We start from the raw sequence: 60948 nt of genomic DNA, 5'->3' as shown, positions 1-60948 counted from the left end.
TATGACCACTGAATAGTGCAGCTTCAGACACTTCACCTTATTCTTGTATACCACATACGACTGAAGCTCACAGTAATGTCAGCCCATAACACTGGCATATGTGGATATGGGATAGCGACCTGCACTTGTGGTTTAAACTGAGTGTCATGGTTTAGGTGAATCTTCCCCTGTGTGTAAGAGGCAGGAATGTGAGGAAGTGAAGGCCATCTTGCTCAGCCAGTTTGGCAGTGTCTTTGATGTGACTGCTGTCTGCAGCCTGCTGTGTTAGCCAGCTTCGGATCCTGAAAATGAGCCCCTCCGCAGCTCAGGACAACACCTGGAACACTCTTAACAGCCATGAGAAAAGAGACGGCATTTTTCCCTGCAATTACAAAGAACGTCTGGAACTGTGGGGAACAAGACAGGTGACTGGCTACAAAACAAACATTACACATATAGCACTTAACCCATCTAAAGTCAGAATGGTAGCAGAATGGTACATATACATATCTATCTGTACGCCCGTGTGTGTATGTATAGGAACCATTCCGCTGTGATACCACGGTTGTGGTTGGATTATGGCACCACCACATGGACTCAAACTTATAACTACCTTACAGGCTGATGGCAAAACAGGCATCTAAGGGCAATCATTCAAATATGACAACTTCACTTAAACTTCTCTACAGTGAATGAACATTTTCTCCAAATCACCAAAGAGAGGATTCAGAATGGAAACCACAGGACAGATCCACGAAGGATGCAAATTAAAAAGCACATTTATTCAGTCACACTGGCTTCACTGAAAAGGCTAACTGAAAAGGCTAACATCACACAGGTGTACATTTCCCTCGTCAAAGACAACAGAAAGCATGGCCAATCCACCCAGGCGTTTTAGCACACAGTTCCACTAATCACCGTCCTGACTGAACCATTTTAGCTGCCCTCTCCAGTTCAGACAGCGTTAGTGGTTTTAAAGACAGCTGGGAAACCTGCCGGACCGCAGCCCTCCAAGACTGAACTTGAGTAGCCGTGACGTAGGACTAAGTGAGAATGTTCGTTGCGCTAAGAAATGTGGGTTGCCCTCTTTTGTGGATACAGTCTGCATCTGGCCGTACAACTATTCATCTGTTCACACCGGATGGCAGCCTAATAACTGCAGTCCGCATTCTGTGTGAACAACTGATTTCTACTGGGCCAGTATAACTAAAAAATATCAACATGGCTTTTAAAAGTTATTAAAGAATTACTAGTGATTGGAACTGTACACCCCTTTCAGACTAGAACAGAACAGCTTGCACTAGCTGTATTTCTAGATGACCTGTCATAAAAATCTAAGCTTCCAAACCATTAAGCCATTATAAAGTCAGACAAGACTATGCACTTATTATTCACTCATTTGATTAGTTATATTATGGGATTATGAGAAGTGTGAGAATACAGTAACACTGCTGTTGGTGGTGGCAGTCTCCAGCACTGGTAAAGGTGTCCTGTAGAGGGCGCTGCAGCAGTCTCTGCTCTGGGAGAGCCATTAGAAAACAAGGAGAGGCTTCAAGTTACAGAGCACTGGGGTCACACTGATGATGATGGTATAGGGTAAGCATAGCAGCTTTAAATGCATTTTACAGAACTGTATGAAACTTCATTCAAGACCTCTGCACATTCACTCTGTGGCCCCTAACACTGAGATACAGGCATACACCCATACTCCCTCACACATACACACTCATACCCATATACACTCTCTCTCTCTCTCTCTCTCTCTCTCACTCTCTCACACACACACACACACACACACACACACACTCACACTCATTCTCTCTCTGTCACACACGCACACACACACTTTCATACCAATATTCTCTCTCACACACACACCCCTATACTTTTTCTCACACACTCTCACACTCATGCTCTCTAACACACACACACCTACACTCTCTCTCACACATACACACTCTCACACCCACACTCTCTCACAAACAGTGCTAGGGCTTGCGCCTTTGCTTGATAATGAAGAGGTTCTCGTCAGAGGGGTACATGGCCTCCAGTTTGCGGTTGCCTGGTTTCCTGTCCCTGCCCCTGGCCCGGCGTTTCCTGCTGCGTTTCCCTGAGCTGAAGAGGCCCGGATTAGGCTTCCCCTTCTGAGGGGGTGTGGGGGCCCCAGGAGTTCTTATTTTGGGGCCCCTGGGAAAGTCCTCTTCCTCCGCCCCCCAGGACGTCTGCTGTCTCCCTGGTCTCTGCTGGGCCTTGGCCTCCCTCTGCTGCTTCTTCTGCTGTCCCCGCTCCTTGCCGCTCTGGCGATCTTTGCGTTTCTCTTTTAAAGTCCTCGTCTTCTGCTGTGGCTGCTTCTGTGCTTTATTGGCTTTGCCTGGTGTCGTTTCGTCTTTTCTCTTTTTCTTGTCCCATCCTTTATTGTGTTTTAGCTTCTTCCTAGGGGGCTCTGCTTCTCTGTCTCCACCTTGTGGACAAACGGTTGTCTCTAGTTCAGTCGGTTGCAGCAGACCAGCTTCCCGCAGCTCTGAAAAACAAACGAAAAAAAAAAAGACATAGTAGAGCAACAAAACCATCATGCACTTCAAATACCATCAGACTTGAAGGAAATCGATGGATATTTCTGTCAGGCTCTCTAATTAACACAGGTGATTGTTTATGCTCCCTTAACTAGACTGCAAAGATTATGAACTCTGCAACCTTTTTTCATAAATGGAAAGAAACTGCATAGTTACGCCTTCAAAAGGACATGCTAAATAATCATTAAATTAGGTGTTAATTATATATGTATTCATTTTAACTTGAGTGAAGTCCATCACAGAAGACAGCGATGCACTCCTGTATCCTGTGAGCTACATTCTTTGTTAGTCAGTTTTCCTTTACTTCTTAGCTTCTGTTTACTGGAGTTAACATTTTCAAATTCATGTGGCAGCTTTACTTTGAAGTATCGCACTCTCCAGCATACGTAGTCATGCATATATAGGGCGTAGACAGAATAAAGAAAACGGCAAATGAAAGTAGTAACTGAAGTAACTAGTAACTATGAAGTAACTAAACAATAATTAAAAAGGAATCTGCACAATTCACACATGTCAATACTAATTACCAACACGTTTCTGCCATAAAATCAACACTTAATATGTGAGTTATAAAGCGATATTAGAGATCTGACAGATTGTGAAAGAGTGATGAAAGATTTGCTTGGGTCCCATGTGTTCTGGTACAGTGTGTGACAGCTGGACTGATGTGCGTTCATCTGGAGGTGGGAGACAGTGTGAGACAGCGTCAGTTGTCAGACAGCGGTTAAAGAGCAGCCTACTCTGGGCCTTCTTGCGTGCCCGGTGATCCCTGCGCCGGATCTCCTGGGGAGTGTCGTAGTGAGAGATGTAGGGGGTGGTGGGATACGTCCCGTTGAACATCCGCCTCTGGTTGCACTCCTGGAATTCGGATGCACACGAAGCCCAGTTCAGCTGAGGGGTTAAATCTTATGTTCGCATGTATTGAAAGCATATCTCCTATTGACTGGTTTTCTTTGGACTTCCGTGTTTGCTTTTGTGCAATTTAAATTGAAGAGGACTATTTTTCGCTTAGGAATGCCCACTGCACTGACATACCCTGTCTAAAAGGACACTGACACATGATTTAGTCTTAGATCTAGTTTGAAAGGTTCGCTGGATTGGCCACCCAATGCAAATTCAAAGGTAGCTTTAAAATGCCTATCACCTGTACCACTGCTGTTCAAAGACTACAACTTCAGCATATATCAAAGACTGCCAGTATTAACCAATGTCTCAACACTGAAAGAGCGCCTCCCATTGGTGGCAGAGCCCAGTTTAACACTCACAAATCCAAAGTGTCCTTGTCGGGAGCAGTTGTAGCAGTACGCAGGGTTCCTGTGAGCGACCTCTCCGTCTGGCTTCAAGACGGGGCCCTTCTTTGTCTGAAAGACACATAAAGCACAGATAGACTGATGAAACGGATGTGACATATGACCTGTGTTGGCTGTACCTGGATGTACACAAGAGGCACATATCAAAGCAGTGGACATACAGGAAGTCACTTATCTGAAGAGAGAATTGGGAGCAACCTCCTACAGCCACTAAGCTCATTAGTCAGTTAGTGGTATCAGACAAATTACACAGGGTTATACAGACTGTTATACCGTATCACACAGACTGTCACAGTGTCTTACAGTGTCTTGCAGACAACATGGATATACATATACAATATATGAACACACATATAAAAAAATGAAATAAAATAGTTCCTTGCTCAGGGGTCACATTTCTGTGCCGGTCGCTGATCGGTCACACACAGTTCTCACTGTGAGGGAGACAGACCGCCACATGCAGCCACATGAATGCTTTTTTATGCTATGAACTCTCCCTTTCTCCCAGTCCTCCCCTCCCCAGAAACGCCAGATGTAAGAATGTCATCTCATTAGATCTAAAAAGCTCTGCTATCAAGCCACTCAAGGCTTTCAATGCAGCCCTCTTTCTCCGCCACTTCGGAGGATGACTCTGAATGGGGAAGCCCATAAAAGAACAGCCCCCCCCCCCCCCCCCCCCCCCCCCCCCCCCCTCCAACTCCTCCCTCCCAAACACTCAAATCATTTACTCCAAGGGCTGATATCTGCCAGTGATTACTCAGGCTGTCCTGTGTGTGAGCGCAATAAATAACCTCGGAGATATCATTACCTAAGAGAGGGAGCCGCTCCCATCTGCACAGAGTGCTGGGAGATTTTCATACTCCAGTGACTTCGGTAAATATCTGCTGATAAGAGGAGGCCGCCCACCCCAGCACCCGTCCCCCTCTGTCTCCTCGGCCGCCCGGGCCCACCCCCCCACCGCTCCCGGACCCCCAAATGATTTCCTCCTAACGTCATTCTAACACGGCTCCTTTTTTTCCGCATGAGTAGAGCGAGCGGGCCCCGAATGAATGAAATCCATTAAAAGCGCTCATCATTGTGGGAGCAGGTCGGGCCGGCGGGGGCCGCGGGACGGAATCTCCATCACAAAGGGCAGGAGATCAGCATCCGGTCCACTCCCCCCCTCTGTCCCCCCTCCACCCTCTCCTCCCGGCCCCCCGCTCATCGCTCATGCAAATTAGCCGTTTGGGCAGGGCTCCTCTGTGACCTTGAGCTGCTGTTATCACACCGCACTCAGATCCGGCAAGACCCCACCCCATTCTCTCCCTCTCACTGAGCGTGTGTGTGTGTGTGTGTGTGCACGCATGCACGCTCTTGTGAGATGCACACTAGTAATTAACACCAACGCTGCCCCCACCTCGCTTTTTAAAGGTACACATCAGGTGATCTACAATTAACAAACTGTTGTGCAGTTGTATCCTTTCTCTTACACACACACACACACACACACACACACACACACACACACACACACATAGTGAGCTATGAGATATGAGTGCAATATCGGCTTCTGTCACTGACTGAGTAAATGACAGGCTGACAACATAAGAGACCTTTTTAAAAATAAGTGGATACAATGGGTCTGACGGAGCTGCCCAGGGCCCATACAGTATCAGCATCCTGCTGTGGTCACTAACAGTTCATCTGAACGTGCATTTCTGCACTCACATCCAGCAGGGTGCTCATACACATTAAGCATATGGAAGACTCATGTGCAAGGCTTGCTGGGGGAAGGCGTGGCGTAAGAGGACAGGGAGGAGGGGCCCGAGGGTTGCTGGGACATGCCCACGGCCCCGCCCCTACCGCACTGTGGTCCCTGACCTTAGCCGGCGGTGAGGCCCTAATCCCCACACCCAGACGGGCTGACGCTGTTAGGAGCCGTAATCAGCGTGTGCACACAGCCTTTGTGCGGGCGAGGGATTTGGGGAAGGGGGCGGGCGCTTTGCACAGGGGGGTTTGCATATGTTACCGGGTGCTCAGGGGAGTCCGTCCAGACACCCTGTAACAAACAACCTACCCCTCTTTTGTTGAACAAGAAAAACATGAAGATTGATCTTCAGAGTGAGAGAATGAGAGAGGAGTCTGTGTGAGGTATGACATTGATTTTTGCACACGGTGTGTGTTTGCAAGGATTATTGGAGACGACATTTTATTCTGAGATACAGGGACACTACACCACTCTGCAAAATGTGACATTATGATAGAAAGACTTACCACTGACTAGAACACCCCCATATTTTATAATATTTTATTAATGCGCCCCAATAAAGCACAGCTGCTCGGTGTCACCCAAGCGTTTGGCTATGTGAATATAAACTCGGAGCACTGTGCACTCGTGGGCAGATTTGAATGTATTAGCAGGGCTTGGGGGGGGATCTATCATACTGGAGTGATTTGGGGCAGAGGAAGCGCATACAGTGGGGGGGGGGGGGGTATCAGCAGCGATAGAGCAATTTGCAGCTTTCCTGCAGAAAAACGCGGGGTGAGGGAGCTGGCCCGTTGTGGCATCCCGTTAACAAAGCCCCCCTGCCCATAATAAATCCATGTAATTCCCCCCCGGCTGCAGCTCTCTCCCCCCCGAGTAAGTGGGGAAAAGCAGCTTTAAACAACCGCTCAACCCGCTGGACGATTCTCCCGGTCCCCCAGAAATGAGGTTATCAGCATACAGAAGCACAGTGTGCCCTGTGCTGCCTCCTGCCTGCATACTAGTTATGACTCCTGTTTTACACATACGTTTTTAGAGGAACTGCCTTAATTTGGTCTCAGCACGTGGAGAAAGCACAGCAAGTGGAGAAAATGGGATCTTATGTTGGGTTTTCACCAGATAATATAATCTCTTCCAATTTCAATCATTTTAAATTATATGGGATACTTATATGGGATATATAAAAGGGCACTAAACCCCAAAACTACTATTTCCACGTTGTGTGGTACAAATTTGGTGCGTTAAATCATTTTAGGAGTCATATTTCAGCTGAAAAGGACAGTGGTCTGTCTCCAGCTCCCAGCAAGCGTAGCGAGACAATTTTAGCCTCTTTTCTTCATTCAATTAAAAAACAGCTTCAAAATATTCTATTAACAAATCCAAAACGCATTAATTTCGGGTTTTCTTGAGGGTTCAATACCTGTAAATTTGGTCACAAAATCTACATATATATAGGGCGTTTTTGTATTGCTTAATTAGTTGTATTGAAAACTGGTGAAAGATGAGCATGTAAACATGTATCCAAAGCGATGATGTCCGTATTGCTTTGGCTACTCCTTTCCCTCTGTGTTACCCTCTCTTTTCCTCGCCGTGTTTGCACAGGGGCAGATGGGCTGTGTGAATAGTCGCAGTGCTCGGAGGGCCTCCGCCGGGCCGATAAAGCCTTCCCATTTCCTCAGACACTTCCTTTTCTTTTGTGATTCAGATGCGGACGGAGGGAGCGGCAGATCGCAGAGCCTGAAAGACGCCGGGCGACAAACGCCGTGTAATGGTATCGCCCCCCCGTCTGGGCCGCGCAGGGGGTGGGGGGGTAGCCCCGCGCCTCACACGCCTGCTCTCGCCCTGATAACGCCCTGCACTGCCTGCTTCTCAAAGCGGGACGGCGGGCATATCTCACACGCGTGTGTGTGCATGCTGCCTTTCTGTGCATCTATGCAGGGGTATGTGAATCAAGCACAATAACATGACACCCTCCACAGTCTGAATTCACGCTCATACATGCAAAAATGAACAAAATGCTGTGCCTTATACTTACACTTAGACTTACGATACCTTACCCTGACCCTGCTGCAAATTTTGCTGTGAAACAATCAAGGCTCTGCATTAGTCATTTTAATTGCTCAATATGTCCATGGACTAGCTGTCAATCATGGCTGGCACGGCCACTGTCGAACAGGCAAAAAAGATCAGGATACTGATCCCCCTTTCCATCACAGAACTGCCCCACAGATGGTCAGCAACTGGCTGTCCTCAGCTACTTTCAATTTATTAACAAGTCCTTGACCAACTACTAATCCTATCCCTAACTGTTCCAGAATGACCGCTTGGGGGCTGAATCTATCAGCAGTACAGTACAACGTACTGGATACACTGATGATGATTGACTGATGACCCATAATCTAGGTTTAAAATTGAAACAGCCCACTTCAAAGGTACTTTACAAAGGAGAGCCAGGGTAGAAATGAATTATTTCCTCTTATTTAGGATACGTTGTATAGAGGAAGGTCACTACAGTGACCCTTCATCTCATGAAGATTCAGAGAAACTAGAGAGACACTATTTCTGTGTCCGGTGGAGGATATAAATCCATGAGAACACATTACGCCAGTCCAAAGCACTACGTTGCATTAACTGTGTTAACCCGACAAAGAACTCTCTCACATAAAATGAAATGAGTCAGTTTCAACAGAGAACTGCCTCAAACAAAACATGTGCATGTATGCATATGCATACACACTTCTTCACACGAACATACATGAATGAGGCTGACTTAAACGACATGAAGAAATTCCCTCCAATCTCAGCAGCTGGCATCTCCAGTAACCAGCCTCTATCATCACAAGAGGGCGCTCCAACCCAACCCTGCAATGGCCAGTGTGACCCATTCACGCCGTAGAGAAGAACACCCCTCACTGCTGATCCTATCATGCGCTGAGAAAGGCTGTGTACATCCTGTCTTTCCCCTAAATTCACATGTTAAATGTGGTCAAAACAACTGAGTTTCACACAATTTGTCTACAAGCACAATACATGCTAGTAAAAAGGAAACCTTACTGAACCTTACTGAAAATCCTTTCATGGTTTGAACTTCATGTTTTCAGATCCCCATTGGGAAGCTGTTGTTCCGCCTTGTTCTCTTGGTGCAAATTATCTATGCTTGGGAATCTTACTATTGTTTCTCATTTTACAAACAATGGGTTTGATCACTTAAGCATACTAAGATTCCAAACATTCAAATGAAGACTGAACATTCTCTACTTTTTGTACGCCAAGCTGATTTCTGTTTACTATGTGGCATTTGAATTTCTCTCTCTTTCAGCAGATAACTAGGCTCATTCTAACAAAGAGAGGGACGCTGCCACCTTTATGGGGACTGGAGGCAGACACAAAGAATCAATCAAACAACTTGGAATCAATTTCAGCTGAATTTGGAGCCACATTAACGTTCTGACTGAATTGCAGGATTGGCTTAGGTCAGCTTCATTACGTGCCTTGAAGGATCTCACGGAGACAGTAAAATGTCTGACGAGCTGCAGAGGATGAGAAATAAAGAGTCCCACTGATCCCTCATGCACCAAGGTTTGCTCAAACATCGTGGTTTTAGGAAAAATCGCAAGTGAGGACACTGAGCGAACCTGTCAAATATCGCAAATGTGACTGCAGGCTTTGGGGGAAGGTAAGGCGGACAACATGCAGGAACCAGGCAATCATCACCGCCCGAGGACTGGGCTCCCATTCCCAAACCACATTATGCTGTACACTGGTCAGAAATGATTCCCTATGAGAACATGAAGCGCTCCAGGCCACACACAGTCAGCAGATGCTCATACCAAAGCTATTGCTTAACACTTATCATGCTTTCTGTGTTTATCATGGCAGGTATCACTAGATGGGTCAAATAAACCCCTCTGCCTGTGTGAAGCATGTTTTTTTTCTTTGGCCATTTTATCTTTATTCTTCCACATTCTTCCGCTAGAAAAATCTAATGCTTCTCTTTGGCACATTAGGTTATAGAATGGTCATTTTTTGTTTGCTGTGGCAGTTCCTTGTGGCTTTTGAATATCAATACTGGACATGATTTGGCAAAAATTTTCAGAATGCTAGAATTTCACTTTTTCACTGTTATAGCTCATGCTCATAATTTAGGGTCACCGTAACCTTCAAATTGCTTGACCTGGCAAATTTAGAACTGGTAAGACCTTAATAAATGAATAAACAATGTTATAAAAAAATCACATCCACAACGAATCAGGAAACCAATACAACGGCAACAGCGACATTCACTCAGGACACCAGTCTGCGGGAATTGTAGAACATTATGCTGCATTTTCGAGCGGTCGCAATTTTTCATGCATACAAGTTTTTTGTTTGTCTGCTCCTCAGTGATCAAAGGGCCAACAGTAAGTACATGGAGGCCCGCATTCTGCCAGAGACGCTGGCTGAATGCCCCTGCACCGCATGCTGAAGGGTGCTGAGCCCATTCTGTCTGCATCTCATTTCAGCAGGACTGAAAGCTAATCTGCAGCAAACTCTGAACGGCTACTAAAAAACCAAATCCTCACTGAAATCACAGTGTGTGTACACGCATCAGAGAAAAGGAACACAGAAGGAAATGGAGTTTTCTTTGCTGCGAAACCAGTCCACTGCTCTAATATACAGTATATACCTCATACATTGTACACGAAGGAACAAAAAATGGTGGAACATTTGAGAATTCTGGTGAAGTTAATCTAATCATATATTTATGCTTCAATTAGACTTGCTACAAGGATCTTAACCATTTACTTAATAATATCAGTAATATATATTATTAGTCAAAATCATTCCTGAAAACTGAGTATGTACTTATAAAAGTCCAGGTCCAGTGCTATCATCAGAGAAATGAAACATTTAATCTACAGAACCATCATAATAAACATAACATCATTTTAATACCTTAAAAAATTACATTAAACAGGTTAACTGAATATGTTTAACATTTCTAAATAATATAAATGTTCCACAGAAAATGTCCCCCCCCCACTGCTTACTTAGATGTGAATAAAAAACATTTGTATTCTGTTCATCTAATTCAGAGTTACTTAAGGATTACTTTGGCTCAACCGCAATTTAAATGTTATGATGAATCACTGTTATGTGTTAATTAAAAAAATACCAAATTGATAACAATGAGATGTACTGTATTTCATTTAAATGCATTAACTTAGGAAATGCAAATGCACAGATATAGCAATGATCTGATGTAATTATAATTAAGATTTTAATTGTTCAATGAAAAGCTATTTTTTCTCTGAAATAATTTTGTCTTTCCAAGAAATCCATGTCCACTAAAAATTAACTACAGCTGAAATATTTGTGTGTTTGAGTAAGTGCCTATTTTTAGCAATCATTTTATAATATATATATATATTTTTTTTATCAAAAGTTTTTGAACAGAAATACACTAAAAATTAAAGTGTAAAACAGGGATTCTGAGAGGAGACTGCAGGGATCGAGGGGTGCTTTTTTCAGGTGGTTGAAAACGATCAAATAACATCATCTGTGAATTAGAATTAGATTATATACAGTACAGCAAACAGAGACACAGGTAATATTTATAGTTTATGGTATATTCGGCAAAGACGGAAGAGTGCATCATTTGTGTGCATTTTACACACACTGAATTAAGTGCATTGCCTTGTCAGTATATGGGATGGGAAGTACTCCAGGAATATCACCTAATATCACCACAGACAGGGGTGATTAGTAGACACTAATATTGACGCAAGAGGTTCAGTCAACACACACTCCGATATACCCACCAAGGGATCAATCAGGAGATACTGATATCACCATGCAGGGCCTGATCAATAGATAGTCTGATATCCCTGCAAGCTGGTTGATCGATAGACTCTCCGATACCAATCTGTAGATAACACTGCGACAGTCTACCCCTCATCCTACATTTCACTACTGAACTGAGGAGACCGACAGAGTCAAACCTGCATTTGTACTGTTAATGCACACATACAGGCAGCATATACACTGAGAAAAGCATTACACACATGGTAAGGACAGGGAGATATTTCCAACCAACATTTTACACACTGGCAACTGCACCACAAGTCTGGGACTCTTCAGCAGGCGGTGGATAACAGAATTACTTCCATCTCATAGACTGACAGCGTCTCAAACACATTATGAATTAAAATGAGGTCACTTTGTCAGCCTCTAAATACATTCAGATTTCAGGCGGTAAAAGGACCACTTAATGTATGAATATTACAGGCCATTCCTGTGGCGACAGGCCCACTGCGTGGATTACTGGGGTCACCGCTGCTGTTGCTGAAAGAGAATGTACCACAGCAACTCAGTCAACACCAAACACATACTCCCTTGTACCTTCTATATACCACACACTTTGAATCAAAGGAAACTGCCAATCCACACGTGTATGTGTAGGCTCTCCTACGCGCCAAACAAAAAACTCAGCGCTCCCAAAGCAATACCCCGATATCAATGTGCTGCAAGGCCTACAGCACACCAGTAGATGGCGCTGTGGTCCTTAACCTACAGGCTGGTGCAGGGAAATCCTCTGCATACCGTAGAGGCACATGCAAACATGATCTTTAAACAAATTAATTTTTCCTGTGTGCAGCGGAGGTCATTAAACTCCCTCTGCCTCTCTGCAGCTCATGCAAAATCTCTGGCAGGCCGTTATGGCGCCCATCCTGTTCCCCTTTTTCCACATTCTCACAGAAAACGGGTAAAATGCAGTGCAAACGCACACAAACACCCCCACGGGACTCTAAGAACACACACTGGCCCTCTCCGCACAAACTCGGCCGAAGCAGCGTGCCAGTCTTTACTGAATGAGGGATGTGTGGGGAGACTACTCATAACTACAACGAGGAGCACGACCCTCTACAGGGCCTTCAGTGTTCGGTTTCTTAAAAGGAGATTCCATGGCACCCTTATTGAAGTTAGTTAGCTGGGAGAGGGAGGTAATCGCTTCATTGTGAATAATCTGCAATAGTGACATGTGAAAATCTTTCCTGTGGTTTATCACAGTTTCATTTGATTTGCCACATTTGGTAATACTGCATTGATGTGCCATTATTTGCTCAAATGGACAAAATGTACAGAAAATCAATTATAAAACAGAACCAATCCTGACTAGATGCAATTAAAAAGAATTAATGAAATGTCTACACTGACACCTCAAACTAAAATACAGTACAATAACAGCAGAAAGACATTAGTTCCTATTCAGTGTAAGACAATGGTTTGTGTTGCCATTGGTATGTAAATGCTAATCTTCTTATGCCAATGTCTGTTAAAGCACTACACTCCTGTGAAACAAATCGCCACGTAATTACAAAATTATTATTAAATACGTAATGATATTCAATACAGAGGCTTTTGATTCAATATTCAAAAGAAGCCTGAAATAGTTTAAGTTCACCCTTTAAAGAATATTAAAGAATTGAACACAGGGAGTGGTTGGTTGTCCATACTGAGCATGTACCAAGTTGATAACCCCCACAAGGCCGATTCACCAGCCTGGCAGAGGTACAGTTCCACAACTTACACAGCTGGTATGTGCAATACTATGCGATTACACAGCTGGATTTCATATATGCTCAAGACTCCAATGGTACTGTCACAACACAGTACACACACTCTCTCTCTCACACACACACACACACACACACACACACACACACACACACACACACACACACACAGCACACACTTCCCGAGCCCACACAGTAGGGTGCAGGAACGTCGTGCAGCAGTGAGCAGGTACAGAGGCCTCCAGTATCCGGGATTAGGGCGAAACAAAGAGCGGATTACGGATCACACAGGTGTCACCGGAGCGGCCCGAGACCGCCCGCTGGGGTCACATGGCTGAACTGCTGAGGCCCGAATGCCGTGGTGACAGAATGAGCCGGTCATGGACTGACTGGGCATGAGTGAGTCCAACCCCCTTTTCGTCAGTCAAGAGACATGGACACCTTCCGAAATGGCAGGTCGTGCAGTTAGAAACATCCCACATCCTACCCCAACCACAGCACTGCCTACCACTGCAGGTGCCTACTGTCAAGGAATCCATAGCCATATACTGTACGGTGACGAATGACGCAGAATTACACTGTGTGATCGTGGAACAACGCTTCAAGGAAACTCTTTACACTTGGACCATGAAATCAATACGACGATGGAGACGGTTCTAGTGAATGGCTACTGTCAGAGCAGAGGTTCTGCATGATATACTGACCCCTGGAAATGCAGAGGAAGGACGCAGGAGCACTAAGGAGAAAAACAGTCCCTATCAAGGCCAAACACAGCCTTACAATACAGGCAGCGCTTGTGGTGAAGTGACTCCTTGTGTGTAACTACACCACTGACCCTACAGTGTACCAGAGTGCAGGCCACAGCTCCTCTTCCTCCGCACCCCTGCTCTAAGAACCGAGTGAAGGAGAGCGCCCGCTGGCTAGCAGAGGCACGGCAGGGGGGAGGAGAGGAAAGGAAGACATGTTGGACGGTCTCCCTCCACGCTCCGCTCCCAGCACCCGCGTTAACGATCTCGCCTTTTCATTAGACAGCTCCGCTAATTAATCTCAAAAGAGCCCGAGTGGCGGCGCGCGCCCGGCTGGCAGGCCGTTTCATGCTTTATCACGTCTTTTAATTGACAAACACACCGCTCTTTTTCTCCTAGGCTGAGGTCTATATTCTGATGGAGAGAACAGAGAAGACTGTGTTAAGCTATCGCCGCAGATGCCGTGAGTCGCCCCCCCTACACCCCACCCCCCCCAATTCCTCCACCCTACCCCTCTCTGTCACACACCTCTATGCCTTGGTGAGCTGCCGGCACCTCGGGGGGGACAAACTGTTCACTGATTTCACCAATTAGCCACTCCTGCCTTGCAGTCTTCTCACAGGCCTGTGATTTCCTGACGCACCAGCACAGTGACACTCCCGCGGACGCGCGTGCGCGCCGCTTATCTGTGAGCACGCAGCCAGCCTGAGTGGCACCTCCGATGCAAGCGCTGAAAAAAGGCAGCAGCGATCTGCAGAGAATGGTATGGAACGACATGTGCATGTATGCGCACAATATCACACACGCGTGCGGTATAATACAGGCATGTACAGTTCTGCGCTACAACTACAGTACACACCGATTTGCACAGGCGCGCACACACACACACACACACACACACACACACACACACACACAGTGTAACATAGGCATGTATATCACAAGCACAATATCACAGCTACACACACACACACACACACACACACACACACACACACACACACACACATAATGAATGCTATAGAGAGAAAAACGCCCTCACAAAGCCACCAGTGGACACACTCAAGGTCAGTTAGGAGTACCCTTTTAAAAAAAAAAAAAAAAAGGCGCTGGTCCATGTGTTCATCAAGGGTCTGTGTCCATCTTTTTCTGCTTGGCTGGTCAGTTTTAACACTGGTGCTGCGGAGCTGGCGGCCGACGCCGCTGAGAGCCTGCCGCTGAAAGGGGAGACAGCCTGTTCATTACAGCCGGCTTCCAGGGAGCAGGGGGCTGGATCCTCTCTCACCAAATCCACAGAGCAGAAAGTTCCCAGATTGCCTTCCAAAAGTCACTTTTTTTTGTAGACAGCGTTCTGTAGGGATTGGGGTGGGTCTTTTTCCAAAGGGAAATTTAGCTGGATCCTCTACGGGTTTCCTGTTTTTGTGTAGATACTCTGCTATTCTATACACATGAACTGTATGTTAGTTTTTGGATCCACAAAAAACCATCGGATTAATGCTATTTGGCTGCTCTCGGTATCTCCAGATCTGGTGACAAAATTGCGAAGTTGGAAACACGGGCAGGGTTTGGGGGAACTAATCTCCCTGGCAGACAGTCAGAAATAATCTGCTGCTGGAAGTGCGGCTCGCTGTCGGAGGCCAGTTTATTGGCACAGAGACAAAGGAGCCGCTGGGAGGTAGGTAGGACTTCTCCCTGGCAAAGAAAGTCCCAATTAATAAAGCTAATAATGCTAATGATCCTGTATGCAAGCTGTTACACCAACCAACCCAACCGGCATCTTTTAATTTGCCACTCTCCCGCCCAGCCGCCCCCTGCCCCACACACAGAGACACACACACAGACACACACACATACACGGCCTCTGCTCCTAACACCACCGGCTTTCCTTACTGACTGAGTCCATGAATTTTCCTCATTAAATTAATCTGTTAGCAAACTGCTAATGCCCCGCGGCTGAAGAGCAGAGCATTTCAGCACAGGCTAAAGAGAGACCGATGTAACGCACTGACTGACTGACTGACTGACACACACACACACACACACACACACACACACACACACACACACACATACACACACACACACATACACACACACACACACACACACACACAGAGGGTTACTCTGAGAGGGGCGCTCTGCACCAGCGTGAGGAGTGAGAGAGAGTGAAAGAGGGAGGAGAGAGCTTGAGTACAGAGAGAGACAAAGAGGCACTACGGTCAGGGGAAAGAGGGGACCCTGCTAACCGATAAAGACAATTCCATGTTTAACACGTTTTTAAAACCAGATATCTGCAACCACCACAAGCAGGCCACAATTCTGCCACCCATTCAGGGCAGCTCATCGCTGTGTGGCTGCATTCTTCCTGCACGCACGAGACACTGTGACCCTCTCCGAGGATTCCCGCTCTGCCTCCGACATCTTTAACCCCATGAAGATTCATACGTTCAGAACGGACGGAGCAAGCTCCCACTGGTCCAGTGCGCCGGGCCATTTTTCCCCCAGGAGGAGGCCCGCAGGCGTCAGCTTCAGACAAGCAAACGAGCCTCTGTGATGGAGGCCAAGTCTGAAATGACTTTGGCTGTTCTGCTTGGACTCCGTCCATGAGATTACGACGCTGCACTTACTGTGAGGTGGTACTGTCTCCAGATCTCTGGGCAGGCCTGCAGAGAGAGAGACACAGACAAGGGACATAAGTAAAAACATGGGACAGGTACAAGGATGAAATGTGAAGTGTTTAAGCAAGAGGCGTTCATGTTCAGCAAACACCTAACGGCTCTCTTGTGCAGCTGGAACCCGTAAAGGTACACACACTGGCATTAAAAAACACATTGAGAGAAAGCCTAAATCAGAATACACATACACACGCGCGCACACACACGCACACACACGCACACACACACGCGCACACAAGCACACACAAGCACACACAAGCACACACACACACATAATCAGCACTTGCTATGTCGTTTTTATTATCTGTTTTTACTTAAAAATTGAAAGAACAGAGCGCAGTGCAGCCCAGAATCATGGTGAGGGAGAAATGGAGGTGTGGAGGGAGAAGAGGGAAACAGTGAATTAGGAGACATTTTCACACGGACAAATACATGCGTGCACACACGCACGCACGCGCACACACGCACACACACACACAATCTGCATTTGCTATATCGCCTGTTTTTATCCAAAAATTGATTGAACAGATTGCAGTGCAGGCCTGCGTCATGGTGAGGGAGAGACGGAGGTGTGGAGGGGGAGCAGTGAAAGACTACATTAGGAGAGATTTCCACACACACACACACACACACACACACACACACACACACACAGGACAAACGGAGCGAGCGGCCCCATGAAAAGCCCTCCGGCAGTACAATAAGGAGGAAGCCATTAGTTAACGCTCAGCAGAGCCCCTCCCTTTCTTTTCCTGGCCACAAAGAGTGAGGAGAGAACGGGGAGGGAAAGAGGAGAGGGCGCAATTCAAGCGGAGCGTCAATGAGGCACAAGGAGCAGGATGGCGGGGACAGAACGTCCCCATTCAGGACACTGAACACTGCAGTGCTTCCTCAACCCCAGTGCTTCTCCATGAGGATAATATCTGTACCTACGCGCTGTGATTTCTGCTTCACCTGAGAAGTTCAGGTGTGAGCATAGATAAACCAAGAGTAAGAAGAAAAAGAAACACCCAATAAATGAGCAAGTGTAATACGCTATGAACCAAAGATTTCTCAAAAGAGCGGCTTTGAGTTTCCTCTATTAACAAATTTCGGTAATATGTATGATAATACATCCCCTTCAGAAAAAAACCTTTGTAACGTTCCTGGGGTGCTAGCACTCAGCGTGATATGATGTGAAGCTCAGCCATGTCCGAAACGCACGAATCATGTTGGCAAAGCTCACACTTGACCTTCAGGACAAAGCACAGGGCAGTAGGATTGAGCAGGCTGACACACCGTACACAGGAGAAGAACACAAGGTTCTAACAGGTGTGGAGCCCCTCAGTCTCCCTGTGACTAAGAGACTCTGGGCCCTATTCAGACAGCTAGTATAAAAGGAGCCCACTCCAGCAGGCCCACTTTAGACACAATCTTGTACCTTTCCTGTGTCATTAGGCCATTTTTAACCTCCTACTAAGAGAAAGCTGATGATCTAAAGCATTATCAGTGCAAAACTGTCCTAATTTTTGTTTCTTTTTTTTTATCTGCAGGTTAATAGCTACAATTTTTGCACCCAGTTATAATCATGTGAACTACTGGGCTGAATACTTCACAGTCAGTCTACTGCTATGCTGTTACTGCCATTACTAATTCATAAATAAATGAATCTTCATATGAAATAACACTGTAGGAGATCTAGACTCCTCCACCCCATGTTTTAAAATGTTCTCAGTATAGTCAAAGTGAGCATGATGCAGGTCAAGACATTTATCACCCAAAAATGCTGAAGTATATTTATTTTGAATCATACAAAATAAAGTGTTTTTAATCCAAACAATGAATCAATTTTAAAACCACAAAAATCAATTACGTCTTATATATGTATTTCTACTATGTAATCGTAATTGTTACAGTAAATGAACTGAGTCTCTGGTCTCTTACCTCTTCACCAAAGAAAAATAAAAAAACACTGCTAATTTTCTAGATAAACATGGTATTGTCAGAGTTAAATGTTAATTTCAATGTTAATTTCACTGTATAGTGCATTTTCCTAAAGTAAACTAGCAAAACCGCATCTCAGAGTAAAAACTAAAAAATACTACTAATTTCTAAATATTACTATGTTTTTGAATGTGTCCAATGCATCCTTTAAATCTGTGCTGTATATTCAACTGGCAAAATTTCAAACTGTTTGAAATGCTACATGTTTTCAGCACCACAGAAATAACCAGTTGTGCTTTGCAAACCAGTTGTGTTTCTTATTGTTTAGGTCTAAGCAGTAGAACGACTGAGACTGCAATCTTCCAAATCAGCCAGCTGAGCTTGCGGTACAAAATAAAGCCAGAAGAGAGAGGACATTTTCTGGAAAGCCTGTACGCTTGGAGAATCTTCCCGGAAATACTCTTCGGGTCAGACGAAGGGCGTCCACCTTCGTTCCAAAGAGGCCCTTTATGAGCAGATGGAGACAATGAAGGGAAGACCCTCCATCTACTACTCTACCTTTCGCTGAATAATAAGCCTACACTTACCAATTTCAGGTACACTTGGAACAAAATAGTCAAAAATTAATAGTCTTTAAAATTTTTACTTTATTTTTCATTTAAATAATATAGCATGAGCTCCAGTTTGCTTAAGTGTTCAAGTAAATAAATTAGTAAATAAATTACTACAGAACCTCTACTAATGAGAAAATAATTTAATTTTAATCCAACAGCAATTAATTTGAATTAACTACAAAAGATGTTTCAAACATGTCCTGAGGACATGCAGGAAACAGAATTAATAGTTGAGCATTAAAGTTTTCAAATTATTTTAACTACACAACGCTAATAGATTTTGGATGAAACTGTGTTCCTCTTACACTAGAACCCAAAATCTTATATTCAAAATACAATGCATGACTTACTGATGTCACAAAAACTCAACTATCGACGCCACATTACTACATTTCAAATTCTGAAATGACCGACCGATCATCCCAGCCTGAGAGAATCATGAAATAGTAAATGCATGATGCAATAGTAAATGGGCACTTGTATCCCAAAATCTCACAGTTTTAGAGGAGACATTGCGGGTTAACATGTATAAAATGGCTAAGAGAAACTAATGCATGTCCAGCCAATTCCAATGCAGTGCTTTTGGATTGACTTACAGCAGACAACGTCAAAGCAAGATTATTAATCACTATAGAGCAATGCTTGTGTAGAAAGCTCTGTCTCATTTAATTGTTGCTGAACTCTGAAGACCTATTACGTTTTTTGCACTGGTTTACCCAATGAATGTTTTTTTTATATTAGTGGGGGATAACATGTTGAATCTTTTGGGTTCAGCTGAGCTGCCTTTCTCTGAAATAGCGTCAGCAAGTTACTTATGATTTTCACGTGTATAGGCTATACAATTGTAGCTTTAAATGAATGAAGACTTGCATTTCAAAAAACCTCTAAATGTCCATATAGATTTGAGCTGGATATACCAAGTATACAAGATGCCAAGTCAACGGCCCCTACCGGGCTGTAACATGAAAGCTCGGTACATCCAACCAAATCACCACCCAGAGTTTTCTTCTCTCATCTGGGAGAGCTAAGCGGCCTTTTAAGGCGATGTGGGGGGGAGCTCGCAGCTCTGCGGGCGCTGGAAGGACACCGCGGGGCCTGCGGGTCTTCGAGGGGGTAATAAACCGACGCCCCCGTCGCCCTCTCCGAAACCTCCCTGTCAGCCGGCTCCGTCAGAACCCGGGGAGCCTTTGTCCCGGGGCCGCCGGGAACACAATGTAGCCACGGGATTAGGCAGACTAATACGCCGGCGGGGGCACACAGAGAGAGAGAGAGAGAGTGGGAGGAGGGAGAGAGGGAGAGAGGGAGAGAGGGACCGGCACAAAGTTCCATTCCACAAGATGAGAATTTGCCACAAAAAAAGAGAGCAGAGGTGGAGGTAAACCAATAAGGCGAGGAAGAGACCGGGAACTAGGAAGGGGAGAGAGAGAGAGAGAGGGAGAAGGGAGGGAGGGAGGTGAGGGCCAGGGAGAGACAGAGAGGGGGGGGGGGATGTAGGATGCTGATAGGAGAGCGGCAGATAAAGAGAGAGTGGGGAGAGAGGGAAAGTTGACATGGCTGGCGGAGTGAGATGGGTGACGGAGCTCTACGGAGAGGCGCCCACAACAGCGGGGAGGCCGTGCAGCGTTTCTAAGCTCGTCTTGTCAGATAGCGAGACAGACCTCCCTCCATACATGCAGATAGTATGGAAGAGCAGGTGAGACCAGGCCTTGTTCACACATGCACATAGAGCAGTTTGGAGTCCACCGCTTAGTTCCGAATACCACTCTGTTTCCTCATTAAAAAAATGTTACGTGCAGGAGCACGCAACAGGAGCAACAGTGTGTCCGCGCGGCGGTCGCGCCCAGCAGAAGTGTGTGTGAAGGCGTCCTCATTATCTTTCTCACAGGCCGCTACCCTTGTCTCTGGCACGGGCGTCCCTGACACAGGCCCCGTGCAATCACAATGAGGAGCTAGATCGCGGCAGCGATTCTCAGCCCGCGCTGTAATTACGCGCGATCGCACCTCCATTAAAACGTGATAAACGCCGAGGCTTGCGTGTGTGTGGGGGGCGCGGCTTCCGCGGCTGTCATTAGAGACACCCTTCAGCGGATCACACGCTCATTTAACCGGCGGGCGCTGCAGAGACGCGGCTGAACGCCGCCGGCTGTAATTTGCCCCGCTACGTCAATTACGCTCGACACCGTTACAAACTGACCTGGGGTCAGCCATTACGGCTATTTAGCCCTGGGGCTGTGGGCTGTGGGCATGCTGTGGGCAGGAGGCTGGCGTTCTGGGGGCTGGCAGTGTGTGAGGTGTGGGCACTCACGTCGTAGAAGTGTCCCGTCATGCCGCAGCGGTGGCACTGCTTGTGCCAGTAGGCGCGCTCCAGGCAGTCGTCGTAGCCGTGGCCCGGCAGGCTGCAGTTGGGGCAGTGCCTGTTGGGGCAGGTCCTCTGGAGGTGATTCTGGCTGCCACACAGAGAGCAGGAGGGCAGCTTCTGCAGGGCGGAGCAGAGCGGGGCTTTGGTGTGATATTCCGTTTCAGCATGTCAACGTCTGTGTGTGCGTTTCTGTATGCATTATGCGTGTGCCATTCCTTTTATACAGAGATTATGTAGTGTGCATGTGTGTGTGTATATGTGTGTGTGTGTGCGTGTGTGCGTGTGTGACATTCGCTCTGATACAGATTGTGTAGAGTGTGTGTGTATATGTCTGTGTGTGTGTGCATGTGTATTCCCCCTGATATGGACTGTGTAGTGTACGTGTGCGCATGTGTGTGTGTGTGTGTATGTGTGTGTTCCCTCTGATACGAATCATGTAGTCGGTGTGTGCACCCTGTAAATGATCATAGGCTGAGTATTGTGAAAGGTAGTGCTGTTTGAGTGATGCACTTTATGTTCTCTTAATCTGGCCATGAGAGAGCTTTTAGGCAGACCTACCCTGGGTGTGGGACAGTTCTTGGACAGGTGTCCGGTCTTGTTACAGCTGCGGCAGGTGACGGTCTTGTTGGTGTAGTAGCGGTTGGATGCGCGGCGTGAGCCTGGGCTTTTATTGCTGATCTGAGACTGGAATTCAGAGACAGAGCGAAAGCTCCATTAGTACACTACAGCACCAGCATCATCATACTTGTACTGCCAGACAGGGTAGCTAAAACCTACCCTGTAGGCTCAGTCCAGACACTCTGCCATTAATATTAATATAATCACACTGGGGGGGGGGTCAAATACCTCCATATCTTTCTGGGATATCCTCCAGTTCTGCTCGTCAACTTCATCTTCATCTGAAAAAAAAGGAATTATTAAACTATGAAAAGGCAAAAGCATTGTGCCGTGTGTTTCTATGACAAAAAACTGTTATTCAGTGTTAACTATTGAGTCCAAGTGTAAGAGTCCACTATAGCTGTTTGCTACCAGTGAGGAATTCAGTGTGTTGGTCACACAAGGGCCACTCCCTGTGACAGCACAGTGTCCCAAAGGGACGGTGGAGTTATTTATACTGATGTACAGTATACAGCTCTTTTCTCCAGAGACAACAGACAGTTAGTGAGGACAGCACAGCTGCATTCCACAGAAACACAGACTCACTGATACAGTGAACATAACCTCAACTGCCGTAACACAACAAACTGAACTACACTCATACTGATGCCGTTCAACACACTAAGCCAGACTTTCACATAGCTGCATTTCAACAAACCAAACTAGATCTAAGGATGTAAGGATATGTTACCTAAATTGAAACTCAGTCATGAATCTAAAGACACTAAACTACACTCTCACACAGGCAGAGTAACACACACAAATTAGGGAAATTTAACAGTACACTGACATACACAAACACACACACACACACACACACCCTCATAACAAACCCCCCCAAAAACTACCAGACACACTCTCACACACCACCACAATATAAAATACTCACTGTACACTCACACACTATAACAATGTAACCCACTAATACACACAATACAACTTGCTTATCGCGCGTTTCTCAAACCTGTCAAACGCCACGTTTCAGCGGTATGTGTGTGTGTGTGTGTTTGAGAAGACTGCGTGTTTCAGATACGGGTGTACAGTGTGCCTCAGCTGGGCTTGCGCAAGGCGGCCTTCCCGCAAACAAAGCAGACCTTCTGCAATCCCCCGCGGAGCGGCATCCGCTGACTGACAGGGAGCTCCTAAGGTTAACACCTTAATTCACTGTCAAACAGATTAATACAGCTCCTTGTTTGACTGGCTCTGTAAATCGCTTTCCAGCTTAAACCCTGATTGAGAACACACCGCACTGAATCGATACCCGCAGGCAGGCGTATTGGCAGTCTCCCACGCCAGCGCATACACGGTGTACAGAGGACCTGCAAGCTGGCCGGGCGTCACAGAGGAGAACTGGTGTTTTAAGTATGAATATGTCACATAAACTGTAACACTGTCATGTATCGCACGCTAGCGTATCGATTATCAATTAGTGCTTCTAATATTGTTTACTCCTTATATGGCTTTTTGCTTGTGTTGTACTCTGCCTCACTTGTAAGTGGTGGATAATAGTGTCTGCCAAATAAATGCATGTAAATGTAAATGTATCACATTTAGAATGATGCACAGAATATCAAATACATGAAGTGTTGCACTTGTCAAACAGTCACATAACTGTCATTTAATTATGCACCATCCTTTTTGTCAGCACAAGGTCAGCAGTTTGCCTGAAATTACCTATTTCTGTACTACTTCTGTATTGCAGTGTGGGAAGAGCCCCGCTATTTGATCCTGTGGATGTGTGTTTCTGTTGCAAGCACAGGGAGCCCCGTCTTTCTGGGCTTGGTGAAGATGAGCGGCGGGAGGCAAAAACGCTCCTGCCAATCACAGCCCGTCTAGCCAATGGGCTGTTTGGAAGCACGGCACAGTGGCTCACGCCCCCTCCCATTCCACAGAGGTTCATTAGCCTCTGAGTGGATCCCCTTCACCAAAGGAGATGGACCTCCTTTTTCCCTGCCAGGTAGGAGAGATGAGGAAAGGAGGAAATGGAGAATGAGAACAGAGAAAAATATTCTGTTGAGCAGCATGTTTGGGTTGTGTACTCAGGCCATTCCACTCTAGGTTACGTTACAAAGCCATCTGCATGTGGCTCCCACTGCTGCAGACAGGGGGTGCTGTTGCCCCCATCTCCTTTCCTTTCTATGACAGCTGCTGCTTGAGCCAGGAGTCCATGGACACAGGCATGTGATACTGAGGCCACCGAGGTAGCAAAAATCCTCTCATAAACAAGTACTAATAACACTATAATGGCCTAATTAAACAGCAGAAAGGCCCAAAAATGAAAACAGTGCTTATAACAGCCTGGAAGGCAGAGGTGTCATTTCTCTCACAGAGTCCCTGAATCCAGGAATAAACGAACACAGTGTCGGAGCGAAATAAACACGGAGGGAAAGAGAAAGAGGGAGAGAGAAGGAGGGAGGGAGGAGACGGTGACAGATGCTACCTGTCTGTCTCGTAGGTACGCTAATTAATAGAACGTGAAAAAAATAATAGGGAGAAAAGCGCGGGGATGCCAGTCCGCCGGCGGCGGAGCGGGGAGCAGCTAATGAATTCCAGCTGACTAATCGCCTGAGCGGGTCGAGAGCTGGTTTCCGGGAGGCTGCTGTCCCCGGCCCCGGTGACAGCGGGACGGGTAATTAAGCAGCGCTCCCAGTCTCCAGGGGGAGCACAGAGGAGGAGGAAGAGGGGAGACAGGAGGAAGAGGCCTCATAACTCACACACACCTGAGAGTGAGCCCAGTCTCCATTTTTGACCACCTCTCTCCTCAGGAAACCTTACCCACCAGCTGTGAGAATAGCGCAGAGATGGACAACAGAGAGAGAAAGAGAGAGAGAGAGAGAGAGGGAGGGAAGACGAGAAATGTGAGGCTGAGGAGGAATGTTTGTATGTAGTTTCAGGAATGTCTTTTTCATAGACTGCTACAGTCTCTGGAGCTAAGGCAGTGAATGAACACACACACACATATATGCATAGGCACACACACACACACGCATACACACACACCTCCCTGTCAGTCTCCCCTAACAACCCCCATCAAGTGTAACCATGCGGCCCCCACAACGTCCCGGAAAGACGACCTCACCGTGCCTGGCTGGGCTGGGTTGGGCCAGCGAAGGGGGGGGGGGGTGGGGGGGGGGGGGGGGGGGTATCTCTGCCCCAAATCACATCAAAGCCCCGGCCGCGGCCGGCCCCCTCACCCCGGCCACGCCCCCTCCCCGCTGACCCCGATTAAACAGCTGTCCCGGCTGCCTCTTTGTGCGGCCCTGTTGACTTCTCCCATTAAGGCGTCGGGCCCGACAAAGAAAGCGGAAGACGGGACTGGCCGCCCCCGAGAAGAGGTGATGTTTGATACAACCGCGACACAGCGGGATTAGCAAGCCCATACATAACAATGGAGGCCGGGGGGCTAGCGCCGGGGGGCGGGGGGTGGGGGTTGGGGCTGGGCGTGGACCATCGTGTGAGCGTGAGGAAAAAGATCGTGTGGCGATAACACAGCTCTGTGACATAAGCCCTGCACCCCACCTAGGTGTCCTTCCTGGTTAAAGCCCAGGGGAACGAGCTCCGAGAACATGGGCTACAAGGAGAAATAAACAAGCCTAACCACAGAACAGATGTGTCTCCTATTAGTATCAGCGGTGGCAAATAACACAGAAAAACAACAGTCTGTGCAGCTCATTTCACTGAAGGGGAAGTTGTCGTTGGTTGCATTTACCAGTACGGAAAGCTGAATTTTGGCATTCACATATTGTTACTGCACTGCCTCTTAAGTGCCCTAACCCCACCGCACCCCAACCCCCACAGTACAGCCCTCACTCACACACACACACACACACTCACACACACACACGCGCACACGCGCACACGCACACACGCACACACTCGCACACTCGCACACTCGCACACTCGCACACTCGCACCACACAATCTGTATCAGAGAGAACGCACACACACACACACTTAAGCATAAACACACAAAAACACGCATGCACACACACACACACACACACATATGCATAAACACGCAAAAACACACATGCCCACACACACACCCCTTACATTCAGTTTTAGCATGTCAAAGTCTGTGTGTGTGTTTCTGTATGTAAACTTTGACATGCTAAAACTGAATCACACCAAAGCCCTGCTCTTCGTCCTAACACACACACACACACACACACACACATACAGAAAATGAGACCAAAAGGAAGGTGCAGCCAGTGCCGTGCCCTGAAGAAAAGGGTGAGCGGAGGAGAAAAGCCGTGAGCAGAGGGGGCCCGAGAGGGTGACGCACAGCCCCACAAAGCACAGGACACGGGCCAGGGAGCAGACGAGCTACAGCGGGGCTTGCAGGGGCTGGAAAAGGGAGAGCGAAGAGGCTTTAATTTGATTAGGCTGCTAAAACGCACAGCCCCTCGCCGCCCTGCTGGCCTGTCGAGGGATGACAGGGCCGTGGGCTCCCTAACACAGCCACACTGCGGGGGAAAAGCTTCGGCCAGCGTTTTCAAGCTTATATAAATAAGCCTCATTACACTGCCCCCGTATCAAAGTCTGCCAGCGACTATTCGTTTATGAGGGCTGAAACTCCAAGTTGTGTGTCCACTCTAACCCTGCCTTTCACAAGGGACTCTGCAGCAGCTCACGGGGAGATCCATGACTACACAATGCACTAACCAACCAAACCACAGAATCAGAATCAGACTTTATTGGCCAAGCATGCTTCTGCACAAACAAGGTATTTGACACCGGCTCCAGTGTCTCTCATAGTGCTTGCACACAATGCTAAAGGGACAAACCCAAATACCAAACAGCAGTAGTGTAACAACAAATAACAACGGTTATTTGCACAGCAGAGGACACACACGTGGAATAAGGGTGGAATGAGTGACGGACGTATGAACAGCTACTGCACAACTGCACAATGAACATGAACATGATTTAAAGTAAACATAAGTGCAGGCTGTAGATCTGTACACCTATTAGTTATATACAAATATACAACGGGCAATCAAATGAATCTGGAGGATAATATGGCAGGGAGAAGGATGTGTGGGGACAGTTTGGAAGACTCCACTGACTGTAATGGAGAGCAGCTTAATTTTTTTTAAATCCAGCATAAATTGCCCCTTGGCGGGGAAGGTATGCTCGGGATGTGCTGTTGTTTGGCTGAGCTAAACGCCTTCCCTGGGGTAAATTTCCAAACACACTGTGACTTTTTCCAAAAAATTCAAACTGCGTATCGTCTCCAGTTATACCCACATTAAATGATAACCGTCAAATACCAAATTGATTTTCAGACAAATGCCCTTCCCGCCCTTTAAGTATTCATAGAAATGTAGTAAACATTCATTCCATTCAGAGCTGGTCTGATCTTAAACGCAGAGTAACCGCAGTTTCACCGCACAGATTTCAGGCAGGTTCTGTTCTGACGCTCGGATCGTCCCCAGGCAAGAGGCGATGCCAAGCTCAGACATTAAGTGTGGAAGCGTGGGTGTGGGGGGGGGGGCAGTGACAGTCACAGCAAAGAGGTAGATTACTTCACAGCATTCTTTTCTCTATCGCGGGAGAGGTGACACCCTGGCAGAACAGCGGTGCCATTCTGGGGGGGGGGGGGGGGGGGGGGGGGGTCTGGGGGACTGCACCTGTCTGCTACAGTACAGCTCCATATGGGCTGATCGCTGTCACTCATACCAGCAGCCCATGCGGCGCTAGGCTTGCCTCAATATAAGCACAGTACGTACACCAAGGGAGTGAGAACAACTCCGCACAGGCAAAGCAGGGTGTGGAACTGGGAGGACCTCTGGAAGAAACACATGCAAACAAACAGCACATTTTCCTTCCCAGGAGCCTTTTCAGCACCGTGTTTGAGTAGCATCTTAGGCCTCAGTAATGTTCCGTCTCACTCAGAAACAGCCAAATTAATGTCCCTCGTTGAGAAGTGTTGTTTGTGACGCTGAGAGATGTGGAGCTTTCCTCTCACGCACACAGTGAACAGGCTACTTTACTAAAGCACTGTATCAGCAGAATGACAGTGGCCTGAACGGGAAAGGGCACCTGATTCCCAGCATCGAGACAGCTTCATATCACACATGTTGTTCGGGGACACAGATCAAATGAACTGAGTACTGACTTATCCTTTTTATTCTCCCCTAAAGCAGAGTTGTGTCTACAAGCAGTGCCTGCTAATATTAGGAAGAGCCATGGTCTCTTCAGGTGCCACATGTCCTGAGTCCTGCTGAGTAACAGACTCAAGGGAAACCAATACTTAGTCATTTAAGGTGTTGAATTTTCTATTTGGTTACACTACATTACAATGTCATTTAGCAGATGCTCTTCTCCAGAGTGACTTACATAGATTGCAGTTTTTTTACAATGTTATTCATTTATACAGCTGGATATTTACTGAGGCAATTGTGGGTTAAGTACCTTGCCCAAGGGTACAGCAGCAGTGCCCCTGCAGGGAATCAAACCAGCAACCTTTCTTTTACAGGCCCTGCGCCCTACCACTATGCTACACTGGCAACCTTGAAAAGCTGTGACACTGACCAGCCTGCCGGTCAGTATGTGAGTACAGACTGTGAGTAACGGAAGGGGCGAGGGGGAGGGGAGGGGGGGGACACACCTGAAGGGAACAGCCAGTAAGAGCCCGATCCGCAGGTGCAGGGGAGAGCGGCGGGAGGAAGGCGCGAGCCGGGCCTCCCGCGCGATCGATACCTTTACAGGGCCGTTATGGATTACAGCGCCGTGCTTCCTTTCATTACACGCTCGTTCCGCTCATTCACGGTCCTCACAGCACGCGCGCCGAGCGGCGCTGGATCAGGCTGATATCTCTATCGGCAGGGCTGACCAGCAGGCAGCGATGCTATCTGCAACACTCCCCGCAACTCACCTGTGCTGGCAGGAGAGAGCGGGCCGCAGTCAGGAACACCTTTCTAACGTATTCCAAAGGACAAAGATTAAAGCCACAACCGTACTGGGCACAACTGCTCACAAGCAACACGGGAGCGACCCACTAGGGATTCGAACCCATAGTATTCTGGTCCAGAGACCGGTGACCTAGCCTCATGACACCCACTCCAGCCTTCTCATGCTCTCCTTCCTGAGGACGGTGCCTGAGGGGCAGCAGTGCTGGAATGAGGAAAAGCCAGCAGGCGCTCAGATGGAGGACCAGACCTCCAAATCCCCTGCACCGCATCGGAGCGGGGCAGGTGGCCAAACCCGGGCCAGTCAGCGGGCGGAGCCACGCGGCACGCCGCGGAGGCCAATTACCACCCAGCGGGGCGCGGCTCGCTGGCGGCATGGCAACGGCACGCTCCAATAGGCACGAGGACGGCTGAGTGGCGGGACCGGGGGGGTGGGAGGGGCGTCTCTCATGGGAGTCAAACCCCAGAGCCACAGTTTGGTGCCGTTCTGACACAATTTCCCAGTCAGGATTTCCATCAGGGTCCCCCGTTTAAACCGCACGGTGTCTGATGGAACTTCATTTTCATACGAAGGTTCCCCTTTTTATTTTTGATTTTACTTTACAGTATTTGATGCAGTGTTTGATTTTCTGCAGACAGCGTTCAAGGGGTAGTCAGTACACACGATGCCACTACTACATACTGATATAACCACAGCTTTAGAGTTAGCAAATGAAACTTTAACATGGTTGACCACAATGGATAAAGTGAAGGCCATTTATTTCTATTTCTTCACAACGAAATTTCCACAGGTCTTTCTTTTCCATGAACCCACTGTATTCTTGCTCTAGTCAGGCTAACTCACCCACAATTGGCCCCACACACACACACAACCATGCGTACATACAAAGAAAGATCCACACACACACACACACACAACCAGGCATCACCATTCAAACCTTCCACCCTGTTAACCTCTTTCCACTCCTCTCTCTCTCTCTCTCTCTCGCTCTCTGTCTCTAAAAAAATATTTAAATAAAACCATTGAGTTGCGACTTCAATTTCATTGTGATGAATATTTTCCTCTGGGAGCTTTGCTATCGGGCTTAGAGGCAGATAGAATTTTCACGATTGTTATTATTGTTATTATGTTAAAAAAAAAGATAAATAGCATCATTAATCTGCACCATTGCTTGTGCCATTATCTAGGTGGGAGACGAGATATTTCCTTCTGTCGGATCTCGCCGTAATTAGCCTCCATTCAGCGCGCCACAGAAGAGGCCGTGTTCGGCGAAATTAAAAATTTTGTCATTAAGTGGAATTTACCATAATGCCATTTATCTGCGCGCGCTTCATCAGCAAGGGGACATTTTTGCCCCGAGGAGGGGGCCCCCGCTCTTCGCGACAGAGCGACGGCACGGGCAAATTGAAAAACCGAATAATCCCAGCCCCCTTCTTTCCCAACTCCAAATCCACTGCCAGTGGGGTAATTAAATAATGGCTCTTTAAAGTTTTAATTTAGATTTCCAACTGTATCCCGGCATCCCTGTATTCATGACTGGTAATGTAACGTACATTGGAAATGGAACAGGTGGGAGGAAGCACTCAGCTTCCTTTTTATCTCAAAGCAAATTACCACACTTCCATCACCACACATGCAGCTCTTCTCAACATATTAGATGGTAATAGGTGGGAAGACTAAAAGTTCAAAAAAGTACATGCATTTGAGCATATATTTACATTTACATTTATTCATTTGCCGGACGTTTTTATCCAAAGCAACTTACAAGTGAGGCAGAGTACAACACAAGCAAAAAGCCATATAAGGAGTCAACAATATTACATGGGTAATGTATATAATACATTTTCCAATTACAAAACCATATATATATATATATATATATATATATATATATATATATATATATATATATGTAGAGAGAGAGAGAGAGAGAGAACAGAGAAAATCACATAAGTGTTAACAATGGCTCAGAATATACACTCTTGGTGACATTCCTTAACATAGATAGTGACCTTTGGCCAACCAAGGGGTGACCCTTCATAACCTTGGGTAAGGTGGATTTACCCACTTTATTTAGCCAATCTGAATAAAGTACTATTGTGGAAAAAAGGCACCGGTGCACATATCCATTAGCCAATGCACCTAACCCGAGGCACAATCGGGAGCGTAGAGGCACCCTTCCCTTCATGGGTGGAAAATAGACTTAGACGTGGAGAGGATTAGCCCGCGCAACGTAGCCCGCATTTAATAACTAAAAACAAGGAGAGCGACCGTATGTCGCAGTGCCCGTTTAATAAGGTTTTCCATAGGCGCAGAAATTATTCGCAACGCTGCGCTCAAAAGTGCAGAACAAATCCACTTAATGGAAACACAATATATGGGAGAAAATAGACCCTCCTCCGCCACATTTTGCTATGACTGAAACCTGGTGGGGACCTTTACTAAGACCTTGACCCCTCTAAACCTGTGGGGTTTTGAAACAGCATGCCTAAAATGGCTGTGTTTAAATGTCAGGCGTAATACATCCCTACAAACAGTTTAAAAAATGAGTGTGTGACCTGGAAGTGTTTCCATCGCTGGTGGCAGTGTAAGCCTCCTTCAAAATGGCGGTGCCACTAGTTCTCAGACTTTGTCACCGTTGATTAAGTTTGACTGTCATGCTTCAAAATTAATGCTGAGGTGGAAAATTGATTTGGTTCTCCCGCTAAGGAATTCAGGATGAATGTGACAAGCATGTGAAAAAAATAATAAAAGGGTAAAATAAAGTAAGCTTTCTGCCTATGCAAAATGTGACTCCACACACGGACACACACTTTCCTGGCTATTGTGAGCAAGCTAGCTGGCTAGCTACATGTGGAAGTGGAATTAATCAGCCGGTCGAAGTAGATATTGCTGCTGTCCTATAACCTGGTCAATTTGGTCATTTGAAGAAATTAAACTCTTTCAAAAATATTTCAATTTTTTCCAAATCAAGGCATTTTTGGATAGCTAAATAACATGCAATGCACTGCAAAGCAATATCGTTCAAGTATTATTATTATTATTATGTAAATATACATACATATACACATGTAGAGAGAAAGGTATTTTTAGTATCTTTAGTCATGGGATACCTGATTTACTGCAAATATATTCACATTTCAACATTTTTATTTATTTTGGCTCACCCCTCTCCCTTCCCTGGGCTTTCCTAATATTAATTGCCTTCGTGTCTCTCTCCACTTGAAACACAAGAAAAAGCATCTTATTTTGCCACAGCACTTTAAAAACGTGAAGCATCTTATTACACAACAAAAACCGCATCGATCCAGTTAGGCACTAAAGAAAAAAATGAGGTCATGTAGAGGCATTAAAATGAGTTTTGATCATGGTTATTTAATACATGACTCTTTATCAAACCTGTCTCTTTTTGACAGGCAAAACTAAAGCAGAGCGCTAGCTGTCTAGTCAGGCCTGTTTGAATTGGGATTTAATGACAGACCAACAGAGTGATTCACCCCATCTGCTCCCTTCTCATCTCCCTGTGTGTTGTCCACCTTCTCCTGTTCTCTTCCTCTCCTTTCTTTCTCCCTCCATTTCCTCCTCTCCCCCTCCTTTTTCTGCCTCATCTCCTTTTGGTAACCGATGTGGGCGTCCCCAGACTTGGATCTCTTCTCAATCTAAGTATGTGTTCCTGCAATAGTGTAGACATGTGACTGGTTTGGAAGCACAATTTAGCTTCAGGGTGTTACACAGTGGTTGCCAAGTCGATACATTATTTGTTTATGACCATGCCATTAGCTTTCAGTGCACTTAGTGAGCTGCCATTTGTCCCAGTATTTCAGCGATGTGTTGCATATTGTCTTACAGGGTTTTAACTTGTTTTTTCATATCCTCTATTCCTCTGTAAGCCGTACTAAATAAGGGCATGTGGCAGACGACTAAATGATGGCGGTAAACAATGATAAATGAACCGCTGTTCCAGGGAACTCTGTACAATGAAACTTACTGCAGCGGTGCATTGTGGGAATGCCCACACATTGCCGCCCATCATCTCACCCAGTTGATTTCACGGGCCCGTGCTCGGCTTTACATCGCTGCTTTCATACGTCACTCCGAGGCGTGTTTTTATCTCATAATTTGACATCTTACAGGATTAGCCCAATCAATTATGCCACACTGTAGCACATGGCTTGATTAGGGGGGAGGCCGTGGAGGGGCTGCTATGGTAAAAACAGATGTAGTGCGGCGTTAATGGCGGTGTGTTCTGGATGTCGGCCGCTGATGTATTTAATGCCCTGTGACAGCGCTTTGTTAAACGCTGCGAGCATTTGTCCGACTGCGGTTGAAAAACGAATATATTCCTTCAATTAAACACATTTTGAGGGTGACAAGTGATATTTTTCATCCGTTCTGGATGGGCACTGGCTGAATGACTTTTCCTATTAAATAATAATGATAATACAAACATTCCTGTTATGCAGACTAAGTGCATCTATTAACGTGTCAAATTTTTTGACTAGCATCATGGTTAAGAAAACCTTTATGCAATGCAGTTAGCGGACAGCAGTTTTCAACAAGCAGGCTTCCACAGCTGTTCCTTTTCTCTTTCTTCTTGCTAAATGATTATTCCTCATATAAAATGCCTACAGCTGGATAGCACATTTAATACACTGTACTAACAACTGATATCAGTAACACTTTCCTCCAGAAAATTTTTGAAAAATGGTTTGTTCAATAAGATCTGTCTTAGCCATAAATATTATGTAGCTAGAGGGAAATATACAGATGCCATTCCATTAATACATGTACATTTCTGTATATGTTCACATTTTATTTGCTGTATAAAGCAAAACGGCATATTCTACTGTATGTGAAATTCTGCATCAATCAAATTCACAGCCCACATTTCAAAGCAACACAGAGGGGTTGGAGGGTATCAGGGTTCCATTACACATCATGTGGTACCTCAGGTACCTTTAGCAGTTCTAAAAGTTGCATCTCTGAGATTACATTACATTACATGCATTTAGCAGACGCTCTTATCCAGAGTGACTTCCAGCACAATAGAACATAAGCGTATCCATTCAAGTTAAAAGAGGTTTGGGTGGTCACACCTGTCGGAGAGGGGGGTGAAGAAATTCTAGCCCTCCTCCACATCTGTCAGTGTGGGGTGTTTCACACATACACACCAGGCACACACATAGCTAGCTCCCTGCACAAAGCTGAAAATCCCATTACAGCGCCCAATCTGTAAATTGAATTCCAGTGATCACATAAACAAGGAGACATTTTAATATAACCTTTGAGCTAGCTTAATGCCCCCGTAATGCTCCTCATTAGACTGTAGTTCCTTTAGGTGAAGCTTTATAAAAAAATCCATTACCCGGCTCTTGTAATATACCTGCAGTGTATCCACGTCTGGATTACATTTCATTTCAGTTTTTTAATTCATTTACTTTTCTCCCCCTCTTCAAAATGACACGTTCATTCACGGCACGTCCCCCCTCTCCCACGTTAAAAGAGAAAAGAAGAGAAGGATGGAAAAAAAAACAAGGAGAAAAAGATTTTCAGATCAGAACGAATGCTGAATAAATATCAGGAGATTTAGCCGGGAAGTTCCGTCACGCTTTTTGCCTCGTAAACAACTTCTATTTTTCTTCCCCAGTTGGCTACAATGGGCTCGGCAATGCAGAAGCTGGTCGGAGTCAGTCAAAGCAATTACTATTGATTACCAATACCTGTGAACGGCACTTAAGGCTGTTCTTTGAAGAAAAAATAACCCAGGGATAGAATATGGTTGGACGTAAGGAGCATTAATCACCCTACCTTGTAAGTAAAGGACACCTCCTTGATATATGCTTGCTAAGTCCAGCCAAACACCTTCATTCCCCCAAAAAATATGTCAATTTTTTTCTAAAGAGCCTCTAAGACAGGGACAGAGAGCAGCTGCAAAAGGTATATCTCTACATAAAGATTCAAAGACTCAGACCACAGTTAAGACTGAAAGGCTATGCCATCTTTGTCATGGGACTTAAGAAGCAGAAAGAGGTTTAGTGCTGCTTGTGAATTTTATTTCAGAATCGATGATCGACAGCTTTACAAGCACAATGGAAGGACATATGAGAAATTCAAAGGAGTGCTGCTCTCTTAATGGACTTATATGTACACAGATGTGGTTGGCTTAAACTAACAAAACCATGCTCAAGATTTTCAAATATTCTTTCCAAATGAATGCTACTCTGTTCTGTTACAGATGACTTTGAAATAGACAACTTTCTCCCTGACTACAGCGAAAAGAATTTGGATAGCCCGCAGTTCTGCTGAATTCCAGACGTTTCTTTGTTCTGTGCCTAAATCAGACTGTTTGGAGTTTTATTTCATTAGAAGAAGACAGATTGAAATATCTGACATTAAGCCTATTAACACCTCCCTGACCAGGAAACTGCCACCTAACTTTTTCCTGACTGACACTGACACTGTTTCACAGCCTCAATGACTTTGAGCCACCTCCTTGAAAAATATTTACAATAATTATTCTATCAATTACAGCTGCAGTTGACAATGGGAATCACAGAATGAGGAAGCAAAGACAAGGCCATACCAGCCAATTTATTTTGTGTATCAGTTTTACCTTCCAAACTGTCCATCTATGTGTTAAAAAGCCCCACCAGGACAAACATAAAAAATAATTGTTTGTGCACACCATATCAAGAAAAGAAAGTAAGATTCTATCTCAAAATATGAGTGTACAAAGCCATTCATTTTCTTTTCAGATGCCGAATAACATAATCTGTTCTTTTCATTTAATAATCTGAGGATTTCTTTCAATAAACAAGATTAATGAAACCTAAGACCAGGATGGCAGTTGAAAGTACTAATGAAGAAAACTCACACCGATTTAGATCTGATTTATTTTATATTCTGTGCAAGTTTTGCTATATTTGTGTACAATCACATTCAGAGGAAAAGTACAGACTGATTTCTTTGAGAGAGAGAGATTTTCATTCTTTCAAATCATTTTATTCACCGGAAACAACTACTGTCCCTTGTGCCTTTAAAAATGTGTTAACTATCTTCAGAACACTATTCCCTTAATGTATCTTCATTCACGCATAAATGTTAATTCATTTACATACAATTAATTTAAAAAAACTGTTTAAGACAACTGATCGAAATATTTTGAAAGACTGTGAACATTAAGTATGTTATAACTTTAGAGATACATTTAGGACATTTGAAGGCCTAATTTCACACATTAAGATTTAAGGACTTTGTAAAAATGTTGTATGAATGGTAAATTTTACAGTGTGTTATTATTATTGCGGTTTTTGATCCGCTAAAACACACACCAGATTAGTGCCACTTTAAACATTTATTTTGCAAGGCAGTGGTACCAAAAATACAATTACTATATGTCATTTTGAATCAAAGCTGTGGTTTAAGAAAAAAAAGTAAAATATACCTGTATTTCTTCAAGTCTGGGGGACATATGGCAATTTCCAAAACTTATCAACAACTTAATATTTCTGTCAAGATTTTACACTGTGTGGCCCTGATTTTTATTTATTTATTTTGTTTATACATACTATTTGTAATACATATGGAATATTTCAAATGAATTTTTGAAGGCAGAATAAACATGGAAGATGAAAATATATATTTTTGGAAAGGTCAGGGTTAGGACACCAAATCCATGATCTAAGTCCTTTAACTTCGCAATTTGCACGATTGTTTTTAATTGCTGTACACGGTATGCAGATTCTTACAATCATTGCCCAAATGTTTGAAATATCAATCCATGTGTTTCGAGGAAATTCTAACAAAAATTAAAATCACTCTTTAATGCTTACCAATAAAAATGTGTTCGTTGCAAAGGGCATATGTTTTGAAATTCTAACAAAAATTAAAATCACTCTTTAATGCTTACCAATAAAAATGTGTTCGTTGCAAAGGGCATATGTTTTGAAATTTTGAAACGTTCAGTTGCAAGGATCTGCACTTTATGTATGAGATACTGACATTGCCCATGTCGTCCCTTTTAAACACCAGTGCATTGAGTGTTACCCCGTGTTATGTGGACTCGAGTGGCAGACTGTAAATACTACTGGTGACCAGCAGGAAAATCAGGAAGAACCTTCTGGAAATTCTGAAAATCCAACACATTCGTTTTAAAGCGACCCTGTAAACCCAGCCGGTAAACAAACACTTCACGAATCATACCGCTAAAAACGAGCGCAGTAAGTGGAGGAGGCATCGCGGGCGCCGAACGTTCCGAGTCAGATCCCTTCATTATAAAATCCGACGGCGCAATACAAAACACGCATTAAATATCAATAACTAAATACCTGAATAAACCAGTGAGCCACATGCTCTTTGATATTATCCCTAATTAATTCTGCGCGCCGACTCCAGCCGCGTGAAGCTTGAATAAGAACGCTGTGTTTAATCTGGCGCACCTTCCCCGCTGTTCAGAGACTGCATCTCTGCATTTCATTTAGGGGTAATCCTGGATAAAGAGACGGGCGTTCATACAGTAAACACGCCTTCGTGAAGTTTAAATTAACGGCAGCCACTGCAGTGAAATCGCACCAGAGACTTCCAAAAAATCTCGTTTCGGTTGGGAACTGCGAACCGAAACAAAAAAAGATTTGCGTTTGGAAGGTTGTTGGAGGACACCTGGTGATTTGCCGTGTGACAAAAATGACGACCCTTCTGCGGGTCAGGATGTAAGTGCGGCGCACCCGGACACGCCGTCGGCTGTGGTCCCCTCAGAGCGCGACTCAATGACCCAAAGTGATGGCCTGTGTCGCGGCCAATCACAACCACTGTCCCGCCGGACACCGTCTGTGCGTAACGGCCTCGCATTCCTGAGGGGGACCCACTTCTGTGTGGTCCGTGCCACAGGCAGTCAGAGTGGAACTGTCCCACTGGACACTTAAACTCAGTCTGTGAGTAATACCTATCCTCAAGCCACACTCTGGAACACTGGTGACAGGGCACAACACCGTGGAGTGGTACTTGCAGGGTATATCAGCTAGTACTTGTAGGGTATATCAGTAATCATCAAATATGGGTATCAATACATCAATGAATGCTGTGCATAGTTAAGATCAACACAGTTGTACACAGACATATACACACACACTGTTCTTCTCAATTGTACTAACCCTCCTTCCTCTTTCATACACATAAACATGACCACAGTCTTCATCCTAGTGACCGCTGAGCAGTAACCATCTGAGGATCAGGACTGAGAAGTTCTCACTTCAAACCTCCCACCACACCTGGTGACCTCTCACTCTCTCTCGTTCTCTCTCTCTCTCTCCCTCCCTCCTTCTCCCTCTCTCTCTACGCCTCGCCAGCTCCTCTCAGGGTAGTAAAAGTTGTTCCGTTTAACAGTCAGTTGAGAAGGGCACGGCACGGCGGGGCTCTCACAGTCTCTCTGTATGCAAAGGAGGCCCTAATAATAGCCGCCCGCGCTTTCAGAGGGTCCCAGAGGAGGTCAGGTGTATTTGAGAGATTAGTGACAGTGACACCCCCCACCCCTGCACCATCCCCCTTCCCAACACCCAGCCGAATTTCCCCGTCGCTGCGGCAGCCACACTTTGCACATGTGGACCAACACCATCGCCCCTGCTGCTGCCTAAAAAACAGAGCCGTCTCTCAGCACACTCCAGGCCCACTCTCAGTGATCACCACTCCATCCAGTGACATTCACACACAGCTAAATTTCTACTGCAGTCACTGAGGTAATATACTTTCATCAAAGGCAAAACAGCAATGGCCCCAGCACCTCTCTCCCGTGGTTTCTGGAGAGACCTTACAAAAGGGAAGACTGTACTGAAGAATATAGCAGATAGTACAAGCAGATATGAGAACTCCACAGGCTTTTGGGTTTACACATCCCTCCCCAGGCGTTACAGGGGAGAAGCTGAATGGCACGGTAGCTGACATATCTCAACCACAAGGCAACAGCTTGGAGAGCTTGCATTGGTAGCACACACTTAAATCAGGGATGTAAACTGCTGGTACAGAGACAGCAGACAATCCCCTTCATCCTTCATAAGAGTACGGAGAATGAGAGAATGACAGCCCCTATCCCCCTCACCTGGTCTACACTGACAGAGCTTACCGAATCTATACGAAAACAGGCTGCAATATATGAGAACCAGGGCAAAGCTATTATTAACCCAGCACTTCATTAGTATAGAGAAATGCCTGTCTGTCATTAACAGATGGTATAGCTGGAGTCTGATTAATTAACCAGAATGTTAAAGCTTAGCATTGCTGCAAATTGGCTCTTCCTGCCAAGGACTCAAGTCTGTCAACAGCTGTGAAAGATGATGACTGAATATGGTACATAAATACTCTATACGCCCACACAAACAGATAAACACACACACACACACATATATAAATAAAACATGTCCATGTATGTGTGCATATAACAGATAAACACACACACATATTACACGTGTGTATACAGTATGTGTGGGTGCACCTGTGCACACATATACATACATCCACATACATATGAACATGAACACATACAAACACATATATTTAAGAATAATAATTGTATCTCTGTATCTATATACCTCTATATATTTATCTGTACACTTCCTTCTCAACTTCAGAGGTTTACAGAAAAGATGACACAGATGATCTGCTTCCAGTGTGGTTCAATGGAAGTTCAGATATGCCATGCAGTGGCTGCTAAAGCCGGCCCAAACATGCTATCTGGTTCAAAGACTCACTGTCCACAGAGGCAAATTACCACTCCATTCTCTCCTTTCCTCACACATATTAATATTCACAATTAAACCAACAACACTGTGGCCTTACAATTAATATAGCACTAGGATTCCATCTCTGATGAAATGTGATTGAAAACAAAATCTGCCTTCCTCCTCCAGGGTGTGTGTATGTGTATAATAACATGGTTGCTCTTTCCCTGTCACAACAACAATAATTAAATTTAATATTAATCAATTGGTTAATTAAAATAATTATTATTGGTAATTGACTTTTTTTGCCCTCCTCTCTGAACTTGCGTCTGAAACAGTGACAAAGAGGTAGGAAGGGAGGGCAGGGGGGCTGTCTGCACCCATTGGCACGCAACACAGAAATTCATCGTCAACATCACCATCATCATCCTCATCACTTTTCAGTCATATGCTGCCATAGCAAGCACCACCACATCCTCATCACCACCACCGCCGCCACCAACACTGAGCTGGGCAGGACTGAGGTTGCTTCCAGAAATACACATAAGGATTCAATCCTACTTTTTAGTTAGTTTTGTATTTTATGCACATCTCAGCTTGAAATGAAAGGAGGAGGTGCTGGTACACAGTGGAAAAGGGACACTTCCTTCAGTGTGTCACCGAAATGTAAAGAACAGAGTCATTCCAAATGCAGAACAGGAGGGCTGAATTGCACCTCTACTGTACCGCGGTGCACTGAGAACCGGGTGGAGCTCCACTGCGGTCCACTGCAGCTCTCTCACACTAACGGTATTAATGCTGCTCAAGACTCCTAATAAACATCTCCTTATGGTAACATTATAGATTAATCTTCACTGTTTCTTTCTTGTTTATGACTCCAGCATCACATCTTCATAATTCTAGGACATTTGGCCCTGTGTAGCATCAGCATAGAATCTGATTCTGCAATGAGAATTTATATGAATTTTTCTCCATTGCTCTTACCCAGAGTGACTTATATAGTTTAGAATTTTTACGTTATCCACAGCTTGATATTTGGTGGAAATTCAGGTTAAATAACTGGTACAAGAGCCGTAGCTCACCTGGGAATCGACCCAGCAGCCTTTGGGGTAGAAGCTCTACTCTTTACTGCAACATCACACCACTGCCTGTGGAACAGAACCGCTGCTGCCTATGGAATGATTCAAAAACTTAAAATAGACGGGTTTCACAATGTAATTTTAATATTACGGTGCTGACCACAGCTACTCAAACAAAAGAAACAATTCAAAATAACTTGTTATTGAGGGCGAAGAGGGGGATTTTTCTTCGCTGCACGTGATATTTAAATACGGCCACACAGAGATGCCAGCAATGATGTGGCGTGGCCTGGTTTACAGAGGAAAAGTGCCTGCGATGCATCAGATAAACACCTGCAAGACAACAGCACGCGCTGTTCGCTTTTCAGGCTTTCCGGAAAAAAAGAACGCATCTTCAGATACTGCAGATATTTACGGGCACATCGATAAGATAAACAAATTAAAATCCTTCAAGCATTTCGCCGGTGGAGAAAAAAAGACCACACCATGCTGCGGTTTCAGTCTGACAGATAAAACTCAGACTGAGTAAAAGTGGGTATATTTCGAGAGTGCAAGTGGAGCAAAAGGGTGTGTTTTTCAAGCTGCAAGAGACGAGGAGAAAGGATGAAGAAGCAGGAGAGAGCGGAACAATTAAAACATGACAGCGTGTTAACAGAATATACTGACAACTCATATTTTATATCACAAACTGTGTGCAAGATCCAAAGGTGCAAAGGTTAGATTATTAGCATCATCCTGCCTGTGCTGCTGCCAATGAGCTAAAATTGATATATATTTTCAGATTTTAAAATCACAGAAAAATGACACAAATAACAAATAAATAAAAAAAAAAAAAATACTTTCAATCACATAATGGATATTCACTAATATCTGTCACCTTCAGGTATTTTTAAGTGCAGAAATTTAATTTGTAATTTCAAACTATGGGGTATCTGTATATATGTATAAATGTGCTTTACCGAAATAAATAAGAGACATTAAGGTCCTTGGTGTTGGAACAGTCATTTACTGTTAAGAAAAGAAACACACAATGACTATGCATTGGAATCATCTAAACTGACAACACAAAAACAAAGACCACTACAGACTCTTAGTACAACACAAAGTCAGAAACATTGCACTGGACGTTGCTCTGGAAAAGAACATCTGCTAAATGAATGTAATTTATTGTAATGTAATAAAAAACAGGTAAAAAAAAAAAAGGTTGCTAAAAAATGGAGATAAAACAAACAGGCTCCCGCACACTGGTGACTGGGTTAGCGTGTGGTGTGGCAGCCCTGGTGCCTGATCAAACAGGCGGTGTGGGGACCTGGCGTGACGTTCCACACCGTGTGGCACTGGGCAGCCCTGATAAGAACGAAATCACTGTCTGTGCCCACGCCCGCTCGCCCGCCCGCTCGCCCCCACACACCCCGCGCTCTCACAACGAGGCGTTCACACACACACACACACCGCTTAGCACACGCCGGAGTCCTAACTCAACACGCAAACATACTGGAAACGTTTGCATGGGAGAATAAGACAAATGGAAGGTCATAATGATATCACTGATAATAATCCCAATGAACTCATTGTTCTCCATGTCCTGCTATTCCCTAACATCACACAAGACTGAATACTTATACTGTAATTTATGTAATACTGTACATATACTTGAACATATACATGTTCTTTTATATAAAAATGTTCTTTTGAGACCCTGCCCTTGTTAACCCTTGCTTGTAACACTGAGCCTATTGCAAAATAGGATTCAGTTCAGGACAGGTCAGATTACTATACAATTTCCAGGAAAGTGTCCCATTGTAAAGGCAGACAGACAGCCTGTATTTAATCTGAATGAGTCAATCACCTTTAAATACGATTCTTTTGTATAAAAACACTGTAAATACTTAGTCTTTGCAAAACTGACTTTTCATTCAAATGCGAAGGCTGCCCACAATGACAATTGGTGCTTATGTTTGTTCATGCCATGGGTGGGCAGAGAGCTCTCATTCAGTTCATTCAGAGTCTCTCTGCACACAGGTGACACTGCAGATCTCTCAGTGACTCTACCAGCGCCTGTCACCCCACAGCCACCCACAAGAGCGGGCACACGTGCATGCATGGAGGCACGCTCCAACACGCACCAACACGCCAGCGCTCCAGCGCGCGTGGAGCGAATAAAACATGCTCCGCTCCACACGTGTGTGATATGTATGCGGCAGTACATGCGGTGGTCGCGGAGCGCGCAGATTCGATGCACATCAAGAGCTCGCTAACGAGCCGTACGTTTCCACCCAATCTCTGCAGATGCATTTACAATGTAAATCCCAGGCTTTTGTTTCATTTAGCCACTCAGCGTTGCACGTCTTTCCAGGAGCTTTTTTTATGAAGTGCACAGCAGCACTTTACTAACTACAATAAGAATAAATTCTCACGAGCAGTTACTCAGGCCGCAGAATGAGGTCTGAGAGGCTGATGTGGTCATACTGAAAGCCACTTTTTGAGAACACTGCAACCAATAATGGCATCAGCGCAACAGGTGAGGTGGAGGGCAGTTTCTGAAATGACGAGAGAGAGAGGGAGAGAAATGAAGACAGAGGAAAACAGAGAGAGAGGGACAGAGAGAGACGGACAGAGAGAGACAGGTAAAGGTGGCGGGACTGCCTAACCCCAGCATGGGTCTGCAGTGCAGAGGCGGTGGCAGCCGAGACACATCAGCCACAGCAGAATATACAACCTGGCAGTGACTGCCAAGCACAGCAGCCAGTCAGGCTGTAACCTGGAGCCTTCCAAAGGCCTTTACCAGAGGCTTGTAAAGAGACAAAAAGAAAGAGGCTTACCTTTCCCCGAGTGGAGGTGTGGCCCACAGACCTCACACACGCACACAAAATGCTCAGAAAGCTCACTGTACTCACATGCGCACACACACACACACACACCCACACAGGAAGCTCTCCAGCCTGTGGTTGACCATCAACTGGAGGCTATGAACCCGCGCTCTTCACAAAGTTCAGCGTGTCACAAAAAAAAAAGAGGTAAAAACTGTCACCAGTGGAGGGACTCAGCAACTGAAATTGGGAATGAGGCTAGACCCTCACCCCCCACCCTGTTTTGGGAAGCCCTTTATTCCCCCCACTCTGGTTCCAAATGACTGGAGATGGGGTCGCCCCCCCCCAGAGCCCTGGCCCGCCACCCAGGTCCCCCTCAGCCGCTCTGCCCTGGGGGTCTCACTGGACTGTGGGGACAAACAGGATGTCCAGGAAGGATTTAGGCCCTTTCTTCCCTCTTCCTTTCTCTCGCCGTTGTTCTTGCCCAGTCACCGACCCGGCTGCGGCAGGCTGGGTTTTCAGGGCCAGGTGACTGACTGATTGGGCCTGTGTTCATCCCCCCAAAACAACACCCACCCCCCCCAAACCCCCCGCTGGATTCTTGCCCACTGCACTCATCCATACCCTCTGTTGTATGAGCCTGTATGAAATCACACACATACTGCAAACACATCTGTATTCACTCTTACAGACAGGAAAAATAATAGCAACAAATTATACTACACACACACCGTTATATTATATATATTATATACTGAGTAGGCATCTCAAGCTCTCCATTGTGAATCTTAGTGAATACCTTGGATTTTCTTCACCCTTTGCTTAATAACCTTTCTGTCACTGATTAAAGGTAATGCAACAGTGACCTCAGGGTTGAATATTCCAATGAAATAGTTGGCCTCATCCCTTCTACTTACTTCATTATTTTACACATACAGCCACACATATAATAAATAACAGGTACAACTATGAACGATACGGCTGTTAACATGACAACACTGTCAGCATTAACAATAAAAAAAAGCACACAAGCAATATCACACAGCCAAGGGAGGCCAAACACTAATATAACAATAATGGCCCAATGAAACAAGTACGCAACACAAACGACAATGCCCTGCCAAACAGGAAATGCTGCCTGAGTCAGACGCTGGTGGGTGGGGAGATACCCACATCTATGACAAGTACAGAATAGAAACTCAGTCTGACACCTTTAAAAAAATTATCAAATTCATGTGAGAAATGGGAAGGTGAAAACAGCACACCTCTTTCAGGGGGTAACCTAGATCATTTATTGTAGCTAAGAAGCTGCAAGACCAGTCCCTACCTGACACCCATGGATATGAGCTGACAAGAGAACTGTACAGGCACATGTATTCGACTTTTAAGTGCCCCATTTGGGATATGAGCCTGCACCATTCTGTACAGGAGCGCAGCTCCCCTAAGCGCTGCCTCGCACTGCTGCTCGCATATCCAGAGATGGTGGCGCAGATGACAAGAGAGGGCTGCCTACAGCTCTCCGGAGGGCCGCGAGGAGCCAGGACCTGCCCTGCGGACACTGCTGTCTCCCAGTGACAGGGCACGGCAGTGGGGCCGTGTAGGGGCAGTGGGGAGGCAGTGGGGCATAGTGGTATGGAGCTGGACTTTGGTTGCCGGTTCAATTCCCTGCAGGGGCACTGCTGCTGTACCCTTGGGCAAGGTACTTAACCCAGAATTGCCTCAGTAAATAATCAGCTGCATAAATGGGTAACATGTCAAAAAATTGTAACCTATGTAAGCCGCTCTGGATGAGCGTGTCTTAAATACCAATAATGTAATGTAATGCACGCTGTAATGTAATGTAATGCACGCTGATGTGAGGGGCCTCCCGCCACACAGAATAAGGGACACCAGACCAGATCTGCTCTCCTATATCACAACCGCTCTCATTCCTCCTCATGTATGTGCAGTAGCTGTCACACTGCCTCCCGGCTCCCATCCCCATAGAAACGCCTGACCTCTCTGATTTAAGACCCCTCCCTCTCCCCCAGCCAAACTGCCATTTCTCACAAATATGAAGCTGGTGCCTCTGTCTTGCCCCATTTTGCCCGCTATTAACTGCCCCTTCTTTTACCCCCTCTGTGCCTAAGCTAAGCTGCCCCAGCTCTCCAAAACATCCCTTTCACCCCCTTTACTCCCAGTGTAATTGCCTCTCTGTCTTGCCCTTCCAGTTAAACTGTCTCCTTTGCCCTTCTTAAACTGCCCTCTTCCCTCTCTCACCTCCCCTTTTTGATCCTCTCAGCCCCCCATAGCAGTGAACTCCGGGGTGGGGGGTGGAAGGGGGGGCTGAGGGGGTGGTGTTGGTTGAGGACAGGCTCCAGAGATCACACGGAGGGCAGACAAGAGAGCAGCCGCTGCCCCCCCCCCCGCCCCTCTGTATAACAAAAGCAGGCCGGAGGAAATCCCAAACCGTCCCAGCATGCACCGCTACGCAAGCATGGGCACTCTTGCAGAAACCCGCAGCTCGCAGACCCAAAGCCCGGTGAAATTTAAATCAGGAGAAACAGAGAGAGAGAGAGAGAGAGAGAGAATGCACAAAAGAGGGTGGAAGTAAAAAAAAAAAAAAAAAACACATCAGTAGAAAAGGGAAAAATGAAAGAAAGGGAGACCGCTTTGCTGAGGCTGCAGGTTAACTTAATGTGAAGATCTTCAGAGATTTGCCAAGACATTGTGTATTCAGGTTTTTTTTTTTATGATTAGATTCTCTCCCTCCCTCTGACACAGGCTGTTCTGTTTTTCTCCTGCTCTTTTTTTGTGGATCATTATGAGGAGAGCAGATTACCTCTCCTCTCCTTCTACTCTGCCCCGTATACATTTGCATGCAGATGAAGCTCGGAAATGCGGTGCTCCTGCACACGGAGTCATCCTTTCATGAACGCATACAGGGGGATACAATCTCTCACTACTCCTCATCTCCTCTTATAGCAAAACAGGCTCGTTTTGATCTTTCCCCCAAAAAAACACTGCTCGGCACGTCCGCAGAGGGTGTATGAAAACGTGATAAACCTCAGCGCAAGGGCCTTCATCGAGCTGACGCCCTGCTTAATCAGATTCTTACCAAAACTCAAACAGAATCAACTTCCACACACACGAGGCATTTCAATGCTCATCATATTCGCTTTAAACTTGAGCTGATTAGGGGGGGTTTTGAAAGTGCTGGGAGTGGGACACCTTTTAAAAAGGCCGGGGGGGCTGTCAGGGAGCTTTGCTGTTCAGAATTCAATTATCATTCTATTTCACTTTCCAAGACATCTTTGGAGATAAGATCTGGGAGTATTCTCTGGGGGTATTTTCCTCAGCTGAATCTCAAACTCATCTATTTAATTTCATTGATGATAAAGGGGAATGAGGCTAGTTTTCCTTTTTTTTTTAAACTCTCAGTACATACAAAAGAGCAATAGGACCAAATTAATGGTCAATGTGTAAGGGCCCAGCTGTTCAATGTCCATTCAAATAGGTGCGAGTGAAAATAAGTGATTCTGTGCACCTCTGTGTGTGGCTATGACAACAGTAGAATTAACAGAATTTTGCCATAAAAATACAGAATAAAGAATACATCTATCATGGTAGAAATGTGACAAAATTTGATTTAATAGAGCTAATGCATGATTACCAGTCAGTGTGTTCTTGACATTCAGCATGTGAGTGCCACTCAGGTATCTCTAAGTGTACAAAACTTTCATCAGGTTGTGACTGGCAATGGCAGTTAGTTATTGTGTGTCGTTCAGTCAGTCAGTTAAGTCAGCATGTATGTTAGTGTGTGTCAGTCACAGCATAAGTTCATTTGTTCAGTGTCTGAGTGTCAGTCAGTTTAAACATGCTAGCTACAGTACACACACTGTGTGTGTGTGTGTGCGCGCGCACGTGTGAGTGAGGGGGTATGAGCATGTTTGTGTGTGGTTGTTATTGTGCATGCTGAACGGTGGCAATGCCCTTACCTGTAGACCTGACACTGACCCCTCCCTCCACGTTGAGCTGGATGGAATCGTCTAATTCCTGTTTCCCCTGGCCCAATATCATCCAGTTCTCCACTCCATCTGAGTCAGAGTCAGAGAGCGAGTCAGAGTCCGAGTCCAGGCACAGCACAGAGTCCTCGCTCTGCGGGGCCGGGGACGGCTGAGCAGAGGTGGGCGTAGAAGTCCACCCCCTCCTGGCCAAGGCCGGGGGCTGCCATCTGCGGCCCTTCGAGGCACAGACCCCCTCCTCATCCTCCTCTGTGTTGTCCGACACGGTAATGACCTCTGTGCCCGAGTCGATGACGATGACGTCCTTCGGGGGCTGCTCCTTCACCTGGGCCGGAGCCTGCTCTTTCTGCTTCTCCTTCTCCTTCTCCTCCTCGTAGGGAGCGTGGGTGGAATAGTGCAGCTGGCTGTAGAGCCTGAACTCCACCTCGCTGTCCACATCGGAGCTGCTGGAGTCCTCCGCCTCCCGGTACAGCTGGTCCTCATACTCCTCCCTCTCCTCGTACCCCCCAAACATGCTGAAGGGTCGCCCCGCTGCCTGAGGAGACATTCATCACCATCATCATCAGCATCATCGTCGTCATCATCATCATCATCATCATCATCATCATCATCATCATCATCATCATCATCTCGAAGTGAATTCTGAAGTGACTAGATCACTGGGATTTTAAACATCTCACCAAATGGAAAGACCCTTTTTTTAGTTAAACCACTGATAACACTGAAATGGGTAAAATGTTAGCAAACATTACTGACGTACTGATTGAAACTGCTACAGAACAACACAAAAATGCTAAAAAACCTTAAAGAAACCTCCTATGCACAGGTCTGGTAGCACAACATCACACTACTGCCTCCTGTCCCTTTCAGCCTATTACAATGGTAATTTAAATCTCTGCAGTCAAGGATGGGACCGAGACACACGTTAATCTCTTTAGAGGCCACAGGAAACCAAACCAAAACTCCTGAATTAGGCCATTTCAGATCTGGTGCCCAGTGTCGGGGATAAGATCACTTAGAAGCATCCGTGGACCTTATGAAAGCCGTCCCTGCAGCATTAGTCCTGAAGAGCGTTCCCTATATCGGCGCATTTTCCCGGTCACCCCGGCGTGTCTGTGTAATGATGGCAGGTGATGACCCACTCAACGGCTGGCTTGGGGAGGAGACAGAAGGTGGTCACAAGCCAGCAACCAGGGGAATAGGACAGAGAGGGAAAGGAATAAGGAGCAAAAACAAAACGGTGCGTCCGGGTGCCCAAATGCGGCGCGGTTATGCACGGCTCATTTCCCTGCTACGCTGCGGGGGATTTGAGGGAGAAACGGTGGGTCTGCCCGGGGTTTCACACATTACCTTGTGCAGCAACCTGAACATTGCAGCTCTGCCTGCAGACCACAGGGGAAAAGGGCAGGGCCAGGTGTCCAGATAGAAGGCATTATGGCATAAACCCAACATATTCAAGGTTTTTCTTCAAGGAGCCTGACAACCCCCAACACTTACGTAATCAGTGACAAAAATGATATTTTTCAGGTTATAAACTGGTTAGAGTCATTCATTCATATCATGCATTATCAAGCTGCGATGTCAAATTTGGAATAGTCTGGCATGACCAATGGAAGTGGCCACCTGACCAGATGCGTGTACTTCCTGGATGAACCATGAAGGAAGGATGGAGGCATCAGAGCTCTTCAAGAGATATGAAGTAAAAAGTATTTTTGTACAAATACTTTGATTTTCATAAACACAACATTTATGAAAGGGTCAGGCAGACTTTTAAAGTCAATAAAATAAGTCTATGTCTGTGATTGACTGAATTAGGTTGTCAATATAGGTACAAGATGATCACACAGAAGTTGCATACACCATTTCCGGTATCCCTCAGGCTGACCCAGACATGATAATCAATAGCTGTGAAAGTGATGGGCCCATTTGGACTGTATTCTGCCCACAGATTTGAAATTGCTCATTTGCCAGCAAGACTACTGAACTCAAACGCTGGTTTGGTGGATATGGTGCACGCAGAGAAGGAATTACCTGAAGATCTGTGAACATCACTGCTCACTGAACTGACATCCAGTTGTACTAAACGAAAAACCAGACAGTCCCCTTAAAAATCAGCTGCGGCTGACGCCAATCAGCAGGTCTACGTCACAACCAGCTCAATAGGTAAGTACACAACATTTGACACAAACGGGACGGCAACTAGAGAGCAAATCAAAAGAACAAAAAGAACTACCAAAAATAAGGACAGCATCTTCAGGAATCAGAAACACCAGCAGGTAACAACATTCCAGAACACGTGATCTTTACATAGAAGCATGTGGTGGAGCCCACACACCCTCTCCTGATCTAGGGTTTGCTGGACAAGATGAGGTGTCTCAATGAAATTCAGGCAAAACAAATTCTTCACAACTTTAATAAATTTAGAAGAGATGATTAGACAGGTTTTGACTCACAGTACGAAACTGTCAGCTGAAACAACAAATACATAGTCACAGTGGCACAGATGAAGGACACAAAAATGCCAAAAAAAAACCACTGAAATAAATAAAAGCATACAGATGACAAAATCCCATAACCAAGATGCATTTACTCCTATGATCTGCGTATGTCAGATGCAGACCTCCATGATCTCCAAGTCTCAGGTAGTCAGCTCACCATTAAATAACAGAGAATGTTGGCCTATCTATGCCTGTTCTATCAACAGTGTTTCAGTGAAATTTCCACAGGGAAATCACAGGTGGTGACTATAAGCTTCTGCACTTCCTATGCACCACAACACAAAGTCTGCTCCTGTACTCAGGGACCAAACCAAGAGAATCGGGATGATGATGATCATCACAAATTGCTGCAACGATCTGGACCAGTACCTTCTCATATGGTCATATAATGATTTGACCTCACCATTTCACCTCTCCCTAACTAACCAATGGCTTGACAACATACTAGCCATTTCAGGCAATTGATTCTTCAAATGCAGCAGATGAGATCACCACAATGAACTAATTATTGTAAGACATGTGAAATACATCAGCACGTCAGAGCTGTAAAAACAGAGAACGAAACTGAAATTCCAGTGTGCAGCAACCTGAAGTAACCCATCATCCGACTTCAGTGTCAGCTGTCAATTTCATTTTCATAGCAAAAGCAAATACAGCGAGTGACTGAAACATTAAATGTGTCATTACACCATAAAACTGATAAATAAAAACTGAGAATGATTATTATAGTAATAGACAGGCGCATGCATGTGGCTAACTAGCTAATGTCATACACAAAGTCGCACTTCTTTAAAACGTCACTTCTGTGCGCTGGGATATTTCGATTTAGCAACAAACAGCTAATGAGGCAGCTTGACAGCATTCATATGCATAATTACATAAAAGCCTCTTTGTAGAAGAACTGTGCGGTTAGCATTCATCTAGACATAAGCACGCACGACTTCATAAAGTTAGCTACTGTAGCTAAACAGCTAAGTACCCAGCTGCCTAACTACCTTTCATGCTACCGGGTTTGCAACAATAAGAAAATGTTAACGTAGCAACCGCACTACGTGAACCTTAAAATACAGGAATTTATTTACCCTAGGTACTACCAGGGGCTTGTGACAAACTCAGAAAAATGTGATTGCTATAGTGCTAGCTACCGATTGCTAATGTGTGCCCACTACCCACGTGTTACCCTGACTGATTAGCAGCCGGCTGATGTAAACACACAAATCTGTTCACCGACAGCTAACTCGCTACATCGCATGTGTGTAATGACCACTAATATCTTCTCGCATATTCATAGTTCCAGACAGCAGCGACAGTTCGTCTGGATGTGGACTTAAAAACTCACCTCTGTTTTCTAGCTAGCTAGCTGCCTCGCAGCACTTCCTGACGCTCAGCTGACCGAGCAAAGTGTTTCCGGGGTTTTACAACCGTAGACATTAGAAAATTGGTTGGACGACTATAACGTCACCGGCTCTTTAACCGACTTTCAACTGTTACCGAATGCTGTGTTGGCCTACGCACAAAAAATAATTTTAGAAATATCATTATGAATATTTTATTCTCATTTCGAGTTTAATTATTCGGTATATGTGAGACAGTGCAGTAAAAATAAAGGGAACCGAAAGAAAACCAGACTTCTTATGGGCTTTAGTGCCACTTCCACAATGCATCAGAGAATGGCAGTTAAATCTATTTTAATTGTTTTGTCGTTGTTTGTGAAATCTGTGTGTGTGTGTGTGTGTGTGTGTTTGAGGGTTATGTCAAGAGTATGCCTGATGTAGGCTATGGTCAATGTCTGGCTACAGATAACATAAATGATGTGGGAGGCACTGTGCAGGAATAAGTCATAGGCTATTCATATTGTAGAGGGGTTATAACTGTTGGGGTCGATGTAAAATCAGTGGATGATTCCATATGTCTATGGGCGTAGGTTAGGGAGGACATGTTTCCCTTTATGTTGAGAGAATGTAAACAAACTATACTGTAGTGAAGCGTTTACAATAATGAAACTTATGCCTCTGCACAGAGACATGCTAAAGTTTATTCAAGTCATCATATCAGGGTTCAATGGAATTTTTTACATCTGCTTAGGGGACTTATATTCCATTGTTCCATCTCTCCTTCTCTTAGCAAGTCATGCTGTTTTATTTAGTCTTTTTGTTGTTGATTGTTCTGGAACTCAAAGACATATGTGCAGACTCCAGCAATTATCTAAGATCTATTGATCTTTCTAATGATCTACTCATTGCAGGTTCAATTGGCTCATATCTTTAAGGAATTTTACATTGTTTTCATTGATCGGTGCACTGTTAACCAGCACGCGTAATGCTACCTACGTCAAGGTGCATTCTGCAGACCTGAATTAATTTTAGAAGCACTGCTCGGTTTCTGCTGAAAGTATAAAACATGCCATCTCAATAATAAAAGCATATAGGTGTTTCAGGACAGCCACCTTTACATGCTTTGAAGGCAACTGTGTAGATGGGGAAAACTGAAGTGTGCTTGGAGTTAGAAAGCAAGAACCCATTTTTGCATCACAGAAGGGAAATGTCACATGCTGATGTCAGACTATGACATAATTGTGGAATGTAATGAAGATTTCTTGCCCCAAAACTGGTTTCTGTTTTTTTGCTGCTCATTTGAGGATAAGGTTATGTTTTAAGTTTGTTTAAGTCACCTTTTACTTTCGAGTTATGAGTGTGTCCTTCGTTCCTTTTTTCATTCATGTCCCAGAAGATTTGCAGTTGTTTAAATGTGTAAAATACAAAACATGTGAAAAAAAGTTTAAATTGTTACCGCTTTATGCTTAAATTAAACAAAGGCCTTAGGTCTTGACTCCTAGTGCAAAACCCTGATTCATGAGGTTTCACAGCTCAAGGCAATGTCTGCGCACTGTATTGTCCAGCCATGTTTGATGTGTCTTCCAGATGCACTGCTATGAAGCACTGGGTGATGATTTAAAGTCATACCCTCTGCCCACCTGTACCCAATAGGGTACCCTCCTTACTGAAAAAAACAAGCTGATCAGCTTTTGCAGAAGCCGCACATCCAAGTCATGCCATTTTTTTTTTACCAGTAGTGATTATTCATGAAAACATTGTAAGGATCTGTTAATGTTGTTGGTGGGGGGAGTCATTTTGGAGACACACCTGTTTTCAACTTGACAGTCAGAATACAAGTGCTCAGTGTCTCACAACATATACTAAGAACCCTCACCAAGGGGTGAATTTCATTGATGGCCATTGCTATGGTTAGTGTTAATTACCCTCCATTTTATTTATTTTCTCATTAAATATGTCATTAGATAAAATAAACATTCAAAATAAAATAGTAACAAAAACATTGTGTATACAGTAATAAGAATAAACACGGGTGGATCAGTTAGTATTAACGAGTCACAACATCATTTAGCATTTGATCAGTACTGGAATGTAACTAATTCGTCATTGTATCCAGCTCTGCGTGAGTAGTCTTCTAATAAAGGAATCAGGCCTACACAGGTGATAACTTTAAGTCTTTTTGCAATGAACAGCTTACAAAGCAAGTCGTTTCTTTACAGACTGTCTTGACATTAACAAGCCAGCGGGCGTTTCATGTATTATACTAAACAGCATGGCTCCGTTTTGTTTCTGACTGATTGAATCAAATTGAGCATTGGCTGTCGGCATGCGCCACAGTTTTAAATAAAAAGACAAACATAAAAAACGAACGTCGACGACCGTAAGCAACAATAACATTGTTCATTAACCATTATGCCATGTCTGTAGAGGGTGGAATCGTGGAAACAGAGAAACGTTTGGACACTCTTTCATTTGCTGTCATACTCCCTCTTTAATAACCTACTGTATCTATTTTATGGCAATTTGACACACTGTATAAATAGGCCAACATTGAACATACACCCTTTTGTCTGTTTATTCATCGAAATTATTTCTTAACAGGAACTTTTATTCTGTGACATGTAGACATATAGCCTAGTGATATTATTTTCCGGGTTGAAAACTTTTGTAATAGCTCTCCATAATAGATACGATATATATGGGATGGTAGCCTAATTTTAGTAGACCTAGGCTTAGGCTTAGGTTTAGTCTTTCATCAGATCGGCGTTTCTTGGAAGAAAAAGAAACATTCAGTCTGACCTCTGTAATATATTGACTTCGGGTAACGAATTTAAGGAGGCACCATTTTTTCAACTGTTACACAACATATCTCATTAATTTCAGCGGTTATCTTATTCAGCATTATGGGCAAAAATCGAAAATACTTGCTACATACTTACTACAATCCATCACCTAATGTCAAATAAAAAAGCTCCACAATGGTTAACTCACCCACAAAAATGCAGATTTGTGCGGTTGGCCCATGGACATTGCAGGGGTTGGAAACTCATTCTTTCATCAATATAGAAATTGCTCTCAACACTTTTATGGTCTGCCTGGACGAAATTGACATTATTATTATTATTTTTTTTTTATTTTGTTTGGGATTCTGTTATTTCAACTGGATAGCAGCTAAGACTGTTGCCTTTGCACTTTTTAAACTGCTGCGTTTGAAGAGAGACGGTCGGGTACAAACTGAAACATGAATAATATTCATTTTGTGTTTGTTTGTTTGTTTGCCCCCAGTTATAATTGTCCGTTTTCATTGCAGTGTCTCGCTCTTTCATGTCATTATTTTCAGTTCCACTTGGCCAGCGAGGGGTCACAGAGCTAATTTGGCGAGTTCTCACAAGCATCCCAAATATTAATTGTGTTATTAATATGATTAAAGATGCGACAACAAGCACTCTTGTGCTAAAAGGTGGCATATGCATTTGTTGTTCTTTTTCCTCTACTGCTGCTTGTCCTTAAGCAATGTCTGCACTGCTTCTTTGGAAACGAAGCTATCAAATTTACATTAGAAATGCAACAATTATATCAAAGGTGCTATAATTTATTGCTTTCTTATAGTCGTCCTATCATGTCTATCACAACGCAGTGCAGTATCATATATCTGTTTCTCTAGCAGCCTCTCTGTTATTTTATATGTATTATATATTTTCAGAATGAGAGAAAACGCGAAATCGTGGACTTTGTTGGACTTCTTTAAAGAAATGTCGATAAAATCAATGAAAAATTTGATCAATGTAAATGTGAAATGATAAAACATTTTCGTCGTTTTATGTTTTGAATGGCCTGTTTATTTGAAGGGAATTACTTGACCATTAATCTTATATCAAGCACGTGTTTTATTATAATTTCCAACAGTGAGTAACTGTAGGATACAGAGCTGATGACTGAGTTATTTTAATATTACAGATAATTTATTCATGATTCCTGCTGAATTATTTATTTAAAAACCTTAAGTATTGAACCAAAAAGAGACCTGCCACATCTTTAATGAATGTAAATGGGCAGTTTTTTTCTGAATTATTATCATTTTTATGATTATGATTATTATCTTTCCACAGCGAGTTATTTTACTTATAGGCTACCGTCGTGCTGCACATCCAGATACATCTCTCTCAGCTGTGGCATTTAAATTATTGCAAATCTGAGCGTGCTTCAAAAAATGCCAATTAATTTGGATGTCTGTAAATGTTCAAATATATACCCGAATTAGTTTGACAGTACGCTCATTAGGAGAAGTAATGCTCTCCATGACTTCGACGTCGGAGAGGGTTGAAACAAAATATATATTGTATTTTTTTCAATGTTTATCTCTTTTAGGAGTAATGATTTCTCATCTCATGAAATGCGTCACACATAACTATTTGTTTGCAAAAAAGAAAAATAAATTATGACTTAACGAAGAGGCGAATTCATTACCATACATTATAAACATATTTTAGTTTTCCTGCTCGGAATATTGCGTCTGTTAGTCCTGAACAGCATGGGCCTGAACAAAAAACAAAATTTATTTCCCATTCTCGAATCCTCATTTTTTTAACAACTCATTTTATTTGTTACACATCAGATTTTTAATTTGCCTGGTTTATTCTTTATTATTTTGTTCTTGACGCCTGAAAAATAATAAAATGTCCAATTATGTCAGTTTTCCCTGTGTAGTTCTAGAATTGTATTTTAAATATGACTGTGTTCAAAAATTACAGAATATTTCATGAATTTTTCATCCATGGTAACTGTAATTGTAATCAGGTGGCATAATTGTTCTGATACATACAGACAGTGATTATCTTTATTTAAAGAGCAAATTGGTAATGTTCTTTGTCCTTAACTGTAAGTCGTGTAGTTTAAATTCGCACAGAAAAGTTTTCATCAGTCTCACTGATTGCTGAACTCTTTGCCAATTGCTTGTGCATGACAGTTTAAAAAAAAAATAAATCTGGGCCTTCTACCTTCAAAGTCAAAAATGCATACTCACTTTCACTGAGCAGAGGCCAAAGTCCTGCATGAACCGTCAAAACCTGAAATGGTGGTGTCTACATTAGGGCGCAATGTAAAGGCACAATAGAAAATTAAAAGGTTAGACTGCTTTACACTCTCACTGAATCCCTGTCATAGTGTAAACTGAACATTAGCACAGAAACCTGAAATGTTATTTGAACATATTCTCCTTCATTCTACATCTTCTGTCAGATCTCGATTGTAGGTGAAATATTAACAAGTGTTGTTTTTGTAAAGAAAATGTTTTTTTTTTGTCATCACCACCCCCTTCCTCTATGTGTCCTTTTTAGAATATGATTAAAATGTTGAAATGTTAATAGCATACCACTAACAATTAGCACAGATATCAAATTGTGTCAATGGTTCCTAAAGTTTCCCATTAATAATAATGACATTGTTCATCTGTATGTGGTGTGGTGTGGTCTGTATGTGGATGAGTGTTTTGTTCAAGCAAAGTGTCGTCATGAACCTATGGAGGAACTGTTGCCAAACATTCAAGTACAACCATCAGATGCTCATCCATTAGATATATCAATCTGAAGGAGCTCTGTAAATTATCCATCTTGTCTGGTACATCAGTTCTCAGCACAGGAATGTTTAAATATGGAGGGACAGAAGCCGCAGTCATACAGCTTTTCAAAATGTAGGGTTATGATCTAAACCTGACAGTAGAAATCTGAAACCTGTACATGATAAATATGACAGATTTGAAAATATAAATGCATAAACATGCTATGGATTCATAAAGCTGTTGTATATGGAAATTAGACTATCCTGTATTAGTTTTCTGAATTTGAAATATATCAGTAAAAATGACTGCCACTTACATTTCAGAATTCATTCATTCAGATCATATACTCAGGAAAAATATTTGGGCCTATAGGTTTAATCTAACCACCTAACCCTTAACTTTGAGCAATAAATTGAATGTACTTACTTTACGCTTACAAAATGTCATTATCTTAGCAGTTACTGAGATGAATGATTAAATGCTGCGAAACAATGCAGCATTTGAAGTTATTACTCAAAGACAAAGCAAAGTCTGTTTAAATCGGATCTGGACCCTCCACTAAGCAGTGGTCACTTAGCTTCTGTGAAACAGCTTCTGTGGCCAGTATATCATGTGGAGGTAAAATGTGGTTGCTGGTAAAGTTCAAAGAAATCAATACAATAATAACTATGCAATGAAATATGTCAATGAGCTCAATATTGAATTTATGGACCCTACTTTCCAAACAAATATGCTGTTTTTTTAAAATAACTGCAGTACCTTCAGAAAACACCGACTAACAAAGTAATGAAAATTCTTTGGTTAGATATTAAGTGAATCAGGCTTCCTGAACCAAGGTTAGACTGAGGAGGTCTAAAACTGGTCACAAAAACTGCTCCAAAAATGATAAATGGGTGGAGTCCAAAAAGGTTTGCTCAATGTTATTTTCAAGGTAATCTGTTAAACATTATAGTAAGACATGGATAATCAGCTGTTGCAGGGTTTAGCTGCACATGTATGTTGGTTCTGTGATACAGCGAAATGCTAAGATAGGGTATGGTAAATCACTCCTGTAAGGACTACTGATTTGGTGTGTACATTGTATGTGTTTCATGTTCAAATAGTTTTTGGAATCTCTTCGAAAAGAAGAAAAAAGGGCTCCAATTATATGTATTAGCTGCTAAGTAAACTTTTCAGAGAATAAATCCAGGTGCACTTTACAAAAGTAGGAAAAAAAGAAGGTGCGACTTTGGTCAAATATGGTATCAGTTCGGACCCACACTGATCAAAAAGAATGACAAAGGTCTTGTCAAGCGTGGGTGTTTATTAATTAATTCACAGAAATGAAATTCAATCACAAACAGTGAAACAGTTATAGCATTCCAATGAAATAGTTACCATGGGCCTACCATAACAGAGGCACCCCTATCCCCCCCCCCCCCCCCCTTTGAATATAGGGAGACTGTTTAGTAGGTCTACATAACACTGTTGTCTGGTGTTCATTCTACACCATAAAACGTCAGAGAGCTGTGTTTTTGTCATTGTTGTGGGTGTCTGAGGGTCAAATTGGGTGCAGTGTTCAACAAGCATTTGAAGAGACTGGTTTGTCTCAGTGCCATTGTTCTGGCCTCCATTGTCTCCATGTAGCCTATGAACTCTGGACCTCCTAAAATCTGATGTTATTTTTTTTTGTTCTTGTGTTTGATTGTTTCAGGTTGTGGTTATTAAGGGGAAGGAATTTTCACTGTGGACAAATAGTACAGTGATCATGTCATGTGCCTTAAACTTTTACACTTTTATTCTAAGGTCAAATGGCTCCAATTCATTGTAACCACTCTGACGATACACTGAGTAATGAAATTAGTAAATTCTACCATTTTGTTACTTCATTATATTCAGCATGACATTGTAAAGGCTTTATGTTGCTGATTTGGAAACAAGATTAATCATTTAAAAATGCATTGTTATCTTTGATTATGGTTTTACTATTTAATGATAATCTTTCCAGTGGAATTTACAAATAGTAAAATAACAACTACCTTTGAGGCTAAACTGAGACACCCTCTTCGATTTACACACAACTCCTTCAATGAAAGCAAAGCATCCTCAAAATCTTATGTTTTGATTCTGTCCTAACAGCACAACTGATGTCCGGAAGAGCAATCGGTGATTAGGACCCAACATACACAACCCTTGGCCAGGAAATACATCAGTGCTTGACTGAGACCCACTGTCAACTGAGACTGTTGTGAAACGACTGTGCACTTCAACTGTTTTACTGGTTTTGGTGTCAGCAGAGAAAGGATGAGGGACTCACGTCGCTTACTGTGTATATATCTGCAGGTCAATAATTTATCACAATGTCAGGAACTCACAATATGTAGCGAATTTTCTCGTTTGGTTGTTTTCTATAAACGGTTAAATCCACGATCGTAGGCTATATAATTCGTATGTAATTCTGCAACCGCTGGAATAACCTATGTCCGCACAGCTAGCGCAGGAATGCACGACTTCAAAAACTGACTAGAACAACGATGGTCAAAGGCAGGCTACCTCATTCAAAAGGCCCACTTTGTAAACTACCCAAAAGTTTGTATTGAACGTATAAATCTGATCTTGTCACGTCCTCCATTTTGCTCCCATGTGGCCCCTAAACCCCTCTGTACAACGAGACCAAGGCCGCCGAGGAAGGATAACAAATGTGAGTGAAAGAAAGAAACAAGAAAAAAAAAGTCTAGTAAAGTGGGACTTGGTAACAGATGTCAGGCCGTGGGGACTGTGTTTGAGGAGGCCGCGTGATGTTGGGGAGGAAGAGGACATGAACACACATCGCGAGCTACTCTTTAGTTCCTTAATCATTTCACGGTCCCCACTGAGCCTTTTTTCCACCTAAAACGTTTAGTTTCAGCTCAGTGAACACTTGCAACAGCGCGACAGGGAGCGGAAGAGTCGAATTATTTCAATCTACAACTCACCAAATGCCGCTGTAGGAAAAAAAAAAAAAAAAACATTGGAAACTTTTTTTGTTCTTTTTATTTTTTTCCCCCTTCTTTACCCTGCTAACCCCCGCGAACCAGGATGGAATTAGACCAAAAGCATCAATCGTACAGGAGTGGAAGGTCAGGTAAGATCAACTCTCAATACTCCGCATACTTCGCATAAAGCATTGAAAATAAATAAATACATAAATAAGAAAACAATTTAAAAAAACGTTAGCTGTGCGCAAAAACAACTTGCTAAAAAGTATCGTCGGTGAAGAACTGTTTGCTGAATTAAGCGCAAAAGCGTTTGAAGTTGACTCAAGTTGAGCTCATTCCGACGTTGAATGCAATTTTGTTGGCTGCTGACCGGCTTTAGCGGGGTCGTATTAGTAAAATGTATGAATACGCTTGCAGAGTATCACACGCGAAGCAATTATTGTTTACCATGGACGTACTGTTGGAATTATTTGACGTTATTAAAGCACTCACAGTGGGGGACGTGGGTGGGGGTTGGCTAAATTTTTGTGTCGGTTTTGCTGAATTTAAACAAAATGTTTTCAATAGGCCTATTTATGGAGCAACATATTAAGTGCACTTGTAGCATTTTAATGCATATATATATAAGTCACTGAAACACATACAGATGCAAAATGATGTGCAATGAAATAAAGACTATTTTAGGTTCTGATTTTACATTATTCTCGTGCATAGCATGTTAGTATGCTTACAGAACGGTATTAATGTTCCAGTCTTGAAATATTTCCGTATTCATGTTCAAATGCAAACGAATTGCTTGTCGGACAGGCCAGATTTCTCCTCGGATGCATGGTACCCTGTACAATGCATGCAGTTTGAATTGGTTTTTTTGGGGGGGAAATATCTGTGCATTTTCGTTCTTCCAAGGAAAGCCAGTTTCGGACATCTTGAAGTATCTGATTCATGAAAA

General features: G+C 44.2%; 1 protein-coding gene across 1 annotated transcript; it reads right to left on the bottom strand.

Annotated features, from left to right (window-relative positions):
• Positions 1-1967: 1967 nt before the first annotated feature.
• On the bottom strand, positions 1968-51540 carry zcchc7 (zinc finger, CCHC domain containing 7). Its single transcript, XM_036516410.1, has 9 exons — positions 51491-51540; positions 47627-48188; positions 22326-22378; positions 22038-22163; positions 21426-21596; positions 16536-16571; positions 3818-3913; positions 3293-3410; positions 1968-2500 (listed from the first exon to the last, which is right to left on the bottom strand). Exons 2-9 carry the CDS (start codon positions 48165-48167, stop codon positions 1968-1970), a joined length of 1674 nt encoding a protein of 557 aa, XP_036372303.1. The 5' UTR covers positions 48168-48188; positions 51491-51540.
• Positions 51541-60948: the final 9408 nt, after the last annotated feature.

This window comes from Megalops cyprinoides, chromosome 22, assembly GCF_013368585.1.
Source record: "Megalops cyprinoides isolate fMegCyp1 chromosome 22, fMegCyp1.pri, whole genome shotgun sequence".
In the NCBI taxonomy this organism is placed as follows: Eukaryota; Metazoa; Chordata; class Actinopteri; order Elopiformes; family Megalopidae; genus Megalops; species Megalops cyprinoides.
This window is presented reverse-complemented; position numbering and strand designations above follow the sequence as displayed.

Bases quoted from the DNA above. Each gene is read 5' to 3' on its own strand.
- zcchc7 (XM_036516410.1), bottom strand. From the start codon at position 48,167: ATGTTTGGGGGGTACGAGGAGAGGGAGGAGTATGAGGACCAGCTGTAC. The intron at 21,597-22,037 runs GTAGGTCTGCCT...TCCGCCCTGCAG, and splicing joins AGAACTGTCCCACACCCAGG to AAGCTGCCCTCCTGCTCTCT. The intron at 2,501-3,292 runs GTAGGCTGCTCT...TTTGTTTTTCAG, and splicing joins GGCACGCAAGAAGGCCCAGA to AGCTGCGGGAAGCTGGTCTG.